The following is a 72089-nucleotide window of genomic DNA, read 5'->3' on the forward strand; positions in this document are numbered from 1 at the left end:
GAGATCCATTTTTCGGCCGTTTCTCACAGGCACAGCTAACCAGCGTAGGGGAAAAATATAGGCTCCAAAAATAAACAGGTGAGCCAAGTGGAGGCTAAGTATTGCTTCTAAATAAAAAGATAAATTAACCGAGAACTTTCACTTTGCTTCAATCAAAAAATTGTTTTTTTCCATCAACTGGAGGGAATGACTGCATACATAATTGAAATTCGAAACTCTAGCTCACTAGACTAGCAAAGTAGAAACGAGACATAAGCAATGTGCGCATCATTATATTCCAATGTAGTATCATCCAATGATCCAGAACAAGTTACCCTATTATTTTCCAACACACAAAGCTTGCAAAATCAAAATCTGGGTATAAAGTCGAACACAAAAGCAAATGATACCACAAGAATGATGGTAGGCATGAACGGCAACTTGTTTCTTTGACAACATATATACATGTTATCTTCTGGATACCACAAGTACATGCTATCTTCTGAATTTAAATAAATATATTTGCATGTGCCGCCATCTACCAAAGCACCTACCCTTCCTTTCAACAATATAATTCTGGGAGGCTTGCACAACACAAAGAAAATTTGCCATTCGACTAGTCACAAAACCCATGCACATGAGAACAACTACACAATTATATACTTTAACACACGAACTTGTCACATCTCCATACGCACACCACTAGCTAGGCATCCTGGAAACCTTGTACACACGATCAAGGCACCACTGCCACCGTTGACGAACTTGTAGTTGCTTCCTACACTAGATGAAGAGAAGATGGTACTCACTGGCGTTTAGCGGGTTAGCAGCTACCATGCATTGATGGTTAGATGAATACAGTAGATGAAGAGACGATGGGAATTAAGGAAAAAAATACTATGAGAGCTAACTAACCAAGGAAAAGTTAATTACCATGAACTGTCAAAAATATTCGCCATGGCCTCTGCCCTTTCCTGAATATAAATCCAACTCGACGACAAAATGTGAGTTAACAACAAACAACGTTGCATCAAATGAAACAATCGGTTACGATTATAGCTCCTGAACCTGGAGAGCATTAGGAGAACAACATAAATCTCCATGTCAACTACGAAGACTCAATGTTGAAAAACTATTAAAAATAATCGAAAGAAAAATAAATTCAGTGTAATGCGTACTTCATGCTCAGGCATGAGCATGACATGCACGTAGACTTCGTCGGTGTGTCCGCTTCAGACTGCCAAAATTCCCCAGAAAATGTAAGACAACTGAATAGAGTTTCGGAGCACGCAAACAGCTGAAGAAATTTTCTGGACACAGAGCCAAACTGAACTCAAGTATTGGGCAAAAAGGAGAAGGAGCAGGCACCTTGAGCTCAATGTTGATTACACAGCAGAATAGCTTGGAAGGCAGGTCGTAGAGGATCGTAACATTGTATATGCCATGGCGGCAACGTTACAAAAAGTAGGACACTTTGGGGCTCGGGACTTTTATGTCGAGTCCTTGCTCTGTAATCCTCGCAAGCCTCTCATCATTCTACGAAGGACGGCCTTGATTCTAGAAACCTGTGAAACAGTAGCATGTCAGGTTAACCATCTACCAGCTCTACTAAATGCAACTCCAGAAGCAAAGCTAATGGAAACATGAATACACTAATATAAAACTGAACCTATACCAGCATCTTGTTATAGACACAGTGTGTCAAATAAAAAAAAGCATAAAGCTCCAGATGAGGGCACCACCACCACAACACCACCGCAGGGCACAACAACCGTCTGAACACCACCGGAGGGCACCACCGCTAGAACAGTAACTTGACCTGAGCAAAATCAAATCAAAGCATGCATTCAAACACAGATCCAAGCCAAGCAACTAAACTATCAAACAATTATAAGAGTTTTGTTGCGCATAAACCAAATCTAAGCCTGAAAGTACAAGTGGAGTTAACAATTATTTAATTTCTTCAACTAAAACCCAAGGTTACAATAACCACCAACAAATTCGACCAAACTCAACAATTATCTTTTTTTTTACCAAGGCAACAATAGCCATCTTCGGTATGGAGGCCTAATGGATGATGAACAATGAAAATAAATGGCCTTTGGATGCCAATGTTCAAGAGCATCTGAACGGTAGTGTCGATGTTGCAGCAGTTGTCAACGACATCCTTAGAAGACGCCAGTCATCAGGTACATCAGCTTAAAAGTTCAGAGTAACATAGCTTCGTGAATGCATACTACCATAAAGAACAATAATGTAAGGTAGCCAGAATGTAGCTGTCGAATTACACCTTAAATTATCATTGGTTATGCTAGCTAGTTGAAAGTCCATTCGACTATCCAAACCTTAAATGTGCATCTCTATCAGAAGGGTAACAGTTCTGAATGGTATAGCCAGAACAATAGCACAAGTGGCAACACAATGTGAAAGATAACACCCAAGAACCATAGTGCCGAACACCATTGAGCCCATGTTCACTGAAGCAAACATATACAATGAGGTAAGTAAGAGTATGCAATCTTAATAAGTTAAGCGACAAGACACATTCATTCCTATTAAAAAAGTTCAAAGTAACAAAACAATTTGAATGCATCCTACCATAAATGACAGTAACATCACATCAAGAACTCATAAACTAAGAGATACATGTGTCGGGCCCTTTTATGTCGGGTCCTTGCTCTGTAATCCTCGCAAGCATCTCATCAGTCTCCAAAGGACGGGCTTGATTCTAGAAACCTGTGAAACCGTAGCATGCCAGGTCAGATCTCTAGAGCCTTGAAAAAAATTCTCTAGCAATGCAATCAAAGGGTAGAACACACGATGTATCCTTGGTATGGCCTCAAAGTTGACCAGCTTCCACGAAGAGAAGTGCATATATGACTCAAACTTATGCATTTATCAAATTGTTTCATGAGTAGCATTGCTATAGTGCAGCTGCAAGTTGAACTTTTTCATATTGTTTTGCTCTATATTTAGAGTATTATTTACCAGGGATAATTCAAGTAAGAAAAACAGAGTACCCAATACATGTTTGAGATAGAAAATTGGCATGTCATATGTCGTTTTTCGGACATCCACATCACACAGGAGAAAAAACTGCATGTCCTATGTTCTTGGGTTCCCGGCCACAATTGTCAGGCCTAACTTTGGAAAGTGTGGCTAAGAAGTTGGGCGCCATAAAGTGTGAAAAAACTTGGCAAAAAAAATCAGTGTACCATAGTGCGTCATAATGGGATAAGAACCAAACACATGGAAAAGTATGGCAAGAACCAAACACATAGAAAAGTGCCGAAATTTTTCTTGGCAAACTGTAATCATGAACCAAACAAACCCTAAAACTTCAATCAAATATACACAAAATATGGTGAGCAAAATATCTTCGGCTTTTAGTTTCTCAAGTTATCCAAATTTTCATGGCATAGTAAACTTACATGGTTTTACTAGAGGAAACGGTTTACTGCATCATATCATCATTTCGTTATGTTTAAAACTCTCATCATGCAAGTTTTGTTCCTTTATGCCGCTAACAGGAAAAAAGTATGGCTTAACAAAACTTCAAATTTCTGAATAATGATATTTAAAACCTTGCAACCATTCAGCAATAAAAACAATCGTATTTCACTCCAAATCAGGTGCACGTGCTAAGAGAAATCCAGATAAAGGATTTCCAGTTATATTTCATACAAATAGATACATCAGTTTAGGCAGCTGTATGAAAATGATTATATGTTAAGAACTTAGGATATAACATTCCACATGGAAACAAATGCTCTTACACATGAATAATCGAAACAGGAAAACCACCTAAAAGTGTACAATAGAAATTATGCTATCAATCGGATGGTATTTACAAAAAAGACAAAGACCAATCTCCATGCACTAAGGTCCGCTCTTTGGATTATAAACATAATGTTTTCCAAAGTGTTTTACCTTGGGAAAACATTATGCTTTTAAGCACAAACAAAAAAGCTTAAAAAGGACTCCCAGCACCCCGACCACAAAAGAAACCAACTAGATACCATAAGGAATAGCACCTAGAGCACATCTCCACTGCAAAAAAACAAAAGAGCAAAAACCAAGTATAGAAATACTGAGCTCTATTTTGGCCAATCACAAAGGTCCGAAACAATCGAGTTGAAGAACACTCCAATGGACTAAGCATTAGCACTTCAAATATGAAAATGGTAAATCCTTAACCATCTAGAAGCAAAGCTAATGGAAACATGCATACACTAATGTAAAATTGAACCTATACCAGCATCTTGTTATAGACACAGTGTGTCAAATAAAAAAAAGCATAAAGCTCCAGATGAGGGCACCACCACCACAACACCACCGCAGGGCACAACAACCGTCTGAACACCACCGTAGGGCACCACCGCTAGAACAGTAACTTGACCTGAGCAAAATCAAATCAAATCCATGCAAACACAGATCCAAGCCAAGCAACTAAACTATCAAACAATTATAAGAGTTTTTTTGCGCATAAACCAAATCTAAGCCTGAAAGTACAAGTGGAGTTAACAATTATTTAATTTCTTCAACTAAAACCCAAGGTTACAATAACCAACAACAAATTCGACCAAACTCAACAATTATCTTTTTTTACCAAGGCAACAATAGCCATCTTCGGTAATGGAGGCCTAATGGATGATGAACAATGAAAATAAATGACCTTTGGATGCCAATGTTCACGAGCATCTGAACGGTAGCATCGATGTTGCAGCAGTTGTCAACGACATCCTTAGAAGACGCCAGTCATTAGGTACATCAGCTTAAAAGTTCAGAGTAACATAGCTTCGTAAATGCATACTACCATAAAGAACAATAATGTAAGGTAGCCAGAATGTAGCTGTGGAATTACACCTTAAATTATCATTGGTTATGCTAGCTAGTTGCAAGTCCATTCAACTATCCAAACCTTAAATGTGCATCTTTATCAGAAGGGTAATAGTTCTGAATGGTATAGCCAGAACAATAGCACCAGTGGCAACACAATGTGAAAGATAACACCCAAGAACCATAGTGCCGAACACCATTGAGCCCATGTTCACTGAATCAAACATATACAATGAGGTAAGTAAGAGTATGAAATCTTAATAAGTTAAGCGACAAGACACATGCATTCCTATTAGAAAAGTTCAAAGTAACAGAACAATTTGAATGCATCCTACCATAAATGACAGTAACATCACATCAAGAACTCTCATAAACTAAGAGACACATGTGTAGCAGGAGGCAAATACTGCCACTAGCCCATTCCTGCTATTGCCCTGCTTCACCTACAATCGATCGTGGCATTGCACTTCACCTACAATTGATCATGGCATTGTAAATTTGTATAAAATCTGATGGCATGATATTTTGTTTCTTTCTAGATTATATGTTATATACATTTCATAGACACAAACACCAACACTAAAATCTAAACCGGAAGAGCGCACAAAGAGGAGAACTCACCGCCTTTGCACCGGCAGTGAGGCACGGGAGGCCACGGCTAGGCGTCGGACCGAAGCAACCTGGTCAGCGAGAGGCCAGAGGAACTTCACGAGGCTTCTCACAAAGCCATGAAAAGTCACAAACCTGGCCTATATTAAAAGAAAGAACCAGTTATGATCGGCATGGCAAGACAAATTGCAATAGTGAACATCTACCAATATACTTATACTTTAAAGAAAGAAAACAAATGCTAGCAGCCTTTGAAGCTTCAGAAATCATCACGAAACTACATGTGTATGTATAATACCGAATCAAAGAGGATGTAATTATTTATTGTTGGTTGCTAGTGACAACAGCATAATAGAAAGCAAAATCAGAGAATATCGCTACAAAATTAAAGCCACAAACAAAACGAGAAAATTGCCACCTAATAAGATTAAAAAAGGTATATCCTGTGGTTAAAAAAGTTAGTTAGTACGGAGGTGGCGTTTTGGCTCATAGGAGCAAATACTCCTATTATACAAAATAATTAAAAAACAATTTTAAAAATGTCAAAAAATTCTGACATAAACTTTTTGTTGTACATCGTGATATTCTATGTTAGTGCACAAGTTTTCATGGAGAAACAACATTTTATGTGGCGTGTATAAAAAAGATAAAAAAATGTCCTGTACGTAGTCGTGTTATAGCATCAAAATTTGTCTTTTTTACTGGAGCCACAAATTTTTATAGTTTTTTTTGAAAACTTGTGTACGAACATAAAATGTGTAGATGTACATGAAAAAATTTAGTTTAGAATTTTTTGACACTTCGAAATGTAGATTCACACAATGGGAGCAAATGCTCCTATGAGCCAAAGTGAATATCCCAGTTAGTACCCACTACTCACTGCTGCATATTGTTGATACAAACTTAACAAAGCTTAATGCTTTCAAAACATGGTTAAATCGGTCACCACATGATCAAGCCAATCATTTATTCACAGGCAACCATAGGCAACAGAATTAGGCACGATAAGCTACATCAATCTAAGAAACACATTTAGGCGATAGGATATGCCTATGTTCTTAAGTGCACTGAAAGTTTACATCAGTTTAGATAGCAGCCATTTTAAATTTTGAAGCACTACAAAAATTGCTAAACATGGTGGAACCAGATGATGCTGAAAATAATTTGATGCTGGTAACTCTTAGAGTGAACTACTGTTCAACCTTGGGCAAGAAAAATTCATGACCATGCCATGAAAAATCCAACAACAGACCAACATCACCACTTTAGCTACTACATATAGGTTACACATCACTTCAAGTATGATAGACATCTGAATAGTATGCGTCGGATCTTTCTCAATCTTTGGAACAGAAACTCATGATGTCCACGTACGAAAAGCAACACTTGGGAACACGAAAAATTCCTTACCAAATAACTATAAGCCATCAGGTAAATAAATAAGAAACCACATATTTCTATAAGTAAATCCAACAGCAAATCAGCCAAATTGGATCCAGACAACAGAATAATGCACAGTTCTGACGTTTCATGACCGTGCAAAATATATGTTTAGGAAGCTATTAGAACTACTGCCCACCTTAATCAATTAAATTACACTGAAAAATATGAACCAACTCATGCAGCAAATAAAACCAACAACTTGATTGCGCTCACCTACTCGAATCGACCAGCAATGGATATGGCCCCAGACCGGATCCCCTCCGTGGGTTCCAGCTTGCAATGCGCCTTGGTATCCGGCACCCCATTACTGGCATGCTGTACTATCCTTCGTCCACACACGCGTGACGTCGTCCAGCGAGGTCAAAATTAAAACGAAGATAGATATCAGAAGTTTTTTTTTAGATAAAAGGCCATAAGGGGCCCGACTTTAAATTAATAAAGCCAGCGAGGTTTAAGGTGGCACTTGATATGGACATCAATACTAGCAGTATCCATGAACAAACAAGAATATATACAGACTAGTATAAATACAAATGCTATCCCAAGAACTCCATGGCAAAAAGGTCATGGCAAACAAGAGAGTAACGTTGTTGTACATCGTCAACTCCTAGCAAATTCAACATGATAAAAAGATTCTAAGAACTGCAATAATAGAGTGGGAGAGGGGTCTCACTGGTAGTACTTCCATGGAGATGGTCGGCAGCAGCGGGTTGCCATACACACGTAGCAGGTGAATTGAGGCGGTGTCGACAACACCACTGGTATATGCAACAGTGAAAAGACGATGCCGCCACCGACGACTGGCCTCTAGAATAGGGACAATACCTGAGCAAAATCGAGTAACAACAACATTCGACGCTGGCTTTCAAGAACAGATGGAAGTAACTAAAAAAATAAAATCAGTCGGTGCAGGAGCTTACCATGGCAGGTGAGCTCGAGGCGGACAGATCGGAGGCATGGAGAAGAGCCTCCACCTCCAGCGCGGGCTTGAGCATCGGCCCTCGGCCCCTGCTTGGGCGGTGGAGGGTAGCAGCTCGTGACGGTGTTCTTAAAAGAAAGTGACATCGTCCCCACCGGCGTACTACCCGGCACGCGGCTGGTCGGCCAGTAGCAGCCCGTCGTCGTGGATGTCGGATGCGAGCAGCAGGTCCGCTCCTTGTCGCCGGACCGGAGCTCCGATAGTCGGAGACAAGGAGCAAAACCGGCGCGAGGCCGGACAAGGAGGGGCAGGGCTGGGTTTGCGAGGGACTGCGGCGTGGGTAGGGGAATCAACCGGATGAAGAAAGCGGGGTTGTGGAGGCTGGGCTGGGTTTGCTAAAGAGAGAGACATAGCTCGGGAGAAATGGGGAATTGGAAAAGAGGAGAGCGAGGAATGCCAGTGTCTGGTTTGGGTAGAGTTTAGCTGACCTACGCTTAGATGAATCACGCCCGTTTCATCCAAACAGCAATGGCGAAATAGTTGCCACGATGCGCAAACAGCTCCACCAGTCAGAGAGCTAGGAGGTGAGCAGGCCGACGCAGTAATTCGCTCCTAAAATTGCTCGAGCACCTCCAATTAGATCGTCGCCTAATTACTCACCCAAACACATGCATCGGCTCTCTAGCTATGGTTATCTGTGCCACGGTTTAATAATTTGCTAGGGGAGAGGAAAATGTGCACGGTAATTTAGGTGAGTTAATTTCCTCCACCTCCGCATCTACTATGTTGATGGAATATCTGGAAACCCCACCTCACGAGCTAGACACAAAAACATGAGGAGTACTGCAAGCTGTCACATGCGTATATAAAAGTTCAATTTCTTGCTCCTAAACATGGATATAGTTTTTTAGATAAACTCAATTTTATTTTATATAATCTGGATTAGCATAGATACTTTGCCGCTGAGGTAAGATCGGCCGTGTCTTCGTCAGGGCCAAGCGGGTGACACCTTCACGAGTGTGGATGGAGGAAGGCACGGGCATCCAACTTCATTGACCACTACGATGGGAATTTTCGACAAAAGAGACCACCTGCGCGAGTGAATTGTCAAAAAGGACCACCTTCAAAAATTATTGTCAAAAAGGACCACCTGCATCGTGGCGGCACGCGTACCAGGCGACACGTGTCGCCTGCCGCCACAGCTGGAGGCGGCAGGGCCTGCCACAGCAAAAGGCGGCATGTCCACATTGTCATGATCTATGAATAGTAGCAAGAAAAATTCGAAAAAAATACCTACATGTAGCTAACTCTATGCACTACAATGGTGCAAAAATTCACTATAAAATACGTTGTATTTTGGGCTCAGCAAAAAAGACAAATTCAACAAATTTTGTAGCTAACGTGCACTGTTCATCGATCAGGATACTATTCATTGACCATTGTGGACATGCCGCCAGGGGCAACGGAGGCAGGCCCTGCCGCCTCCGGCTGTGGCGGCAGGCGACACGTGTCGCCTGGCACGCGTGCCGCCACGACGCAGGTGGTCCTTTTTGACAATAATTTTCGGATGTGGTCCTTTTTGACAATTTACTCGCGCAAGTGGTCTCTTTTGTCAAAATTTCCTACGATGGGGATCAACGGCACTGAAATCCATACTAATATTTATTCTATAATGAAATATGAGTTGGGTCGTTTGCTTCAAAGTGGATAAGATTCACTATAGGCCTAAAAACTTCCTACGAGGTGGTATTATTTGTTAAGAAGGTGCCACTTAAGAGCATCCCAGCCGTTCGACCCCCGGGCGAAAATCCGGATTTAACAAACATTGAATTGGATGTAAAAAGGGCGTGGGGGACAACATTTTCCCAGCCGCGCCCCCGGCTTTCGCCCATTAGTGACGATAGATTCAAAATATTGTCTTCCCGCTACACAAAAGAATCGCCAATATCCGGCGATCGGATCAGCCACATTCCGGTGATCGAAACTAGATGATTACAGGCTCATCGGCGGTCCCGTCCTAAGCAACGGCGTCTAGCGTGGCATCGTTAGGCGAAGCATCGGCGTCTGCAGATGTCGAAGCGGCGGGAGTAGACGTCGCAGCGGAGGACGAAGGAGCCGACGGTGGCCGACTTTGCGCACCGCCTTCCACTTGTCGCACTCCAAGATGCGGGCGAACACGTTGAGGTACTTGAACATCTAGCCGTCGTTGTCTTCCGCGTACAAGTCGAGCACCCGCCACATCTGCAAAAACAGGCCGGCAAACATGCCGGCGATTCAAGATTAAACCTCGGCGATGTAGGGTCGAAGGAGGAGCCACGGCGAGTGAGCATACCCTTGCTTCAAAGTCCTCGCCGCTCACAACATGTTGGTCGATCTCCTCCTGTACGTCGTGCCACTTGTTGCACGCCGCCTGGACGATCCCCCAATGGGTGCCCATTGCCTTGTCGCCGCGTTCCATCACCGTCTTGTTGAAGTATGGATCGATGAGTTTGCGCTCGTCGAACGCCACCTTGACCTGCTGCCAGTACGTGTCGTAGTTCTGATTCGCGCCGATGATGCCGTTCATAGACACCGTCATCCAAGTTTCAGTGAGGCACTCCTCTTCTTTTCCCGTCCATTTGATCCGCGGCTCGGCTGGCGGCGAGTGCTTCTTCCTTCTCTTCTTCTTCCCTTTGGACGGCGCCTCCGGGGCTTCGGGCGCTTCCTCTTCGTCGATGTCCTGGTCGACGTACGTCTGCTCATTGCCTTTGTCGACGTATTGGGTACCGCCGTTCTCGTCAGCGTGGTGATCGCCCTGGTCGAGGTTGGAGTTGAAGCCGCCCCGCAACGCGACGACTTCCGCCGCCCTTGCCTCCTCTTGTGTGAAGCTCGGGCTCGTCGCGGCGGCCATGGAGCCCGACGTGATCATCTCGTGCATCACAGGCTCATTTGGCGGCGGCATCCCAGGGTTGGAGAAGGGAAGCGGCCCACGTCTCAGGGCAGGCGAGATGCCCTCGTACATCGCACCATCATACGCCGGCGGTGACGGCGTAAACCTGGCCATGTCGGCGGCGGCGTAGGTTTCATGGTACATGGTCGTGGCCGACGACACCGGCAAGAAGGAAGGAGATCCGACCATACCTTGGGTAGGCCATGGCCCGGGGAATTGGGCGATGTGCGGGCGGCCAAGTTGATGGAGATCAGCCTCGCCTGTTCCTCCGCCGCCGCCACCCTCTTCGCGTTGCACTTCTTCTCCCTCTCCGCCCGGCCGCGAGTTTCATTCCGCCGCCGCTACTGATCCGCCGCCCACTCCGCGTTTGACATGCCCGGTGGCCTCCATCTTGGCGCCCGCGGTTTCCTCGCCTTCGGCGGCGAGCTTCTTCGACAGCATGGTGGTGGAAGGGAAGAGGAGGAGCTGCAACTGTGGGGGGGGGGATGGCGGTAGCTCCGAATTTCAGCGGGAAAAATGCTTCTATGCGGCGCAATTTGGAGGGAAAACAAAATTGATGGAGGGAACTACCGGTTGTGTCGCCGGCAACGCGGGCCCGCTCGATGTTTCCCGCGCTTTTGTTTCGTCCGGAGTCCCCGGCCGGGCCTCGGGAACCTGGGGATGGTCTGGGCTCTCCGGACGGATGAAAGGCCTAAGCCGGACGAAAACGAGGAGCCGGGGCGCGGCTGGGCCGTTTTCGTCCATCCGGATGAAAAAAAGGCGTCCTGGGGGCCTCGTCGGGGAGACGACTGAAGATGCTCTAAAATTTATGTATTGACCTTCACTGTTTAAACCAACATTATGTATACTTATTAGGACCCCATGCAAAACGGGAAGTGTTTTTGACCCTTCCTCGAGGTGATTCCATGTGAAATATTGTTACGTGGGCCTCGGAATGTCTCCCTAGCTTTCGACTGAAACTGGTGATCCCATGTGTCTATTCCTTTTGTTTGTGTTAGTATTGGTCATATAAACATGATCAACCCAAACAGAGCACACGTTCTCACAAAAGTTGGGTCGATGCCCCGATGTGATAGTTACACACTATAAGTGTATAACCCCTCACGGGGGATTGTCCTGTTTGCGAAGAAAGTGTGTCTTTAGAGATTTGTATTGGTATTTTAATCTTTACAACATGCATATGTATCTTTTTAAAACCTTGCGAAACTAGGGAAGGGTATCTGACCCTTATTCGTGGGGCCTTATAAAAAACACTAACATGTCGGCCGCGTCATCTACCACTAGGAATCCTTGGGAAGCTCAGTGAAAGTAGTGATTCCAATGATCAACTCATGATATAAAGTTCTAGCAAGATTGGGGTCGGCGGCCGAACCTTCCTCACGGGGTTTCAACAAACCCCTAATCCATGGAAGCCATGTCATTTATCCCTAGAAATCCAGGGAAAGCTCTCTAGGAGTTAGGGTTTCTCATATTCCTACTTTTTCGAATCTTGTTGCGTCATCGATCTCTACTTGTTGAACGTCGAGGTTGGGGTGATAATTGGACCCCTCGCAATTGGGTGTAGAATATATAGGGTGCATCTCTAAAACGTGCCATCTGACCATTTGGTTGATCGTCGTTGTCGAGATCCCGTTCTCCAGCAATCACACAAGCAAAGTATGCATGGGATATACGGGTGCACAACACACAACCACGTTGCATGGCACGGAGCTCACGTCAAAAGATGAAAATCCCAAGGCTTGATTTTATGGACGCATACATGACATGACGTGGAGTTTCGCCATTCACGCGCGCACCAAAGTAGTGGACATAAATTTAGAGGCATGCAAACTTACAAAAAAAAAAAAAACGAGCGGGAAAAGCCAAGCCAATGTATGTACCAGCAGACGAAAAATAAAAGAAAATCCATGGCAGAGGGTAGTGTAGGCCGGGCCTATTAGCAAACTGGGCTCGTTTTGCTTTCATCCTGCCCAGATCAAAACCATCCACCTAGAAGAAACAAAAACAAAAACAAAAACTCCTACTCAACGCCACCGCCGCTTCTCCTACCCACCGCCGGCCCCTCCTCCGTCTGCCCCCATTTCATCCCGTCCTCCCCTACCGCAATAGGGCGACAGAGAGGCGGCGCGCCCCACAGGCCATGGTGACGCGGCCGGCTTGCTCGCCGGCGCCCGCGTGCATCCATGCACGCGGCTCCGTCGATCTGGCCGGACCGGGTCGCGCAGCTTGGCCAAGCGAGTTGGGGGGTGCTGGACGCCGGCGAGTCGGCGCCGGTGGCGGCGAATCGAGCCGCGTGCGTCCGTCGTCCGCCAACCGCTGCGAGGAGCGTCTCCTCGAGAGAGGGACTAGCGGTATTCGATGGTCTGCGGGCAAAGTCCGGTCGCCGGTCGCCACTGCTCGAGGGCCTCCTCCGCCCGCTGTTGCTGGACGGCCGGCGTATTCGCGGACGCGCCCGACGGCAGGGAGGCCGTGGAAGCGCCAGAACCGCATGCCTGCTGCAGGAGGGAGGCATCCATGTCCTCCTGGAGGTCGCCCCAAGGACAACGCAGAGACTTCGCCGCCGGCGTTCAGGAGATCGCCGGCATGTGAAGGTCAATTTTTTTTGCTAGTTTGCTGCACCGATGATGGTCACAACACAGTAGTATTGTCTCCAGCACTATTTTTTGCTGTACCACGGTGCCTGTAGGTTAGTACTGTTGATCCCTGCCATGAGCTAGTAATCGAATGACAAGTGGTCGATGCAATTTGCTCAACACATTGCTTGCTTAGTGTGACTCAAATGGTGGTTACAGGTCCATAACATGCAATTGAAGTTTAATCGCTGCCACTCTATTATTGCTTTCTTTCTAGGTGTGTTTGCAGTGGATGGATGTACTTACCTGTTATTTTTAACTCTTGTCCAGATTCCCAGTCATGAGCATTTCTTGTAAAAATAATCTTCATTTATTCAGTAGTAGTTTCCTACAACGACTGATCGGAGAATTATACTGAATGACTAGTTCAGTTATCCTAGTGTTTTTCTTATCTTCATTTAAGTTACTGGATATGTACTTATGTTGTTCAATTATGAATTCCTTAAGAGTTGCTTCTCTGTAATGTTTAGCCATGGCATGTTTATTTGGATTGAACTTTGGGTGTTTCTCTGTAATCGTGATGCAGCGGCCCACATGAGGATGCCACGCGTATCGGCTCCGCTGGTTTCGCCAAGAGGGAGGCAGTGAATATCTCCCCCCTGAGGGTGAACCAGGCCATCTACCTGATGACCACTTGTGCCGGGGAGAGCACCTCTAGGAACATCAAGACCATCATCGAGTGCCTCACTGATGAGTTGATCAATGCTGCCAATGGCTCATCCAACAGGCAAGATACAATTAGCACATTATTGTCTTTAATTTTCTGTCATGGCTGAAACTATGACGTGTGCTCATGCACCGATCTGTTGTTGCGCAATCCTACACCTTGGTGTTGCTCTGCTCAGTTTACCGTTTCATTGCTTATGTTTAATCCGTCTTTACTGCCTGGTGGGTATGCAGATAGGCTGGAATGAATCTTGGCCTGTGGCAGCGGTTGCCTCTTCTTCGTCTCAATCGTCAAGGTGAGCTTCTGCTTCTTCCCTTCTCTGGACACGGTGGTGTAGTAGTATGATTACTGCTGCCAGCTGCTGTTACATAGCCATGCCGAAATTTAATGCAAACCCATGAGGGTTTATCTTTTGCCACTAGACATAATCTGGCTATGCAGCCAGGTTGAAATTTGGTGGTATTTGTCATGGAAGCATGTATGTTGATTGTAGGTTGTTCTGATGTGATCATGGATGGAAGGAAGTTCCATGCTCAGACCCATTTGCATTCTCTCCTTGATAGTTATCAAGTTTAGGTTCTGGGTGTCCTAAGTAGATGAGAACGCTGCATCAGCAGTGTTAACCACACGTGTCTTTAATTTTTATATGCCAAGTAGTGGCTTTTTCTCGTCCGGGCTGTTTGCTGAATGCTTGCTTAAGTGAGCCGAGTGCGCTTACTTGGTTTAGTTGACTTAATCAATTTCAACTTTAAACCATATTTATATGTAACGTGGGGTAAACCTGGAGCTCGAGCTATTGTTAGAATTTTTAATAGGAAAGGGTTTTGGTATTTGCTATCTTGTGGCGTGTTGCGTTTGTAGGGCTGATCTGGACTAGTGGATCAAAGTGGGTATATATGCTCTCTTGTGGCTTGACACAATTAATGCTGCCGTATTACTAGTGAATTGATGAATTTTCTTGTTACTGCTGAATTGATGCTTATTATCTGAAGATGAATTTCTGTTGCCAAGTTGGTGGTTGACTTTGGAAATTGCTCCAGGGCCTGGAGCATGTGAAGGAAGTCTTTCACCTGGAGAGTTGCAGCAACGGAGCAGTTTTTTGCATGTAACTTGATGGCATGAGCTAGACCTGTATATACCAGAGGTGCTGGACCTGGGAGTTAGGTATATTTGATCTCGAATTTATTTAGTTGGGCATACTCTCTATGTAGGTACGTATGTATCTGGGTAAACTAGGTCCCTGCCAATTCTACCTGTGGCTGCTGCATGTACTTAATTGCTAGTTGCACCAATTTACTGCCACACTTAGTTTGCCATGGCTGGGAAGTGTCACTTGCGTATGTGCAGCAGCAGATGGTGATTCAGTCGTGCATGTGGTCTTTGCGAGATATAGCAAGCGAGATGTTTTCAGTGCAACGATGTCAATAATAATAGACTTAACAGTGTTGTTGTATGTGCTGTGCAGGTTCCGCCTGATGGGTGCTCTGAGGTGGCTGCTGGCATGCTCCCGGGGTTGCTGCTGCCGACCTGATGGATGGATTCGTGTTGTAATATTGAGCGGCTGGAAAATTGGGGAAGCTGCAAGTGTTTTTTTTGTGAACTGGGGAAGTCTTTTATTTTCATGTGCCGATGAGAAATAGTTATCTGCATGCCTGCAATTTTTTGATGGAGTCAGTGCACTTAGTTTTTGACTATTCGGATTTAAATTGCAAACGCAACTTTGTAATGTTCTTCCTCTTGTATCTATATATGTGCTACCTCTGTCCATAAAAGGACGTGGGCAGTTTGTTTAAATTTGGATTTATGTAGGCACTCTTTAGTGCATAGATAGATATATTTCCAAGTTTTGACAAAAATCTTTGACGTCCTGTTTTAGTGGATGGAGAAAGAGTACAAGTAATGAAAAATGCAGTACTAGCGCTGTACTAGGTAGTATGGTGAGCCCCCGCATTTTATTCCCCTACTCTCTACCTGTCGTGCAATTCATTTCACACACGTGAATCAGTATTGTTTTGGATGCGAAAAAAGAAGTGTAGGAAATTGAATAGACACAGCCCGTGCGCGAGCGAGGTGGGAGGAAATTGAAGGGAAAAGCCCAGCCCAGTCCAAGCAGTCATTAACGGAACGACGATTAACCGAGCGTTGACCAATCCGTTTTCCTTGACCGCGCGAATCGATCGATCGAACCGACCGTGCGTGGAATGTGCCAGAGTTTTTCTCCCAGACGCATTTTTCGACCCCGCTGAAGGTGCCCTCACGTGATAGTTTTTTCTTTTAGGAAACTCGCGTGATGCGATGATGATACTCGGCGTAGTTGTCTTGACAATTTGCAAGCAGAATAGGGAGAAAAAAAAAGAGACCTGAGCCGCCGGATGAACCACAATAATTCCCCACATTGGCCGTGGGACCTGAGCTGACCTGAGCTGAGCCAGCCATGGAGTCTCTTCTCCGCTCCCTCCGATTCGCCCCCACGCCCACCTCCTCTCCCCTCTTCTCCCCGTCCCCCCTCCGCCTCCGCTCCTCTCTCCACCTCCCGCCTCGTCCCGGCCACGCCCACCTCCGCCTCTGCTCCACCCCCGGCGGCGACTCCAACGCAGCCCAAGACAGCAACACCAACGCCATCAAGAACGACGACGACCTCTGGACGGTGGCCGGGAAGGTGCTCCACGCCTACCGGACCAGCGACGACGACCTCCGCACCTTCCTCCAGAACCTCGTCGACGCGGGGCTCGTCGACGAGTCGGAGCTCTTCGGCACCGGCAGCGCCGCCAACGACGACGACCTCCTCCGGGCCTTCCGCGACGCCGACCTCACCGCCGACCTCGGCGCGCTCTGGAAGCTGCCGGCGCTCGCCGCCTTCTCCTTCGCGGGCGTGCCGGCGCTGCTCGGCTACCTCGGCGACGCCGCGGGCGTGGAGCGCGTGCCCGCATGGATGCCCCTCGCCTACTCCCTCGCCGCCTTCCTCCTCGGCTCGCTCTTCATAGCCGACGCCTCGGTCGGCGACGAGGAGCTGCGCGACCGCGCGGGCGGCGGCGACCTCGCGTTCCTCGACTCGGAGGAGGTGCTGGAGCGGATGACGTGGCGGGTGCCGGCCGCCGCGCTCGCCTTCACCGCGGCGGGCGAGGCGGCCCTGCGCGCCGTCGGAGAGGCCACCGGGGTCCGCGACCTGCAGCCGCCCGTCTGGGTCGCCTTCCTGCTCTTCGGCCTCCTCTTCGGCGTGCCCTACGGGGTGCTCTCCGCCAGCTTCGACCCGGCCGTGCAGGGCTCCTGGCTCGGATGGGACGAGTTCGTCACCAACATCCGCGACGCCGCGCTCCGCGCCGACGACCTTGACCGCCGCCGCAAGTAGATACAATGGCCGGCGGACTCTGCTTCTGCGCCGACGACCGTGACCGCCGCCGCAAGTAGTAGATACTATAGCCACTGTGGTTCTTCCCTGATCTGACGAATTAGTGGTAGCGTGTAGTGCTGCCTGTAAAGATGTATGTACATGTCCATTTTGATTTCGACATTGCAGAAAAGGGTTCATGGTTCTTGTTTCTTCCAGTCTGGTTGTCCAACTGAAATCACCAGTGAGAACTGGTAAACTGTCTACAACACAACCTTTGCAAAGTTTTGTAATCAAGATATGAACAACTAAAGCAAAGTCATACATGGCAACAGTTATAGATATCCTCTTTTCCATGTATACATTCCGCCTCTATCCATACCATTCAAGACGGAAAAATTAAGTTCAAAATTGATACTAGTAGATGGAAACCTGCATCTTAGTTCAAGTCAATTCAGATGTAGAATTCACATTTTGTAAGGAATGCACTTACAAACATTCCACAAGACTTGGGGCAATTTGAATACTCTTTGTAGAAACCCAACATCAAACGTCGGTTCCAGTTCAGGAACCGACCAACGGTGTCTGACAATTAAATGCAGCTGACCGGCCCACAATTTTGCAGTTATCCTAGAATTTCACAAACAAATAATTTCATGCTAAATAATGCCACGCATAGAGAAACTGGATAGCCCAAAACAAATGATTTCTCACTATATACAGCGGATCAGTTTCACACCTCTGGAGCTACAAGATCAGAGAACTGGAAAGCCGAGAAACTTTAACCGCGCAGGTCACATTCCAACAAGGAATTCAGGATTTCTAGCAGCTATAGTCTAGAACTGCAACCGGTAGTTAGTACCTACTTAGGCAGACTATCACCCTCTCTACCCATGCTGAAAAGCATAATGAGACCATGTAGGTTTACGATCAGGTTCTTCACTCGGCCTTGATCTTTCTGCCCGCTTTAGTCGCCTCTTACGGTACCTCCATGCAACTTGGATGCGCGCTGCAGCAATGGTTCTCCAGTAGGGCGATTCATACCTGTCGGATACAGTTGAAGCATTGGGGTTCGAGCATCAGTCACCAGAGTAATACATAGGAGTTCAGAAAATTGATACTTTAAAGAGTACCATAGAAGAATATGGCTCGCAATTTTAATCAAATTGATAAATGGCAAACTAATTAAGTCACTCATATTTTGTCAGCAATATAATTACTCAAACCAACAACCTCAACATCCAAAAAATTCCAGTAGAACTCAGCTTCTATTCTGGTAAAGCAGGAATGGTTAATTAGAAAAGCAAATGGCTACCTGATGGCTCCCTGCACTCGTGGATTGCGCAAGAACCGTGCAAACTGGGAAGTGACTTGTTCGAGGTCACTTGCTCTAAGTACAAAAGCTTCAACATTTGTTAAACATGTCACAGTACGAATAGCAACCAAGCGCATACCATGGAATCTGCTTTTCCCACCATCTGAAACAGTCGCAGTCCATGTGCGGTTACAATTATGAACTACTATATAGTATAAATACAGGAATGCAGGCAAGAAATTGTAGACCTTTATTTGCTGAAGAGTGTTCCAAGTACCATGTGAGGAGCTCCTCTCCACATACATCTCCATCATGTAATGGAGCCCTGCTACCATCAGCGCTGATGCTTTCTAACTTACCTCTCACTATGAAAACCATTTTGTCAACAGGGCCACCTTGATAAAGGATGTCACTCCCACTGATATATAAGTTTTGTCTTAATTTGTCACAGATAGCATCCAAGATTGGCCAATCCATCAAGGTGAACAATCGAACCTGCAAAATAATCACACTCAGGGATTCTTTACGAGGTGAGAGGGAGGTCATTATCAGGCAGGCATAGATACTAAGGTGAACATACAACCTGAACATATTCAGATTAACTACATACCTCTTATTTCTAGGGAAAAATATAAGGTCTAATTCACATGGGGATCACCCATTTAGTGGACATCTCAAGTTTATCTCAATTTTATTTAATATTTCCATGTTTTGTTCATCAAATGTAAATAATGGCAGCAAAGTTACAATGAACCTTATTAAGGAATCTAAAGAAGTGTCGCCGTATGTCCCTTTGGATATCTTCTGGTAAATTACTTAAAAGCTCCTCTTCGTTTACTCCTTGAGTAGCTGCCCAGGTGAACCTTTCTGCATGTCTAACCCTCCTGTACATTCAGATAACTTCAAAGGTTACTATCTTTGAAGTGTAGAAGTAAAACACCTAGTGATTATAACAACATGAAAAAGAAATTCCAAACCACATATCAGGTTCTCATGGACATTGTCATTAGATGGCACATGTCCTGCGTATGGAGGTTAACTACTTACATGCCAACTTGGAACGTGTACCAAATCATTGTTCCGTTTCTGTTAAATATTGTTCGTAAAATACAATAGACATTACTCGTTCCCACAGAACAAAATAAATGGCATTTCATAAAGTTTAAAGATAAGAGACATGAAAAATTGACAAGAGCAGTATTTGGGAAGTCAATATTTCTATTCAAACAGCAGAAACACAAATGTACAAGAAAACAAGTTCATGCTGCATGAAAAACAAAATAAGCAGAATAGAAACATGTAAAATATATATAAAAAAATATCAAAGGGCCGTTGTCTGTGTTACAACTGTAAAAGACCAAGGCGTATGTAAATAATAATATTTGTTTAATTATTGCTAAGAAAACCTTCTCAATTCTTCAGGCAATCGTCTATGGCTCATCCACTTCTCAACATCACGCCGTCGAAGTTGCATTTCCAGTTTCCTACGAAAAGGCAAGAGGACTTCATACAACAAGATCCAATATTACTACAAATAGTTGATTCCACTGCTCAATATGAAGGTTTCCATGGAAATGCAGGGTGAGTTCATTGACAAAAAGATGGATACTATTGCATGAGGCTTCCATGGAAAGGCATGGTGCCATGGCGCACAGTAATGAAATAATTAGCATGAGGTTTCCATGGAAAGGCAGGGTGAGTTCATTGACAAACAGGTGGATACTATTGCATGATAAATAAGCCCGTGGTATAGCCGCATACCGACTTCCAAGAGCCTGGAGAAAATTTTGCATGTTTCCGATAAGTAGTGCAAAAAGCAGCAGTCCCAAACCAACAATAGCCATAGTGAAGAGAACTTCTCCTTCGAAGTAACTTGGGACAAGATTTCCAGCTAAAGTGCTTATTTGCTGAAATTAAACCATTTACATAGAAACATAAAATTTGGTCAGGGATAGATGGTTTAAAATGCTTAGGACGGAGATAAGATAAGGTAAAAACATTCAGAAGAGTATTGTGGAACAGTGTGTTAACCATACATGTCAAATGTACAAATGGGAAACCTAATTGAAATGGAAGAACACGAGCAAGAGAAGTCAAATACCTGAAACCCCCAAAATAATGAATATATATAACGTGTAATAGCACTGCGTTTTGTAGCCAGCAGAACAGCTTCCTGATAAATGCCGTATTTGAAAGTAGAACCATCTCCAGTATTGAAACATGATGTTGAGGCAGAATCATTATACCACTTCTGCCAATTTAACCCAGGTTGCCCCACAGTATCAAAGTCGCGTCCGCAGTCTCGAAAAACCTCACAGGATGGAATTTTGGATGCGGAACAGGCATTTTGTAGGCATTGGTTAACCCTCTGTGACAAAATATGACCAGAAGAAAAATAATATTAACATATCTCTACTGGTCTTTATTAACGGCAACATCTGCTACATATTAATTGTGCAACTCTATTAACTTATGATAAGGATAACTACGGAAGTTGATATAACTCTGCACATAGTAGACATCAAATTGAGCAGGGTATATGGTAGTTTCTATCTCATTTTTTTCATATTAAAATGCAGAGCATATACAACTGAATGCAACTGGATGTGACTTCTCGACCATTCTTTATTACAATGAAAACATCTAATATTTCCAACCTAGTAAAATACAAGTGAATAAGTCAATTGTTACGATTATCTAAATTTGAACATTTGCTTTTGCAAATACATGTCATAAATGTGCGTGCAAATTGCAACGAAAATGAAAATGAACTAACCTGTAATCCGAAAAGGTACCAACATGAACCAACAACATGTCCCGACATAACAAACATTAGAAGGTTGATCACAAAATTAGCCCATGCTGACTCAAATATGAATCCAGTGGCAGACTGATTGCCACCAAGCAATGGTACAAATCTGATGATGCGGGGGACATACTGAAGAAGAACAGTGACACGCAAATAATTCTTGGCGATGTCTGCTGTTGATAACCCAACATATCTAGGAATGACTACCAATATCATCACCTTCAACAAATAATGAAGAATTTTTTTTAGCACAAATCATGAAGATAGCAAGATCGTTCACAAATACTCAAAACTGTTTAAATGATTGTCTATGGGCAATGAACTTGGAAAGGAGATCAAGCCAGTTTAGACAAGCAACTGGAACAGTAATCAGATGAGAAGCATCCGTAGACGTAGAATCAGATCTAATGCTTCAAAGGAATTTGCATGCATGCAAATATATCAGGAAACAGCAAGTTATTATCAGCTTAGCTCAAATGCGTTGATCCTGTGTCAGCATGGAATTTATTGTGCTTTCTTATAGTCACTAAACTATGCCCTAAATAATTGGTTACAGGTCAACATTTCAGGAATGCAGCATAGATAGTGTCATGTCAAAATGTCTATTTTTTTTATAAAAAATGACTCGCCTACTCCCTAACTAACATACAACCAAAGTAAGTCAAAATGTTCAATAAGTCTACTTTCAAATTGTGTCTGAGAACAAAATATTTTGGCACACACAACTAACATGCACAGCCGAAGTCAAAATGCTCAATGTGTTTTGGCACACGTAACTGACATGTATGTTCAATGTGTTTGTAAAACAAAATGTTTTGGCGCACATAACAATAGTGTTTGCTAGGAGTGACATGAGGAAGCTCGATGTATAAAACCACTGGTACAGATGTAGATAGACAAGGCACTTACCTGAGGAAGTGGAAGCACGACGAAGAAATCAAGTAAAAAATGTCCCCGGAGATAATGAACAGCAATTTTCTTTGGCTCATCAACTAAATCTCCAGCTCCCACGACTCTCGACTCGGAGCCACATAAGCCAGTCTGAACTGAAAGAGAAGTTCATCTTTATGTTTATAATTATCACCTTTTACAAGACCAAAGTAACAAATAAGGTGGTCTATTTTTTAACTTGACAAGATATTTCTTTCATGGAAGAACTAAGTGCTCAACTATTGTCTCCAAAATTTAATATACACTAGTAGCATGCCAAACCAATTAACAAGCTGATAAAAAATATTCAATCAAATTAGTACAATCAACAAAGCGTTAAGGTCGATAGTACACTCAGCATGGATACCAAGTTAAAAATGTCATTCACATTATTTCATTTTGTACCTACTTGATTCATGGTTCATAAAATGTGAAGCTTTGTCTCGTATTATAAAATATCACAACTAATTAACCACTTACCTGAAGAAGCATGTGCATAAAATAAATAGCATCAGAAACACTTCTCACAACGGCAAGCCCTGTAGCGAACTTCCAGTTCAACACTATGCATTTGTTATCCTGCATTAAGCCAATTCAAAATGATAAGTGTGGTCTGCTTTGATCAGAGTTACTGCAAGAACATCTAGTATTCACTGATACCACCACATATTACAAGTTCCTACAACAACTGGATTATTGTCTCTATAATATCACTTTCGAGGGTAAGTGTGTCCCAAAAAAATGTCATGAACCTTATTGCTCCTACCTCTATCACCCCAATAGATGTCAACTCTTAATGTGTCTATCGTATGACTTCCGAGGATGTGTACCTCCCAGCAAATGTCATAAACCTTATTGCTCCTACCACTATCACCACAGTAGATATCAACCCATGGAGTTGAAAGTATGGTGTAATACAAGACTGCAACAGGACATGTTTCAGCTCAAAAAAAAAATCATTCAGCTAAAAAATGAAAACAGAATATCTACTCTATAAATTTGACAACTGACAAGCTCTCCCAACATCAGTAACAAGCACCACAACTGAGGTTTAATTAAAATAAAGAGCAACGGACAGACATAGAATAATGTTTAGCATGGAAGTAGAAAAATAATGCTCAAAGGTGTGGACTGGCAAGCCTAAATCTTACAGACGTACAATGCTTCTAAATCTACTTATCTCAAATACAGTGATCCTGCTATTTTCTCAGAAAAAAAGATGTAGAAAAGAATGGAGTTGGTACACAATTACCTTTTGTACGGACAATAGGAAGAAGAACAGAGGATCGATGAAGATGGCAACTAGGCATGATATCACAAAGAATTGATTCCACTGTTGAACAATCTTGGCATGCGGATTCATGATCGGGATGTACGAAAGTAAACGCTCAATGCTCTTCTTCCACCCACGTTGGTGAGCATAGAGAATATTATGGAACTTCAGAGGAGCAAAGAGAAACACATCAATACACCAGTTCAGCAGCAATAAAGGTTCTAGACAGTATCAATCATCGTATAAAGAAAATCTAGCTAGACAAACAAGCTAATAACTAAACCTCAACTAGAATCTTGATCACTTATTAAAAAAAAATGAGATATAGGTACTCATGATAGGTTGTTTTACTAAAAGAAATGGTGGACTGATCTAAGCATAATTATCAAGTATGAAGCGAGTCATGTAATTTAGAACACCATTTAGGTAGCAGGGAAAACCAAACCACCTTATTGTCAAAATGATGCGGAGCTCTCTGGAAGTATCTCTTGTTCTTGCACGCAGGAGGACAGTTGACGCAGTCCGGGTTATCACATTGCCCCAAAGGCCCCGACATCATGAGATGCTCGTTCTTGGGACCATCCCCACCATGCGACCACCTGTTCCCCCCAGCCTCCTCCGGCATGACGGCCTGCGGCTTGCTGACTTGCTTCACCTGCGGGTGGCGCGGCGGCCTGTCCGGCGTGTGCCTGCCGACAAACGGATTGCCCGCCGCTGCCGCAGTCTGGGCCGGTGGCTGGCTGGATAGAGGGCCGGTGTGGGGCACGTAGGTGTCCTCCTCGTAGTCCTCGTCCCGCATCGGCATGCACATCGATGTGCTCCGGGGGAATTTCGGGAGCTCCACGTTTCGGAGCAGCATCGGGATGTCGTCTCGCTCCTGGTCCGCCATCTCTTAGCCCTGCAAACAATATTTGGTTCTATTAGCACACAACGCTCAATGATACAACTAAAATACTGTAAATTACACCCTGGCGAACCAAAATTGTAGAAAAAAAAATAAAGTAAAATACTGGAAACAATTTCGTCTGTCTAGAGGATATGGCCTTGGCGCACAACTCGCACATACCGAGATTTGACGGATGCTGAAGCGGCTATTAGCACATAAAGTTAACTTGACCAACTAAAATATACAGTGAATTACACCCACGAGCGAACAGAAACTGTAGAAAAAAATTGAACGCGGAAAGAGGAGGAACTGAAACAATTTCGTCAGTTCTCAAGATACGGTCCTTGAAGCAGGACTCAAACGCATACCGAGATTTGACGGCTGCTGAAAGCGGCTACTGGGGCATCCGCATAAACCCCAGCAGAGAAGAAGATGAGAAGAACACGGGGAAAAATAGGTGTCTTAGATTTATGCACATATACCAGCGCCCACGGAATCGGCTCCCTGAACCCCCAAATCTCGACCTCCCTCACCTGCTGATACATGGAAGGAAAACGCTAAAAAGGGGGCAGGAAATCCGTCGGGGGAATCGTATCCCGGGACGCAAATGCTACGGAACATTCCAAAAATAACCCCTTTCGGCCCTAACCTCCGGCGCCGCCGCCGCATTGCGAATCCCCGGAGAAGGTCAGAAATCACTCGAAACTTAACAACCCCACAAGAAAAGAAACGCCCTAGAATCCTGAAACTGAATTCATCTTGTACAAGAAAAACGCAGAGGAACAGGGGGAGGAAACGCACCGACCCGGCGAGCCGCTCGTTAGGAGCGTTCCCGGTCAGCGGCGGAGGCGGGGGAGTGGCAACCTGCTTCCACTGCCCAGCTCCGGATTTCGGACAGGGAGGAGAGCGAGCGAGGATTGTGCTTTTCTCCTGGTTTTTCAGCCGTTTTTTATTTGGCTTCGCCGCTAAGCAGACTGCGAGAGGAGCAAGGAGTCAACAGACAGACGTCTCAGCCCGGAGTGAGGGTTTTGCAGCCGTATCTTATCTCGCTGACAGGGTGGGCACCGTGAAGCGCGTGGGGCGGTGGGACCGGCCGTTCAGTGTGAGTAGGTAGGGTGTGGGGCGGTGGGACCGTCACGCGCCGCACAGGGGCTCGCTAGCGCGGCGCCACCTGGGGATGGGCCGATGGAGGCGTGCTGTTCTGGTCTTCTCGTCGGGACCAAAAACGCTGATGAAGACGGTGAGAATTTATTCAGAACCAGTTTTTGCGGCCGAGAGACGGCATCTTTGTTTCTCTGATTGTTCATGATCATGGTCAAGGATCACTACTTTTCTGATGGTCTAGTTGATGACCAAATCGATTCTCAAAGGTCCAGAGGTTCACATTACAATAATAACACTCTCTCTCCATTCCGAAAATGCTTCCCAACTTTATCTAGATACGGGTATATGATCATATTTTAGCTATGGATTCATCCATTTCTAGAAAAAATTGGGAAGTTCTTTTAGAAACGGAGTGAGTATATATGAAGAGTAACTTACCCATTTAGCACGTTTACTTGAAACTTGTAAGCATGTTTAGTTTAGTAAGTACTACTTCCTTTGTTCCCTTTATAAAAGCGGTTTCACAAGCTTAATTTGCTGACCGAAACGTCATATAAAAGGAAATCAAGGCAGTAGAGTGTAGAACGTTTGTATGTCTTCCTCTTATCTATCTACTTCGTCTGCTCCTTCAAACTCGGGTTCAGCAAGGCGTCGAGGTCATTGTTCTATTTGTGGCATTGACAGTGGTTCAGCAAGGCGTCGAGGTCATTGTTCTATTCGGGTTCAGCACGTCACGGCTCAGTGGATGGAACGGCTGAAACATGTGGTACAGTAAATTACACTTACGAGCGAGAACAGGAACTGTAGAATAATAAAATTGAACGCGTAAGAATCTACTTCGTCTGCTCCTTCAAAGTTAGGTTTAGCGATGCACGAGGTCCTTCTTCTCTTTGTGGCAATGGGCGGTGGCTTCGACCCCAAAAAACTAAAGTGGAACTTCATCAATTTAAAGTCGACGAGTAGGTGACACTTGAAATTCACTTTTGTTTGATCTCCTAAATTCTCCTGCGTGGGTTCACTCCTTCGAGACTTTCCGCACATAAGAGCTCTAATGTTCAATGCAGATTGAACAAGCAACTCTAAACCTTGATGTAATATTTTCGTCTTTGTAATTGTGGCTACTGTTGCTATTTTTAAATTGCCATTTGGTGTGGTAGGCTCGGATGACCAGTCAACACCTAAAAAGAAAATTTCTACCAGAAGACAATTCAACATGTTATTAGTGGATAGCCAAACGATGATATTTTTCTTCTTGGTACCATATGTCACTTATTAGTTACACGAATTTCAGTTATTAACCATTTACAAAAAATTACAAGCATGGAAACACTAGTTTCATTTCATACTTTTAGAAGGTTGGTCACAAAAGTTTTAGTTAACCACTGCAAAAATTTAGAGACATGGAAACACTTGTTCGAATTTATATTTTTACGAGGGACCTGTTTGGCCTAATAATTAGCTATTTGGCTAACTACTATCTCCGTTTCAAGGAATAAGTCGTCCTCGTTTTGCGAGTTTTTTGTTTGACCGCGAATTATTTCAAAGAGATAAAGATTGTTTGTATGAAATTAATATCATTAAAAATACTTTTCAATACGAATCCAACGATACTATATACATATAATATAATTAATATTTTGTTGCTCAATTTTTATGGTTAAAGTTCGTCTTGGAATACACGTGCCACTTATTTGTTCAAACGGAGGTATTATTTTTTTCATGTTTATATCGCTAAAGATTCTCACACAAAAAAAAAAGATACAGTCGCTAACTGACCCCGACACGTCAGCGGCGGGGCTGGTGCGGCCGCCATTCGCCGGCGAGTGCGTGTGAACCGGTCAATCCCCCCATGCTGCTCAGGCCGTCCCTCCCCTTCGCCGTCACTTCCACTCTCCCACTCTGCTCCCGCCTCGCCGCCGTCCGCCGGCGAAGCTCGGTCGCCGCCACCGGCATGGCAGGAGTCTCCGCCGCCTCTCCCGCCGGAGCACAAATCGGCAGTTTCCTCTCCAAGAAGCCCTACGCGCCGCCGTCCTGGGCCTCGCACCTCTCCCTCGCCCCTTCCCACATCTTCTCCCTCGGCCAAGTAAGCTTCCACTGCACTGAACCCATACTTGCTCTACTGACTAATTGGCGGCCTCCTCAAAGCGGCTTAGATTGATTACTCGGTGACTCCGATGTAGTTCGAATCCACCAGAGATCGTGTGTAAACTGATCACTCGTTTACTCGTGTGTATTATTAACCCATGGAGTATTTCTTTTCGTGTCTGAAACAGTTCCCTACCCCGATCCACAAATGGAATCTGCCAAACCTGCCGGAAGGCACGGAAGTATGGATCAAGGTGCTGCATCGCGAACCACTATTCTGTTCATTTTTCTAGGGCTGTACTACCAATGTAGAAGGTAAAATGCTTAGTGGCATTCGTATGCTGACGCGGGAGCTTTGGTGAAACTGTAGCGGGACGACCTGTCCGGTATGCAGCTGAGCGGGAACAAGGTCCGGAAGCTCGAGTTTCTGCTGTCAGATGCCGTTGCGCAGGGTGCGGACTGTGTTATCACGGTCGGTGGCATCCAGAGCAACCATTGCCGTGCGACGGCGGTGGCTGCCAAGTATCTCAATCTTGATTGCTACCTGATACTGCGTACTTCCAAGGTGATCTTTGTGTTTGTGAGGTGAAATTGGTAGAGTGATGTGTGGTAATGCAGTTGGTTTGACCTGGTCTTTGTGGGACATTTTCAGCTTCTTGTGGATAAGGACCCCGGTCTGGTCGGCAATCTCCTTGTGGAGAGACTGCTGGGAGCGCACATTGATCTTGTTTCAAAAGAAGAATATGGGAAAATTGGCAGCGTGGTATGTTTTCCCCCATTATGTACTCTGTTAATGCTTGAGTTTTTCATAGTTCTGTCAGCCCATGTGTAGCCAAAACCTTGTTCATACGTGAAATGCTATTCATTATTCAAGCCTGGTTAATGTTTTTTGTTGTTAAAATATCATTCTGCCAACCAGCTCATGCTGCAGTGTTTTTTCTCAGCATAATATTTGTTAGTGTCATCATTTGTCTCCATTGTACTTAGCGATTTTGCTGCCTGTTCTCTGTATACCTGTTGATAAAATGCATTTTTGCTACAGCTCACTAAGACTTCCTCACTGATCATTTTTTCCTTTCCAATTGTTTCTTATGCTTCAAGCTTGTTTATTCCATAAGAAGTTCCTAACCACAGTATCAACTTGTTTGTCCTAGGCTTTAGCTGACTTGCTTAAAAAGAGGCTTGTGGAAGAAGGACGGAAGCCATACGTGATTCCTGTTGGTGGATCTAACTCACTTGGAACTTGGTACTGTCATATATATTCATAAATATCTGGTTCTGAGTGTTAAGCTGCAATTACATTTTTCTGTTTTCATGTTTATAGTATTGTTTGAGTTTCCTTAATGAATGTTATTCCTGGATTTTGGCATGTCTCAGTCCATCGGAAAAATAGTGGTTAATGTAATTATTTCAAATGTACATCAGTATCCCATTTTGCCGTGTTTGTGTGATGTCTATGCACTGAACATACCAAACCTCATGTAAGCAAGAAGATCTGGGTAATATGCAATACTGTGGTTAACCAATGGAGCATAGAATACTAAGAATTGTGACTCATGTTCAACATAGGCTGAAGAAAATATAGTGTATACTCACTCTGTGTTTAAGAGAATGGTTATGAATGTAAGATTATGCATTTCTAAAAAAAGGAATAAGGTTATGTGCTGTGAAGAGAAGGGTTAAATTGAAATAGGTATCAGGAACTTATGCAAATGATATTTTACTCTATAATTTTTGATCTTATGTTTGTAACATATGACGTCTCTTGCTGTTATGTAGGGGATATATTGAAGCAGTAAGGGAAATTGAGCAGCAAATTCAGTTATCTGGTGATGTTCAGTTTGATGATATCGCTGTTGCCTGTGGCAGGTATTTCATCAACACCCAGTATTCCTTATTATGGTGTAGTTATGTGTATGGACTCAGCTGTTATGTCATGCCTGTATCCTGAATATTGCGACATTGTATCTTTACGGCTTGATGATATTGTACTTTGTGCAGTGGTGGAACCATTGCTGGTCTTGCTTTAGGATCAAAATTGAGTAGCCTAAAGGCAAAAGTATGAGCCATCTTTGTTATATTCTTACCCCAGTGAAGTTTCCGCACTAATCATCCACTTGTAGGATAGGTCCATGCGTTCTCTGTTTGTGATGACCCCGAATACTTCTATGACTATGTTCAAGGCCTAATTGATGGACTTCAATCTGGCTTGGATTCACATGATATTGTCACCATTGAAGACGTGAGTACAATTTATCTCATTATTTAATAGTAACTCTTTTCTAAAGAGATCTTGGGACCATAGGCTCCAAAGGTTAAATTTGTAGCGTGTTGATGCACATAAGCACATTCTCTACCATGTTTGTATGTGCACAGACCTGGTTTTTTGCTGCTTGTTGTTCTTTTCACAGGAACTCTATTTAATTTCATCCTATTCTTTTAAGTTGGTAGAATTTGTGAAAATTTTGGGTGCTTTACTGCAACTTCTGCTTGACAGGCTAAAGGCTTAGGTTATGCGATGAACACCACGGAGGAGCTTAAGTTTGTTAAAGATATAGCAGCAGCAACAGGCATTGTGCTTGATCCAGTCTACAGGTGTGCAATACTTTCCTTTTTTTATGTGATGTGATCCTGTATGCTAGTATTTTCCACTAAATAAAAAAAATATCAAATGGTTTTCTCTATGCACATAAGCTAGTACCAAGGATCCTTCCAGCAAGTTCATGAAGAGATTGGACATTTATCTTGCTTTTTTTGTGATACCATTTATCTTTCTTAATAACGATATGTAATTTCTTTTTCTGCAGTGGGAAGGGAGTATATGGAATGCTGAAAGATATGTCTAGCAATCCAGCAAAGTGGAAAGGGCGAAAAGTTCTCTTTATCCATACAGGTGGTCTTCTTGGGTTGTATGATAAGGTTGATCAGCTGTCATCTTTGGCTGGGAGTTGGCGCAGAATGGATCTTGAAGAATCTCTCCCACGCAAAGATGGCACTGGTAAGATGTTCTGATTGATATGCTCCAGAAAAATCTTCAACTATTGCAGACATTCATTTGTCTTAAGAGCATTTGCTGTGTACTAGTGATATAATTTAAGAATAAAGATCATGTTTATTCCATTTGGAATTGAAGCTTCATGTGTTCATGTCTAGATACCATTTCTCTTACATTTTTGGTACACGTTCTTGTTTTCAGTTACAAAAATAATACCTGTTCTTGATTACTTTTTAAGAACTTGGTCTTGAATATTTCCATTCTGTATTTATGTTACGGATAGTTGCCTAGCAGGGCTGTTTCTTGCGTCCATTCTATATATCAACTTCCAACTAATAAGATCCCAAATTCTGCTGGCTTTCGTTGGCAAGCAACCAATACAATTTACAGACAAAAGGAACCTTCCCACTGTTATGCCATCCGGAAACTAGTAACCATTCAGCATTAGTGGGGCTGCCTAGTCGTGCACATAAATGAAACTGCAGTACTGAACAAATTTATAGACAATTTTGTGAACATAGTAATATGAAATGGCTGAAATGTTGCAGTAGGAGATAACAAATAAAACACACTGAAATTGCAATATTGAAAGTTGACAACAATGACCAAAAATCTGAAAAAGTGAATTGCCAGAGCCAAACATCACCATCCTCGTAAATAATATCATCTCATAAACTCAGAGAATGGAAGAACACTAACAGACCAATGTACACACAGATTAGTCCACCATTCCAGATGTGATAAGCAAAAGCATTATGCAGTTGGTCCACGCACCACCGTAACTGGGCAGGTTGCATTGTTGACTACATAATTGCTGACACTTCCAAGCAGGGCCCTGCATTGAGGTCCAAGGAGATGTAGAAATATGAGGAAACATTTATTAGCCAAGGACTAGTCAAAATTTAATCGAGAAGAGGTTCAGATGATACCTTTTCAAAGGCCCTAATCCCCTGCAACCAAGGACAATATTGTCCACCTTGAGATCATCTACTGCTTCACAAAGTTTCTCCCTTGCATCACCCCAGTATATTTTTGCCAGTACTTCCACCTGATCCAGCCGACATGGAATCAATGTTTCAATTAGCAGCACATTCTGATAGAATATTGTTTTTCTAGAAAGTTGAAGTCACTCAAGGAATGCAACCATGTTACACTTTTTTCAGAAGCATAAAAATGGACCATGAACTACGTCGTGGCTGTAACCTCAGGAAAATGTTAAGGAAGCAACAGAAGCAACTGTGCAGATAATTTCTTATCTACTGCTCCTTTTTTGTAGTCGGAAGTTGTCTGGATAACTTTTTCCTTCTAAAATCGGGTTTTCTTTAGATGAAATGTAGAATTTGATGTTAATAAGTGCTTAAGTAGTACTATTTTGTTGACTTTTTGTTTAGGGATTTCCTGCGATCTAGGTAGGCTTGTGCAGAAGTTATAGGAGAAGTAATGTTCGTAAACTGTTTCTTCTCAAGTGTGAGGTTTAGGCAAGCCATACTGCATGATTACCTGGTGTATCTACTATTTCTTTTCATCAGTTTAGATTTGCTCCTGTACGCGTATCAATTAGACACATATTTGCTTGTTGGTTATAATTATTCTGACAAAGCAGATGATTTCTGAACTCCCGCGAAAAAAAACTACTCCGCATTTAATTTGAATTCAGGTGTATATGCATGCATAACTCCTGTTAACATGAACCAGTTCTATAGTTAGGCGGGAAAGTAAACTAGAAATGTACTAGATTGTTTGCTGAATTGGGAGCCTACAAAGAAGTGCACTTCAGCCACATCTGCAGAGTGCGTCGCAGGGTAATCCTATGAGCAATTCAGTCGTTGTCGTAGAGGTATTATTACCTGCTGGGACTTGGATTCAGCTTGCAGGATCTCCAGCACCTCCTTGTCAGGGTTGACGCCGTACCTCGCCTGCGCGTTCATCTCCATGAACTCCAGCAGAGGGATCAGAGCTTCAGTGCAGGAAACACAAGCATCGGTGTCAGCTGCAATCTTTGCGAGGTAGAAAAACATGAGCAACATAACACAATTGAGAATTCGGTGTTGTTACATACGTGGACCGGTGCTCTTCCAGAGCCCCTTGTGGCTGGCGTCGGCTCCTTTGGGGAGGACGTGGATCAGGATGATCCGGTCGCCGGCCTTCACCAGGTTCCTGACCACCCACTTGGTCGCGGCCTTGCTGGACGGCGAGTAGTCCATCGCCACGCCAATGGTGCGCTGCTTCTCGGACGCCATGTCTGCCTGTCTGCGTACCCTGTGAGTTTTCAAGGAAAAGCTGGACGAAGGTGGTGGAGCTGGGAGGAAAGAAGATGTGTTGGGAGAGGTGTGTATGTGTAGTGCTATTTCTGGGTTAGGATTGTGCTCCAAGCAGCGGTATTTAAGGTGGTTTGGACTCCAGCAAAATAGAGCCCTCTGTTGATGGCGAAGTCGTAGACTAGGTTGGCTTTATTCCATTTCTTTCTTTAGAGAGAGAATTGGCTTTGTTCCTTGAACGAACTGTTTCTCGGATTCTTTCCTTTTCCATGGCCGCTGGGTCCTTGCCAGATAGGCAAGCTATGATGGTAGATTGACGGTGTCCAGAAGGCTCTCCGCCCCTCTGGAAAGCTCGGGAATGACTTTGTCCAAGTTTTTAGTAAAACTCCGGCAGGAACTATAAACGCATATCAGCTGTGGTTTTCGGCCGCATGTTTTTACAGGGATTGGCATGGTTTGAGGGATTAAATCTCATCTATAAGTCAAAATTCTCCCAAATCCCTTCCAATCACTGCAACACACTTGAGAAATGTATTAATCGAACAGGGGTGTCGTCTTAATGTGACTTGGCGGAAGCCCATTACATCTCGGATTTGGCAGTCAGGTGTATATTAGGAAACAGTACCATCGCAGTCACACACATTGATCTTTTCAAGCTAGTGCCCTTTCCACTTGGCCGAAGAAGTATATACCCTTTCAAAAGGGCAATCAAGCTGAGCACACCCGTAATCTAGTCTATCTAGAATAGAAAAAAAACAAAACCGAGAACAGGATTCCCCTCTCCTGGATAGCAATTGGAACCACGCCAAAGGCACACAGATTTCCAAACTGTAAACCACTAGTAGTAGTAGTAGACTATCTACAATATCCACTTAGTCAAACCTCTCTTAACCGAGAACTCGTCCGTTATGTCGCCGCTTTTCCTAAAATCAATATTGATGGCTCCTTCCATGCTACTGGTGGATGGGGCTTCGTCGTCAGAGCTAGTACGGGCTTAATCACAGGATCGGGAGCGGGTGTTCTGCAGCATGTCTAAAGCTCAAGCGCAGCGCAAGCAGAGGGGCAGGCATGCACTGAATCATGTACGTGCAACTAGGACCCATTTGGTAGTCTGGACCGATTTCGTGCACCAGTGAGCTAGGTAGAAAAACCTCCTACACGTTTTAGATGGGTCACGGGCTAAAAACAGCCTCTTGTTTGGTCACCTGGGTTGCACATTTCTACACCGGATATGAAAGTGAGCCCCATTATTTGGTTGCCTTCTTCCAGCCTAGCTTGGACGCACGGAAATACGAATCAGCTGTTTGGTTGCACGAACCGCACTTTCATATCTTTACCACAATTCAAATTGGGTGAGAATACCATGCCATAGCATGCTACATACGATCACACACCATTTAGAAAAACAAGATCCTCGCGAAGACGATGATGTAATCTTGGACCCGTCTCTCACGTACCTCCGATGCTCCTACCTTCGACGGTAGCTGTGGTAACGACACTGGCTGATTGATGGCCTCAACTGCCATGGCCTCGTGATCCAAAAAGCTCTGGTATTCTTCTTGTGCCTCCTCTAATGTTTCATAACAGAGCAACATAACTACAAACAAAGTCATAACTGAACAACTCAAATGTTGACAGGAAACAATAAATTAACAGGGGCATGCATGATTATTGCAAAAGTGGATCACAAGTTCATCCTACACTACTATGGTGTTATCCTACCATCACAACAAAAGTGGGTGTCATCCTAACACCGCAAGTTCACCATCACCTGAGGGTTTAGTATATACCACCTTATCATAGTTACAAAAAGGGGCCATCAAGTCCATCACCTCCATGCATGCATCCTCTAAACCACGCCCTCAATGGCACCACTGCATCTTGTAGTGGTACTTGGCAAGGTAGTTCCTTAGCCAGAGGACATGGTGTGGCTCGATCATGCCCACAAAGCTGCAACCCTAGGTCTTGTGGTCGACGAGGTGGCTCAGTGCCGCCATGAGATCCTCATCGGAGAAGCCAAGCATGTCCATGATCGCATTGTACAAGTCAAGGTGCATTCTATGGGCTTGTTGTCCCGGATGGCCTGTGCGACATCCTTCACAACAATAGTCATATTGGTGAAGGCCACCAGCTCGTCATCGGTGAAGGAACCTCTCTTCCTCTTACCGACGTGCGGCTTGTCAGGCGCGTCGGCAGCCTTCTCAGGTGGCCCATCGAGGATGACCGTGTCGGACTCCTGAGTTTCAGCATCCTCAGGTGAAGGCGTAATTGCCGCCGTGCCTAGGGGCTCACTTGATCCCATGGCGTACTTGCCGGTGGCGAGGCCAAAGGAGAAGATCGCATGCATCTCGTCGTAGTTTGCAATGGGCACATTCAGGTACTCCACGTCCTTCGAGTGATCCTAGGATATGAAGGGACAATGATGTTAGTTGTGCACGTCGGTGATGAAAAGAGTTAGTGAGGTGGACAGAGATGGTCCCGCGCCGTGCCCGCAGTAGCGCTCAGCCTCAAGGATGATGTATATGCTCTCGTCGCACCACTGAGCCCTGCTTAGATCGCGGAGCCTGCTAACGATGAGCCACCTCTGCCGCCACTTCCTCGGGTGGTTGTACACCTGAGTGGAGCTAAAGTCGATCTACACCACAATGTTCAAACAAGGCCTTCGGAACAGAAGTTAGATGGACTTCCTTGAATCCTTTGTCAGTTCTCACTACGCTCTTGATCAAGGCACACATCTTCTCCAACACGAAGCTGGATATGAAGTGAAGCAATTTCATGGTCGCGTTTGCCTTCTGTGAGGCCTTCATGGCCTTGGCCGCGTCACTGCGGCTCTTGCTCTTCTTTGTGGAGGCCATCCTCGCCGCCACCTCTGCCGCTACAAGAGCCACCAGGTCAGCCACATGCCCTTTGACGGCCGACACAGGGGTGACCGCCACCTTACACTCATAGAGGGGCTGTGAATCGTCAACTTGCGAAGGGATCTGAGAGTCCCCGAGACCCCGACGCAGACAAGCGCCTGGCTAAATTCATCACAGAAGGAGTCATACACACATCATAGTACGTATAACGTGAATCTACTTGGGAATAAAGATATGGCTAAAGTGGACAGCACAAACCATACCAACATCATCCTAAATCAGACAAGCAATACATTGCAACTGTGGACACCACAAACCCTAGCAAGTTCATGATAACCCAACACATTTGGGCCAAACAAGGAATGTGAAATGTGGTACCCTAGCAAGATCATGATAACTCAACACATTCGGGACTAACCCCTGCTACAAGATCGAGCCCTACCCAAGATCTGACAACTCCTAACCTAGATCTAAACGTAACCGAGGTACCGGGGTGAGGGATCCTTACAATCATCGCCAGATGTGAAGAAGTGTTGCACTAGAAAGAAGATGAAGCCACCCAGATGTAGTCGCCGCCGCTGCCACCGTCGTCGACCAGATATCTGTGCGCCTCTTACATGCTTGCCACGGGAGGAGGAGCTTGAAATTTGGGGGGAGAGTGGAGGTGAAAGAGCAAAGTCTTCCAATGGGGTTTTGTGTGTTTGATCACAACACTAGAATATAATTTTACCGTGTGCATAGTTGTTAAAATATTTGTAGGTATACGGTGTTCTCGTTGACCCACTCAAGATTAGAAGATCAAGACCGTAGCTAGGCGTTGTTCATGTTTAGTTGGTAGTCTTTCGTTTCTTTGTGTGTGTGTGTGTGTCGCGAGGCAACAATTGGAGAGGTTGTGAAAACCTGTTGAAAACATGTGTTTTCTGCATGACCGGTAGTACCGCTACCACCCTCAACACTTGGTACACGCCAGTTCGAACCGCCTGGCCGGTACCGCCGCTTCCCCGCAAAACTGGTACTACCGCTTGCCATACTGGCAATGTGGTTTTTTCTACTGGAAGGGCTCCGGTACCAGGGTGGTACCGATGTCGGAACTACCGATTGAGTCACTCATTCGAGTGAATCACGATAGTACCGGTCACGGTACCGGTCTGGTACCGCCACTTTTCCCACATGCGGCCTTACCGGGGGTAGTACCGCCCCGGTACCGCTCCGTAGCCAGTACCTAGGGTACCCAGTCCGGTACCGCAAGCGGTACCGTGACCGGTAGTCATGGGCAGGCTCAACGTGCACTCAACCGAGGAGCAACGGTCACATGGAGCCGGTAGTACTGCTCACTAAAGAGGTAGTACCGGTCGTGCGGGAACTGTGGAACGACTGGATATTGAACGCCCCTTTATAAAGGGGGTCTTCTTGCCCAACTCGTCCAAGCATCTTTTCACTCTCTCTCCTCCATTGTTGCTAAGCTCAAATCTTGAGGATCTCCTTCCCTAGCCAATCAATCAAGCCCATATTTTGAGGAGTGACGGAGGAGATCTCGATCTACACTTCCACCAAGAAAGATTTCGTTTCCCCCACCTTGTCCTTTGTGGATCTTGTAACCCTAGGATTGCTTTTGCGGGATCCCTTGAGATGAGCTCGTGTGGAGGCTAGCTTGGTGCAATACTAGCCCTACACGGTGTTGGGAGCCTCCGGCTGTTGTGGAGCTCGTCCCAACCTTGTGTGAAGGAATCGCCGCCTCGACCGGCCTTGATAGTGGGGAAGTGAATACTCCTTTGTGGGGTGTTCATGAGGAATAAGGTGAAGATTTTGTGGCGGTTGGCATCTTTGTGGTCCACACCTCCTCAACGTAGACGTACCTCCTTTGGTGGAGGGAACTACGATAAACACATCGTGCGTCGTCTCCGCTACCGTCCGCCCGGTTGTGTCGCTTCCTTTATACTTCTCATTACTTGATCATCTTGCTTGTGTTCATTGCATCATTGTAGGAACACTTTACCTTTGAAAGCAATCACCTTTACGATTCCGCTTCTTTCTATTCCTTCTCTTCAACAATGTCATCATTCAAAAATGAAGATCCAACATTCATTGCCTCCATGAAAGCCGCGTCATCGACTCTACATTGCAATAAAATTCATGGTTCTCCGGTAATGTATGCATCTAAACCTAAGATGTCGATAAAAAGAAATGTTCTTTACCTCTCCGGCACTTCAGCGAACACCATATGCGCGCCGGATGGGTCGGCGGACAGCGACAGATGATTCATTGATGGAGCCGGCGGCGGAGAGTGCACGCGCAGAGTAGCGGACGCCTTCCCTTTCTTCGGTGGCGACTTGTTGGCACCCACCGCGGGCGACGGGCGTTTGGCCGCGGGCACCTTCCTCTTGGGCGGCGACTGCGCCTTGCCGGGGGACTGCGCGACGGCCGACTGCGCGCTGACAGCGCTTGTGTGCAGCGTCGGGCGCGGCGGGACGAAGAGAGCTCGGTCCGCGGTGTTCCCGGCGTCGGCACCACCACTAGGGTTTGGCGCATGGGGCGGCGCCACGACGGAGGCGGCGGCGGCAGCGGTAGGTGGAATGGAGTAGGGAGGGGTCGGAGGGGTGCCGGAGGTCGCGTCCATCGCTGGAATTGCACCGGCGACCGCGCGGAGGCGAGGATTGGGCGGTGGGGCAGCGACACACGGGGGAAGTTTCAAGGCGGGATTTCTTCGCGCGTGGGTGGAGCGATGCCGCGCGCTGCTGCCGGAGTCCAAAGTATAGCGCCCAGGATAGAGCAAAACGGCCCGCGCCCAAATTTTTTTGCAGCGCCACGCCGTATACAACGCCTGCTGGAGGAACATTTTCGGACTCCGATGCTGCATATCAGCGGTTAATATAGTGCGCGGTCGATATGGCGCGCCTGTTGAAGATGCTCTAAGCTTCTCCATCTCTATCACTGGACCTCTACAAGTGGTTTAAATCGACTAAGGGATCGTGTGTAAAATAACGGCTCCTCTGCAACTCATAGCTTTGTTTTCGTATTCTAAACAGTTCCCAACCCCGATTCACAAGTGGAACCTGCCCAGTCTGTCGGAAGGCACGGAAGTATGGATCAAGGTGCTGCATCACGAACCACTGCTGTCTGTTCATTTTCTAGTTCTTTTGCGTGTGCATAAGCGTAGTTGCTTAACATGCTTAGCGGCATTGCATTCGTGTTTGGCAGGTAGAAGGTGTGGGGGAGAGGATCGAAGGGCACATTAACAAGTTGATGCGGAGCTACTTCGTCGAGAATCTCATTTTCCCCGAGAGATGCGTTCGGCGAAGATTTAGGATAGAAATCAAGTTGTTTGAGCACATTGCAGATTGTGTGATGAAGTATGATCGATTCTTTAAGCAACATAGAAATTGTGGCGAGCACGTCCCAAAAAATCACTGCCGCATTGCGCATGATAGCGTATTGTATTTAGGCAGATCAACAACACTTAGCAATGGGTGAGGGCCAAGCCATTTGCGTGAAGCGTTTTGCACTTGTAAGTAGTTGAGTGTTCGATGACGGAGAAACCGCTTTCGTCCACCCCCAGCTCCTCTCGCTTCTCCCCCAGATCCAGGGCCTCCCGACCCCTCCCCTCTCTTCTCCGGCGGTGGCCGGCGTCGAGACGGGTGAGGGTCCCATCCATGTATAGTAGTAGTATAGATTTAGGACTAAGGTTCAGTTTGCTTCCATGGCGTCTGGCTTCATGCCGTTCTGGTGTCTCCTTCTTGCGCTCGCGAGCAGCGTGAGGTGGATGCCGGTTCTTACTCCGCCCAGTGGTGGTTCCGGCGAAGACACCCCCAATAAGCTCGCCTCTCTCCTGGATCTCGAGGACCGGCCTCTATTTCCCTCTTCCCCTACTGCCGTCATGGAGATGGGGGTGGTGGAAGGGCAAGATGGTGGCCTCGGTTCTATCAGTTGGGCCGGAGCTCATCCTCGGCGACATCTGATATGGAGCTATGGCGCACGCTGCGATGCTGCAGCGGCTGCTCGCCGGTCTCCTCGTCGTCGAATCATTTGACCGAATGGCGGTCCCTTGAAGATTTCCTCCCAGCCAAGAGTTGGCTTGATGGGAGGCAGCCCATCTTCTCCCTAGCGTCCATGTCGTCTACTTCCTCGAGGTGTTGGAGGTGGTGGCACGGCGGCATCAACGCACCAAGTGGTCTCGTCCCCGGCGGCGCTGGTGTTGGCTCAGTGAAGAGGATGAAGTTTGGACCCGATTGCTTTTTCACTTTTCTCAGTAGGGTCCTTGTTGCAAAGTCTAGGGACTGGTTTGTATTTTTAGTTTCTTTGTGTCCTTTGTGGGGCTGTTTCGTAACTGTTGATCTTATCTAATACAGCAGCCTGGGTCCTTCTGGACCCATCTTTTGTTCAAAAAAAAAAAGAGTGTTCGATGACGAGTACTTGAGAGCTCCCAGTGATCAAGATATGACTAGGCATGAATTTTCTGAATCTCACGAACAATTTTATAAAATATACAAATATTTTTTGAATCTTGCGAACAAGTTTCTAAACTGTACGAACATTTTAAAGGATCGGAATTACTTTTGAAACCCTACTTTTTTTGAATTGCATGAACAATTTTTAAAGCTCGTGAACAATTACTGAACATCACAAATAACATTTTTAAAACCTACAAACATTTTTACGGCTCGTGAATTTTTTTGAAACCTGATTGGTTAAATTGTACAAACATTTTTTGAATCTCACGAACAATTTTTTAAATCACACAAACTATTTGTTAGCAAGTATAAAAACTTCTATGAGTAGTAAACACCATCACACCCAAAAACTTGTAAACGCGCGAAAGATAGAACCTTTAGAAACAAAGGAGCGCCTACACACTGAAGCAGTAAACACGCGGGGATGAAACAACGTAAATATGGTTTCGCGTAAATATAGGCCAAGCCCATACAGCTAGGGGTGCGCGTAGACTGGATAGCAGAAGCATTTGGGAAATCCTATACACCGATCAGGTCGGTGTCGGGAGCACCTAACCATCACCCCTTAGCGATAATTTATAACCATCGCTAAGGGGAACCCGTTAATGGGCCCGGTCCATTAGTCGGTTATTTCAAAAATTTCCAGATTCGAAAATTTGCTTAAATTTCAAATTCCTAGATTTGAAATTTGCTTAGATTCAAAATTTGCTCACATGTGAAATTTGCTAAGATCAAAAATTTGCTTACTTTGAAATTTTGTTGGAATTTGAAATTTGCTTAACTTTAGAATTTGCTCCACTTTAAAATTTGTTTAAAAACAAAAAACAGAAAAAAGGAAAAATCGAAAAAAAACGAAAAAACCCGAAAGAAAACCGAACCCAATAAAACCAGAAAAACAATGAAAACCAGAAAAACCGAGCCCTACAGCCTCCTAGCAGGTTAATGGGCCGCGGTCCAAAAACGCCCCGTGAAACCACGCGGGCGATGGTTGGTAACCATCATCCGCAGGTGATGAATAGGAATTCCCATCGGTGCCTACCGGGCACCGCACACACTGGTCGGGTATTGGGCCTGGCCCATTTCACTTTTTTTTCTGTTTCTATTTTTTTCTTTTTTCTTTTTTTTCCTTTTCTTTCCTATTTATTCTTTTTGTTCTAAATCAAAAAAGTTCAAATTTGAAAATAGTTCAAATTTGGAAAACGTTCAAATTTGAAAGTGTTCAAAACGAAAAATGTTCAAAGCTAAAAATTATTCATATCCAAAAAATGTTCATAATCGAAAAATGTTCAAATTTAGAATATGTTCATTTTTGAAAAAGTTCAAATTTTGGGAAAAATCGTTTTTTTGAAAAAAATGTTCATTCTAAAAAATGTTCAAATTTTGAAAAATGTTCGTTCTGAAAAATGTTCATTCTGAAAAATGTTTAAATTTTGAAAAATGTTCATTCTGAAAAATGTTCAAATTTTGAAAAATGTTCATTCTAAAAAATGTTCAAGTTCTGAAAAATGTTCATTCTGAAAAATATTCATTCTAAAAAATGTTCATTCTAACAAATATTCAAATTTTGAAAAAAGATATTCTAAAAAATTATTTTTTGAAAAAGTATTAAAAAATTACGAATAAAAATTAAAATTTCGGATTTAAAAACGGATTAAAAAATTCTTCTTTTTAGAAAACGAAAATATGTAAACAGAAAAGGAAAAAATAGAATAAGAAAAATAAAAACGACCTTAGCTGATGCTGATTGGCCGCGGCCCACTAAACAACCGCCGGGTCGGGGGTGGGCGGCACCGCGTTCGCATCGACCCGATCGGTGTACAGGAGTCCCCGACGCGTTTAGGTCAAATAGGAGCGCCCATCTCAAGACGGGGCGGAGGAAATACGATAGCTCGCCAGATTAACAGTGGAACAGGGGCGCAGGCGGGGCGGAGGAGCAGGAGAACGGGGTGACGCTCTAGCTCACCAGCTTTGGACGGCGTAACGGAAAGAAGGGCGTGTACTTGTGTATCACGTAGCGCTGCAAAGTCTGGCCGTCTGCTCGCCAAGATAAGATAATTAATCGCTAGATGCATAATTAGCCTTCACTGGAGCATCTCCAACTCCAAGCATGAGATAATTAATTGCTAGATGCATAATTAGCGCTGACTAGAGCATCTCCAAGTGCTGCACAACTCTAGAGCGGCGTATAAAAAATGCTAATATATGACGCGACACTTTAAAGAGTGTGCTCAAGCAGAATCCCTATTTTGTGCACCGCCTCGCACGCAGGCGACAGTCTGACGGACTCGCACGCAACTTTTTTCAAGGTATGCCGGCGCCCGCATGCCGTCTTGATTTAATTTATTTTTTGTTATCCTAAATTGTAGATGATACAATTGTAAATGAGTTTGCCTTACAATAATTCAATATCCAATGAAGAATGGGATATCTCTGAAGAAGAGGACATTGCAATGATATTGGTTTTGCATGCTAATAAGCGGACGAAGCACGGTGATTCCGTATTTGACCGGTAGAATGTGTAGATGGAGAGGGTCAAAGGGCACATTAACAAGTTGATGCGGAGCTACTTCGTCGAGAATCCAATTTTCTCACAGAGACACGTTCGGCAAAGATGTAGGATGGAAATCAAGTTATTTGAGCACATTGCGGAGTGTGTGACGAAGTATGATCGGTTCTTTGAGTACGGGGGAATTGTGCCAGTAAACTTGGCCATAGGACATTCCAAAAGGTCACCGCCGCATTGCGCATGATGGCGTATTGTATTTCGGCGGATCTTGTTGATGATCATTTGGCAATGGGTGAGAGACAAGCCATTAAGTGCATGAAGCGTTTTGCGGTTGCAATTGTCCAAGTGTTAGCTGAAGAGTACTTGAGAGCTGCCAATGATCAAGATCAAGATACGGCTAGGCCTTTGGATTACAACAACGCTCGTGGATTTTCAGGTATGCTTGCCCTAATTGATTTCATGAATTGGAGTAGGAAGGAACTATCCTACCATGATTCAACTATAATTCTTAAAGTCATGTGACATGGATTTGGCATGTTTTGTTATGCCTAGTTCTTGCAACAACCTCAATGCCCTTTGATGATCACCACTCACGAGATGGATAGAAATGGGTGAATTTCCAACATTGGAGTTTGAAGTAAACAATCGCATATACAACTACGACTACTACCTTGCCGACGACATCTATCCAAGGCGGTGCACATTTGTGAAGCCGGTTATCTAACACACCGTTAAGAAATAAGTTTATTTCCGTAATGCACAAATGGTGGCTAGAAAGGATATGGAGAGATCATTTGATATTTTACAAGCCCAATTTACTATTGTGAGAGGACCAACTAGATTTTGGGATTAGGATGTTCTTTGGTAGATCATGAACACTTGTATGATCATTGGATAACACGATCATTGAGAACGAGTGTGACAAGAATTAGACTACTCTTTCTATGAATTGATGGGACAACCCACACATGTGCGGAGGAAAGAAGAAAGGGTGGCATGCTTTCTTGCCTCCTACCATGACATTCGTGATAACAATGTGCACGTCGACGAGTGGTGGTCATGGAAGAGTCAACACCACTAGTAGTTGTCATTTTCATATGATGATCCATCCTTGTTTGTATGTTGAACTATATTTATATGTATGTTGATTTGAGTGCTAGTTGATAAACATTTGTGTAAGCTTTATTGAACTATTTGTGTAAGAATTGATGACCTATTTGGTTATGATGTAATAATAAGTATTACTATTTATGATATATTTGATCTTGTTTTGTTGCATATATGCTGAATAACCTGTTTGAGATGACCTATTTTACGGCGTATGGAAAACTGCTCGCAGGCGGCAACATATTTTTTTGGCCATCTGTGGTGTCGTAAATGAGATATGCGGCGTCACATTATGCCGCGAATGTTAGAGATGCTCTTAGTTGCATCCTTGCGGTTAGTTTTATTAAGTGGATCTGATCCGGGTTCTGATTGATTTGTGTATGATAGCGGGGTTTACTTAAGAAAGCTCATATTTAATTGTTTAGTGGTAGCGGAAATAGCGAAGAAGATGAGAGTGAACATGGAGAGATGGACATGGAGATGCCACCAACCGAAGCAGTACCTATGAGCAGTACCGGGCTTCATAAGCGCATCGTCTCTGTGTGACATAGCTACCTGTATCGAATTCGTGTATGACTTCATAAGCGCATCGTCTGTGTGGGATCATAGCACAGTCTGCTCCTCCCTCGCCGCTGCCCGCCGTCGAAGCTCGGACGTCGCCGCCGGCATGTCAGGTGTCTCCGCGGCCTCTCCCGGCGCAGCACAGATCGGCGACTTCCTCGCCAAGAAGCCCTACGTGCCGCCGTCCTGGGCCTCGCACCTCTCCCTGGCCCCCTCCCACACCTTCTCCCTCGGCGTCGTAAGCTTCCCCATCTCTATCACAAGTGGTTTAAATCGACTAAGGGATCGTGTGTAAAATGATGGCTCCTCTGTAACTCGTAGCTTTGTTTTCGTATATTCCATACAGTTCCCAACCCCGATTCACAAGTGGAACCTGCCCAATCTGCCTGAAGGCACGGAAGTATGGATCAAGGTGCTGCACGAACCACTACCGTCTGTTCACTTTCTAGTTGCTGTGCATAAGCGTAGTAGCTTCAAATGCTTAGTGGCATTATTGCATTCTGACACGAGAGCCGTGGTGAAATTGCAGCGGGACGACCTGTCCGGCATGCAGCTGAGCGGCAACAAGGTCCGGAAGCTCGAGTTTCTGCTGTCAGAAGCCGTCGCGCAGGGTGTTGACTGCGTTATCACTGTCGGTGGTATCCAGAGCAGCCATTGCCGTGCGACGGCAGTGGCCGCCAAGTATCTCAATCTTGACTGCTACCTGATATTGAGTACTTCCAAGGTGATCTTTGTACTTTTGGCTGAAATTGATAGAATGCTGTGTGGTAATGTAGTTGGTTTGACCTCGCGTTGGTGCTACGTGCATTTTCAGCATCTTGTAGATAAGGACCCTGGTTTGGTTGGAAATCTCCTTGTGGCGAGAGTGCTGGGAGCGCACATTGATCTTGTTTCAGAAGAAGAATATGGGAAAATTGGCAGTGTGGTATATATGCTCTTCCCCATGATGTATTCTATTACTGCTTTGATTTTTCATAGTTCTTTTTTTTTTGACAGGGAGTTTTCATAGTTCTGTCAACCCATGTGTAGCCAAAACCTTGTTCATACGTGAATGTTATTCATTATTCACGCCTGGATAATTTTTTCGTTGTTAAAACAAAGTAGCTCGTGCTGCAGTATTTATTCTCATCATAATATTTTGTAGTGTCATCTTTTCTCTGCATTGTACTTGGCGATTTTGCTGCCTATTCTCTGTCTAACTGTTGATGAAATGCATTGTGCTGCTGCTCATTAAAACTTTCTCACTGATCGTTTTTCCTGTACAAGTGTTTTCTTATGCTTCAAGCTTGTGAATTCCACAAGAAGTTCCTAACCATAGTATAAATTTGTTTGTTATAGGCTTTAGCTGACTTGCTCAAGAAGAGGCTTGTGGAAGAAGGACGGAAGCCATACGTGATTCCTGTTGGTGGATCCAACTCACTTGGAACTTGGTATTGTCTTATATTTCTGATGCTGAGCTTTATGCTGCAATTACATGTTTCTGATTTTCGTGTTTATGGCATAGTTCGAGTTTCTTTAATGAATATTATTCCTGGACTGGGGGTGTGTCTCAGTCCATCGAAGAAGTAGCAGTTACTGCAATTTTGCAAATGGACATCAGTCCATTTTTCTATGGCTATGAGATGTCTAGGCACTTAACATACCAGATCTCATATAAGCAAGAAGATCTGGGTAACATATCATACAGTGGTTAACCAGTGGAGCATAGAGTACTTCAAACTGTGACTCATTTCAATGTGTAAGCATAGGCTGAAGAAAATACAGTGTATATTCACACTGTGCTAAAGTGAATGGTTATGAATGTAAGATTACATGATTCTGAAAAAAACAATGTAGGAGTATGTGCTGTAAAGAGAAGGTATGCAAACAATATTAACTTTGTAATTTTTCAACTTATGTTCATATGTTGTGTCCTTACTTTTATGTAGGGGATATGTTGAAGCTGTAAGGGAAATTGAGCAGCAAATTCAGTTATCTGGTGATGTTCAGTTCGATGATATCGTTGTTGCCTGTGGCAGGTATTTCATCAACACCCAGTATTCTTTACTTGTTATGGGGTAGTTATGTGCATGGACTGAGCTATTATGTCATACCTGTATCCTGAATATTGTGACATTGTATCAATATGGCTTGATGATATTGTACTTTGTGCAGTGGCGGAACCATTGCTGGTATTGCTTTAGGATCGAAATTGAGTAGCCTCAAAGCAAAAGTATGAGCCATCTTTGTTGTTTTCTTATCCCATTTTAGTTTCCATACTAATAATCCACTTGGAGGATAGGTCCATGCTTTCTCTGTTTGTGATGACCCTGAATACGCCTATGACTGTCTTCAAGGCCTAATTGATGGACTTCAATCAGGCTTGGATTCACGTGATATAGTCACCATTGAAGATGTGAGTACAATTTACCGCTCATTATTTAATAGAAACTCTTTAAAAAAAATATTTTGCACCAGAGGATCCAAAAGTGAAGTTTCCAGTTTGTTGATGCATATCAGCACATTCTCTACCATGTTTATATGTGCACAGACATGGTTTTTCTGGTGCTAGTTGTTCTTTTCACAGTTCACCTTCTTTTGTGCTGGACCACTATTTAATTTCATCCTGTTCTCTTAAGTTGGTAGAGTTTGTTAATTTTTTGGGGTGCTTTACTGCAACTTCTACTTGACAGGCTAAGGGCTTAGGTTATGCGATGAACACCACCGAGGAGCTTAAGTTTGTTAAAGATATAGCAGTAGCAACAGGCATTGTGCTTGGTCCAGTCAACAGGTGCAATACTTGCCTTTTGTATGTGATGTGATATTTAATGTGGTATCCTGAATGCTAGTATTTTTTGTTAAATAACAAAGGCATGAAATGGTTCTCTATGCATATAAGCTAATACTCAGAAGGATTCTTCCAGCAATTTCATGAGGAGATTTAATGTGTATCTTGCTGTTCTCATGCTTACCATTTTATTTTCGTAACGACAATATGCAATTTCTTTTTCTGCAGTGGGAAGGGAGTATATGGACTGCTGAAAGACATGTCTAGCAATCCAGCAAAGTGGCAAGGGCGAAAAGTACTCTTTATCCATACAGGTGGTCTTCTTGCGTTGTATGATAAGGTTGATCAGCTGTCATCTTTGGCTGGGGATTGGCGTAGAATGGATCTTGAAGAACCACGCGAAGATGGCACTGGCAAGATGTTCTGATGGATATACACCAGAAAAATCTTCAATTTATCTTTGAGTTGTAGACATTCATTTATCTCAAGAGCATTTTCTCTATACTACTGGTATAATTTAAGAATAAAGATCATGTTTCTGCCATCTGGAATTGAAGCTTCATGTTTTCATGTGTAAATGACTAATCCCTTTTCTCTTACATTCTGGCAACACATTTTTGTTTTCAGTTATAAAAGTACTTGGTCTTGATTTTTTTTTGAGAACTTTGTCTTGAATATTCCATTCTGTTACAGAGAGCTGCCTAGCAGGGTTGGTGTTATTGCTATTCATTCTCTATATCAACTGCCGACTAATAAGGTCCCAAGTTCTGCTGGGTTTAATCAACAAGCAACCAATACAATTGTGGACACAAACGGAAACTTCTGACTGTTATTCCATTCATAAACTTGAGTAACCATTCAGCATTAGCGGGACTGCCTAGTCGTGCATATAAACGAAACTGCAGCACCGAACAACTTTGTAGGCAATTTTATAAATATGGTAGTATGAAACAGCTGAAATGTAGGCAGTAGGAGATATCATAGAAAGCACACTAAAACTGCACTATGATAAGTTGAAAACAATGACCGGGAATCTGAAAAAGCAAACTGCCAGAGCCAAAGATCACCATCGTCTCAAATAATACTTCCTTGTCCACATCATAGTCTTGCCGTTTTGACTGTCCATCCACCGGATTCGCTCCTTCGCCGCTTTCATCATCGACTCTGCTTCACCGCTGACCTAATCCCTCTTTCGCAGCTTTTCCTCAAATCTTCTCAAACATCAGAGCTAAATCCATCTCTATTGTATACACTTGGTTATAGCTAGGGATCTTATTTTGATAACTCTGCATAAGATAAAGAAAAGCAATGTGTGGGACATCGTGTTCGCGATCGCTTTGCCTCGGCGTTTCGACATATGATTACTTATCACTTGGACTTTAAATCATTGATAATTATTTTATTGTTAGCATTTTCTCACTTTCTTGTTAATTGTTTGCAGAGCATGCAATGGCATGGTCGCAGTAGCATGGAAGGAACTCCGTTGCAAAACATTAAGGCGGCGCACCTTAAACTTCTCCATTCATATCTTTGCAAGGGTAAATGGAGGAATCTTATATCCTTTCGAAGACATGACTTGTTTCCAGTCGTGTCTTCGCAAAAATAAGAGGAGAAACCTAGTATCCTCGTGAAGATGTAGAGTTGAAAGGAATTTCCACCTTACTTTCCTCACAGAGACAAACACGTAACAAAGAAATGCTACAGATTGTGTTCTTCTATGGATCTTTCTCTTTTTTCTGTATCTGTCGCTAATGTATGTATATAAATGATATATCAGATGTGCAATATAATTGAGATTTGGTACTGTATTTGCATGAGAGTTCAGCTAGGCATACACCTACTAGTATTATGATTTTGCAGCTACAACGCGCCCGTTCTGTCTAAAATTGTTAGCGATATTTTTGTAAAGCAAAACTGATATGCACTAGAGTGCCCTATCTTTTGATAATCCGATGAGCAATAACTAGTTTTGTTGGAAGCACTGTCAACCCAATCCCAAAAATCACTTCTGTATGTACCCCCATTGACAGATGCATAAATGTTTTCAATCTTGCATAACAATGTTAATTTTGTCGTCGATGATTCTCTGCGGCGTGGAGCTGCGGGGTGTCGAAGACGGGCGAGGATTGCTGGACGCGTGCAGGATGGAGCTGTCTGGCGTCATGGTGACATCGACGACAGGTCTGGCACGGTCAATGCGTTGATCTCACTTGGAGATGGGTTCGAGATAGATGGTGGTTGCGAACTCTGCGACGTGTGCAATGGCACACCCTCAGGGTTTTGCTTTTTTTTTGGATGATGTGTGTTGGTGTACCGTCAGGGAGTATGACCTTGTTCTTGGTCCCCCCTTCATCGTAGGTATAGCGAGTTATCGCTAGGTAGGAGGCTTCAAGTTGATGTTTGTATTCTTCCTGTAAGGCTTTGCGAATAATTTAATAAAAGAAAGTTGTGTGCATCCTTTGGATGCAGAGGCTGGGGCGATGCTCCTTGATCGAAAAAAAACAATGTTAATTTTGTAATAGAAAAACAAGTAAGGCATGGGCTATGGGTACTTTAGCTAACGGCTTTGTTATATAGCCACATCTATCGAGAAAAGGCAATCAAACCACTCCGGGTGTCATGTATGTTTTTCTTCAGAACGTGGTGTAAAGTGTAAAACACCTTATTTATCTAACACTTGCTAAAATTAGTGAAAACTTCTTTAACAATATTTATCATCTTGCTCTCCTTTTTATTACAACAAAAAAGTGGACACACCAAGCCAAGCTGAAACATGCGTTGTTACTTATTTTCGGTTGCGAATTACTCCAAAATTGCTATGTCTAGAGATCAAAGTGTATGGTGCCCGTGCCCTCCGCTTTAACAAGTTTTGTCAGCTATAGCTTTTGTGACGTGAAAGCACAATATAGCATCGGGCCATCGGCCACTGAAGCTACGTTTTCATGTCTGTTCCTCAACTTATTTGACACTTTATATTTCTTTATATAACCTATATATGATGGATAAAAACAATTACATAGCTTCGTAAAACATGGCATCTAAGGTGGACATCTTTACGGTACTCCTCCCCTTGCTCATGTTATTGGCAACATGTTTTCGGTTGCGAATTACTCCAAAACTGCAATGTCTAGAGATCAAAGTGTATGGTGCACGTCCCTTCCGTTTTAGCAAGTTTTGTCAGCTATAGCTTTTGTGACGTGAAAGCACAATAGCATCGGCCACTCAAGCTACGTTTTCATGTCCGTTCCTCAACTAATTTGACATTTTATTCCCATTTATATTTCTTTATATAACCTATATATGATGGATAAAACTAAACAATTACAAAGCTTCAGAAAACATGGCATCTAAGGTGGACATCTTCACGGTGCTCCTCCCCTTGCTCATGTTATTGGCAACATTGTGCATGGCAGATGATCATGGCACTGTGTCTAAGTCTAAGGGCATCTCCAACCGGGCGACCCATCCCGCGCCCGCGCGTCCGGATGGGTCGAAACGGACAAAACCGCGGCCCAGCGCGCGGACCCATCCCTAAAACGGATGGCCGCGGCGTCCGGGACGACCCAAACCCGGCCCAAATCTTGGACGAGTTTGCGTGGCCGCGGACGCGAAAGGCTGGTCGCTCGCGTCCTCCCTTGTCCGCCCCCGGCCCGCCCGTCTGCCTCCCAAAACAGAAAACACTCCACTGTACTCCCAAAACCTAGAGATGGCCGACGAAGCGACTGCCGCCGCCACCGCCCCCGACACCACCGCCACCATCGAAGAGGAGGCACCCGCGGCCGTTGCCGCTCCTGCCGTGGAGGCGGCTCCTGAACTGGCGGTGGCCGAGCCCCCCCCCGGGCCGCGGACGAAGAAGGCGAAGGCCGAGCTCACCCCGGAGCAGAGGAAGCTCGAGAGCAGGAAGAGGGGCGACCGGCGCAGGGCGCTGGACCAACGGAAGAGGGAAACCGCTGCCGAGCTGGAGCGGCAGCGGGCGGCGGAGCAGCTTCTCCAACTCCGGACGGAGGCGAAGAGCAGTCTCCTTCAAGAGCGAGCAGGCCATGCTATTTTACGGCCACCCGGCGCTCGGCCAGCACATGATCATCCCCGGCACCGGCGCGGCCTCGGTGGGGAGCTCGGCCTCCTCCGTGACCCGGCCCCTTCCTCCAAGGTCAACTGCCCCGCCGACTGCCCTATTTGGGCACGAAATGGGGGCGCATGGGCGGCAGGCGTACCAGTCACGGGATGGGTCACCGGAGGTGGGCGAGTCCATGACGGGGCCGTCACCTTCGTCCATTGACCTGAACCGTGCGCCGGCGAACTCCAAAGGCCCGAAGAACCTGGGAGCCGCTGCGACGTCCGGTGCACGCAACCTGTTCGACGATATGTCGGCCGCGCGCGCGCAGGCACCGTCCGCCGTGCAGGCCCCTCCGTCTTTCGCGCAGACAATGCCGACGACCCTTCCATATCCTTCGACACAGCAGGCTCCCCAGCCACCTCCCATTGACACACAGGAGGGCACTGCCTGTCCCGGCAGCATAAACATTGAGGAGGAGCCGTTGTTCGGTGAGGGCCTCACACAAGCCGCAGCTGCACAAGCTCGAGGTCGCCGGGTAAGCAAACGAACCGCCAACTACACGGAGAAGGAGGACAAGGTGCTCGTCGATGGATGGTTGACCATCGGGCAAGATGCGTTGACGGGTGCCGAGCAGAAGGGGTCCGCATTCGGCGCCGGATCTATGAATACTTCCATGAACATCGCAAATATGGACAGGAGCCATTTGAGAGCGACCGCAGCGAAATATCGCTCCAAAAGAGGTGGGGAGCAATTCAAACGGAGTGCAACAAGTTCCGAGCGGCGTATGAGCACGCGAGGCGGCTCCCCGTTAGTGGCATGGGTGTGAAGGACTTGGTATGATTCATAACCTCAACTTATTCATCCGATGTTTGCACATTTGTTTATCGTTGTTGTCTCGCTTTGCTCTAGGTGTGGCGAGCTTTGGAATTCTACAAAGCCAACAATGGAGAGAAGACCTTTGCCTTCCCTCATTGTTGGAAGGAACTCCACGGCACCCCCAAGTTCCAGGAGGGGTACGAGGGCTACATGGCGACCTTGATCGGCAACAATCCCGCCAAAGATGCCACGGTCATTGACCTTGATGGTGGGCAGCCTTGCGGCAGCTCCGCTTCTCGTGCAAGTCGTCCACGCGGCCACAAGTCAACCAAAGCCGACATGAAGCGTGATGCGTCGTCCATGCTATTGTATGGCACTTTGAAGGAGATGCATGCGGACGGAGAGGTGTCCACGGACAAGAGGGATGAGAGGAGGCGCCGGGAGAAAGAAGAGGACAGGAAGAAATTCTTTGATGTCCAGCAGAAGAAGCTTGAGATTGAAGAGGTCAAGGCGAAGACCAAAGCTAAAGAACTTGAGCTCAAAGAGAGAGAACTTGAGCTCATAGCAATGGCAAGGGCCAAAGAGGTGGAGCTGAAGGCGAAGGAAGTTGAGCTCAAACGCCAAGCCGAGGACAACCTCATCATGAACGCCGACTTGACCAACATGAGCGAGGCAAAGAGAGCTTGGTTCGAGAAGAGACAGAAGGAGATCCTCGAGCGCCCAAATTGAGTTAGACAATCTCAATTGCAATTTTTATATTTTTCTCAAACTATGACACATTTTATTTGATTTATCATGGTACATTTGATAATATTGTATGGTATTTGATAATATTTTATGTTTCCTATATATTATTTTATGTTTACGAGATATTATTATATATCAAAGTGAATCTGTGGCCAGAGGACCTATTTTCCAAAGAAATAGGCCAAATGGCCAAATGGGTGGCCGCTGCGTTGGGCGCAGGACGCGACCCAAACGGACGCGCGGACGCGGGGCTCCGTCCGCGCGTCCGCTCGGGCACGCAAACGGCCCAAAACGGACGGCCCAGCGCGTCCGTTTGGGTCGCCCGGTTGGAGATGCCCTAACTCACCCGGAGAATGGTGCTGGGCGGGGATGGGCTACCCGGTGTACCCGTTCCCACGTTGCAGAGCGCTGGTCAAGCGCCAGTGCGTCGGCGCCCAGGTCGACGAGAGCCTCCGGGAGGACTGTTGTCGGCAGCTCGCCGCCGTCGACGAATGGTGCACATGCCCGGCGCTCGACTGGATGCGGACAGGCATGTACAAGGAGCTGGGCATCGCCGACGCCGATGGGACGACAGACATGGAGTTGTTCCCGAGGTGCCAGAGGAAGGTGATGGACCGCGCCGTGGCGAGCCTCCCGGCGTTTTGCAAGCAGTTCATCCCTGTCGGATCAGGCGGTGTCTGCTACTGGCTCTCGTACTATCAACCTCACTAGTGCTTTTGGCTCCATGATGTGCTAGTGTGTGTGCATGCATTAATCATGTACATCATGCATGTTGTGTGTGCTGCATGGAAGATACATGCTATTGAATAAAATCATGCATGGCGTTGAAACAGTTGCCATATGTAATGAGCATCGAATGCATCGGCGGTCTTCTGCTTCACCTTCGACAACATCCAAACAGTGAAATTGTTACTTCAAGCAACGCCTCCAAGAATAAAATGATTGCAAGAATGCTCAAGGAAATTTCAAGTTTTTAACAAACTTGAAATAATTCTCTTAAAACTTTCGAGTACACACAGATTGTGTGCTGAGCGGTTCCCAACCCTAACTTGTTTTATAAGTGCACAACCCAACAATATAATTGAACACTACTACACTAGCATCGATCGATTCAATCAAAAGCCCAAATTCATTTAGAAGGATAAAAACAAAATTGTGCTCCGTGATTCAACCAAATAGTTTTTCCTTCCTTTACCTCACAAACACACACTTCGTCACAAAATAACAAAGCAAAACTGTTATGCACTAGGGTGCCCTATCTTCCGATAGTCTGATTTTTTGATAACGGGAATATATTAATATCGATAGATACCAATTACATCCAGCCTCTGCAGCAAAAAAGCAATACCCTAATGGTAGTATGGATGCACACAACAAAAAAGAAAAAAGAAAAATAAGAAAAAGAAGTCCCGCTACAGTACTTCAGTCCTAGCAACAACAGTACAACCACCACCAAGACAACACCTGAAATCCAGGCTCTCCACCAGCGATGCCTCCAACAAAGGTACGGTGCATAAACGTCGTCGTCGCTCGATCAAAAGATCTTAGGTTTTCACCCAGGATATAGTCCCCGCTCTCAAAGCAATGCATTCAACAATACCATTGCCAGGCACAAGCAATTAAGGCCAGACCTTGGATTTTCACCATGAAAGGTAGGCTCTGAACTTCACATGTGCTGCTAGCCCCACTTGCATACTACTTTTACAAGACCCAGAAAACCAAGCAAACCCCTCAACAACACCACAACTCGATCCTCCACTGCTAGTCCTCCAATCCCGCCTTCAAGAAATTCACCGTATTTGATACACCATGGACCATAATGTCATCTGCTGGCAACACAGAACAGAGCTTCACGTCGATCCCTCCGGAACCAAACGGTCGGAATAAAAATATGGATGCGCATGACCAAATACCTCGCAAACCAGCAAAACACCAGGCACGAGCACAATTACATTTGCCAGCGGAGCCTTCCAGAACTCAACATCCATCCAAATCCAGCCGGACATGCATAAGGAAGATCTTCATCCTAGTGCACAAGAGATCCGAGGACCACCACATTTATCCATACCGAACAAGCAGGCCCCACGCTACCCGTCGGAAACCTCACATGGTTAGGATCCACGGTCCATCAACCACCTCAACCCCGGACGGGGATCGGCCACTGACCCTAGGAACCTCTACAACGAAGCCACAAAAGCCCAGATTGGGCCCGCGGTGGCCTAGATCGGGCCCGTGAAGGCCCAGATCGAGCCCACTCTTCTCCTCCTCTACACAAGGCGACAGGCAGCGAGATACGCCGCCGCACGCACGCAGCACAAAGATGGCCGACAATCGCCGCCACCTCGTCCAAGGGTGCCGCGCGTCCCGCTCTCCCTGCAAAAGCTCCACCGTCGTTGTCGATCTCCTCCACTCCCCTCCGAGCTCCGCCGCACCATCGTTGCCCCGCCATGCTCCAGCAACCACAGGCAAAGCTGCGCCACCGGATCAGCTTTCCCCCACCACCGCCCCTGAGCAGCCCCGCCTCCGCGCGAAGGAGGGTCTGCCAAGTGCGCCGCCGCCCCCCCGCCTTCGGCGGCCGAGAGCGGCCGCCACCGCCAGTGCCGGCGCCGGCAGCGACCGGAGAGACGAGATCGGGGAGTTCCTCGGTTAGGGTTTGGGGATCCCCCAGACCAGTCTCGCCCGAGGTGGCCCCATCCGATAGCCTGATGAGCAATAACTATATATTTTATGGAAGCATCGTAAACTCAATCACAAAAATCAATTTCGGATGTGCAGTACTTGGGTGGTACATACTGATATCCCCACCGACAGAGGCATACATGTTCTCAATCTTGGATAAAAATATTAGTTTTGTCATAACTAGCAAGGTGGCCCTCGCAAATGCGAGGGCATAATTTTTGGTGTGTCGAAAGTGTGTGGAATAAACTTATAGTTTATTTATATTCATATTTGGTGGCAGGAAATTATACAGTTTAATAGTCGTAGTTAATGCAAAGCTAAATGTACTATCGCTTGTAATATAGTTTATTATCTATAATTTGGTGGTGAATTATGATTATGTTATTAAAATTTGTACTTAAATCCTTTTGAAACTCATATGTGCAATTAGTGTACAAAAATCAAAAGGTTGATCAAACATACATCCTTCTTCTGCCTTCGGATTATGGTATGCTCCGGATAATAATTAGGGTCCCTTTAATCATTGGCAAATGATGTTTGATTTTTCAAACACGTTAAGAAAACCAATTAGCTTATTGACATGACATAAAAAAGAATTTATCACCACGTACTAAGACTTTCTTTCATTGAGTACCCCAATTAATGTTAAACATATGTATGAGGGTTGAATCCCGGCCTTGAGTTTCCTTACATAACTGGAAAATCAAGTGGGAATTTACTTTTGTGTGAGATGTGATAGTATAATTTATTTTTATTATTTTAAAATTAACCCTTTAATGCAAAATAAGGAAATATCCATTACATCTTTTTGTGATTACTGTAATCTAGTTTTGGTAGTTTGCCTAGGGACTCTCAAGTAGGTGGACACTTCTGTTGTAATAAATTCATTCATGTGTTATTATTCTACTACAGTTTGATAGTGGTTTGAACGACATGCTCTGGATATTTTTTTGCCAGAGTTGAACATCAAATTTTAAATTAAGTTAGCTGTCTCCGTGTGTTTTTCTGTCGTTTCCTCATGTTTGATTTTGTTGTTTCTGTGATATTTTGTTCAGTTTGGACATATGTCTTGGTGGCCCCATGTGTGAAATTATTATGTATACTTGGATATTCAGTTTTATGTTTAATATTTAATTTATTAATTAGGTACATGTACAAATCTTCTATTTTCGGAGTTGCTCGTAGGTTTTTCCCCTTAGGTTTCCACCATATTTTCTAGTGTATAGTAGTTCCGCTGACACGCATATCACAAGTGTAACTTAAAACATGATCATGTAGCTTAGAGTTGTGACATATTAATCAGATTTCGGCATTTGTTTCATCATCTCGCTTCAAGGTATTAGCTTCCCCTATATGGCTATAGTCAACCTAGAATCTATCTACATAAATCAAGCCAATAGGAATTTGTCGGTTGTATGAATACCAATTTCTAGTTAAATCATAACTATGTATCACAAGCAGGTCTCTCCTTATACAACACGATAGAAAAGGAATACAATTTTTACTTTATAGCCCAATATAACATACATGCACGAATCCAATACACGATGGATCGATCGGTTTTGGTATTCCTCTAGTATTATAGACACTTTGCACGTATAACTAACACGGACTAAGGTTACATGGACTTTGTTAATCTAACATAGCTGGAGTCCTAGAAACATACATGTGATTTCAAAAAATAACATGAACAGGTCAAATCTACTCACATCTTATCTGGTCTTGTCTTATATGGTGCAGTTGTTTCCTTTTCTAATTTGTACATACTCGAATATCAAACATAATTATACATTTACGTAACCATTAAACTTTTATTAAAATATAAGAATCTAAAATAAACTTGCGTACTAATCGAGCACGTAAAAAGATAGTTCTATATACTGATATGATATCACTTAAAAAACAGCTGACCTCTGAACGTTTTTTGGAGGGTCTAAAAAATAGCTACTGTCTGAACGTTTTTTTTGGAAGGTCTTCTGTACATGAAGTCCACTCTAGGCACGCATTTTATTTTTTCTTCTTTCCATTGGCAGGACAACTGACCGGTTAGGAATAAAAGAGCACCGGCATGACTCGGGCCAAGCCAGGTGGGAATTAATGGAATATTTTTTTTGTTAACTTATCTGGTCTTATATGATGCGGCAGTTTTCTTTTATAATTTATACATAGTGGAACGTGTTAAACATAATTATACACTTACGTAACCATTAGAGTCCTATTAAATCCTAACCATAAATTTTATATCTAACCGTTAAAATAATTCCGATGATGTGGATTAACATGGTGTCTATATTTTAGATCCCCGTATTGTGCTTTTAGTATATAATAGATTAAATAAAGAAGACATACGACATGCCTAGTTTAGCTAACTAGTTTGTTATATAGTCGTACATTCGGAGAAAAAGAAATGAAACCACTCTAGACGCCATGTATGTTTTTTCTCCGGAATATATGGTGTAAAGTCTGAACACCTTCGTTGTTTAACACTTTCTGAATTTAACAAGAACTTCTTTAGCAATATTTATTCTCTTGATGTCCTTTTATCACAAGAGAAAAGGGTGGATGCAACAAGCCAAGATGAAACATGTGTTGTGACTTATTTTCTGGTGCGAATTACCCCAAAAATTCAATGTCCAGAGATCAAGCGTATGGTGCACGCCCCACCATATTCAATGTTCATATTTAAATAACCTTAGAGTGCATGACATATCAACATAACCAAACCAAGTACTAACATAGCATGCACACTGTCACCTTCACACTATGTAGGAGGAATAGATCACATCAATACCATCATAGCAATAGTTAACTTCATAATCTACAAGAGATCATAATCATAGCCTACGCCAAGTACTAACACGGATGCACACACTCGTCACCATTACACCGTGCAGGAGGAATAAACTACTTTAATAACATCACTAGAGTAGCACACAGATAAATTGTGATACAAAACACATTGCAATCATAAAGGGATATAAATAAGCACTTCACTATGCCATTCATAACAGTGAATAAGTATTCTGTGAAATATAGCCTAAGAGACCCACACGGTGCACACACTGTCACCTTTACACACGTGGGACAAGGAGTCTCCGGAGATCACATAAGTAAAACCCACTTGACTAGCATAATGATATCTAGATTACAAGCATCATCATATGAATCTCAATCATGTAAGGCAGCTCATGAGATTATTGTATTGAAGTACATAGGAGAGAGATGAACCACATAGCTACCGGTACAGCCCTTAGCCTCGATGGAGAACTACTCCTCCTCATGGGAGACAAGCAGCGTTGATGAAGATGGCGGTGGTGTCGATGGAGAAGCCTTCCGGGGCACTTCCCCGTCCCGGCGGCGTGCCGGAACAGAGACTCCTGTCCCCCGGATCTTGGCTTCGCGATGGCGGCGGCTCTGGAAGGTTTCTCGTACCGTGGCTTTTTCGTATCGAGGTTTTAGGTCAGGGACCTTTAAATAGGCGAAGAGGCGGAGTCGGAGAGGCGACGAGGCGGTGACACGCTAGGGGGGCGCCCCCCCCTAGGCCACGCCGGGCTATCGTCTGGGGGCCCAGTGGCCCCCCTCTGGCGACTCTCGGGTGTTCTGGAAGCTTCGTGGAAAAATAGGATGCTGGGCCTTGATTTCGTCCGATTCCGAGAATATTTCCTTACTAGGATTTCGGAACCAAAAACAGCAGAAAACAGGAACTGGCCCTTCGGCATCTCGTCAATAGGTTAGTTCCGGAAAACGCATAATAATGACATAAAGTATGCATAAAACATGTAGATATCATCAATAATGTGGCATGGAACATAAGAAATTATCGATACGTCGGAGACGTATCAGCGATGTACCAGAATGATTCATGTGATGATCATTGAAAAACAGTAAGAATATTCTTGAGTACTTAAGAAGAACCAAGGATATATATATATATATATATATATATATATGATTTGCTACCATGGTGGCTAGCTATGCACGCCCTCTTGACCGCTTGATATAGAGAGCATAATCTTTGTATGGTCCAAGATGGAAAAAGCTGGCTATTGGTAAGTTTTCACGGTTGTCAAGCTGCCGTTAGAGGCGTTATGCAGCCTTGCTGTTGCTAGCTGTAAGAAAGAAAACGAAGAAGCAGTGAGAAGTGTACTACAGTTGCAAATGCATTTGAAAATACCATGCTGAAAATAGCATTCGTTTTCCCATGCTGAACATGCATTCTACATTCCCTTGTACAGATGAATATGACATATCTGACAAGACTTGGTGTTGCTAGCTGTAAGAAAGAAAAGAAAGAAGTAATGAGAAGTGTATTACAGTTGCAAATGCATTTGAATGTACCATACTGAAAATGGCGTTCGTTTTCCCATGTTGAACATGCATGCATTCTACATTTCTTTGTACAGATGAACATGACGTATTTGATAAGTCTTGGTGTTGCTAGCTGTAAGAAAGAAAAGGAAGAAGCAACGAGAATTGTATTACAGTTGCGAATGCGTTTGAAATTAGGTTGAACCTGCCGGGTCCTTTTTTTGACTGGCATCTGAACCGGCAATTTTATAGATGTTTCGCTGGGACATAATTCCTACCGTCAATAGATGCATCGATTGCCCTGGTGGTGCAGTGTTCTCTGGTCCATGCAAACAACAGTTCGTCTGGTCCATGTATACAACGAAGTTGGCATTCATTTTGGCTTGTAAAACTGCACTTTCGTTAGACATCAGATTGGCTTGGTTCGGCTAGCCTAGAAAATGAATGAGATCATGGAGTTGGAAGAAAAATTGTCTAGGACTTTCGTCCGTGTATTTGAAATGCCATGGACTTGTATTTGTACACTGAGTTAAGGCACTTACAAAACTGACAACCGACAGAAGGATGTTTCCCAGTTCAAAAAATACAAACGACTACATTTGCAAGAACAATAGTACAATACTGTGCAAAAATGACTACGCTTGCAAGTAAAAAGCATGGCATTACAGCCGGAACTGCCTTTGAAATTCCAGTGATAGCTGGTGGCATGCGATTTAGACTGCTTGCTTCCTTTCGTTGTACCGACCATGTTACCGTTGTCCATGGCTTCACCGTGGTGCTGACTGGCGCCTCCATGACGGTACTGGTCATGCTCTCGGTCGCAACTCGCCATCTTCCTGGCTACCTCTGCCCCAACCGATGGATGGCGGTGGCGCGTCATCGATGACACGGAGCTCAGGCGTGGCCTTGGTAGGAGGTCGATGCGCCGCCGAGATCGCCAAGATCGACGAAGCTGTCCTGGCCGTGTACTAATGACGAGCAAGGAGGAGGCCACGGAGTATGGCAGATCGATGAGGCTGTCCTGGCTCATGGTGCAGCAACCCATCCTTGATAGAACCTGGATGACACGGTCTGTACTCATCCTCCACATCTTGGGATGTGCAATGATCGCCCAACTGCATGCATGAACGACATGATCTACAAAAAAATTTAAAGCCACTCAGTGCGTTTTAAAGCACATGTTATCTAGATTGGAAAGAATAGCTGCAGTCCGCTCCTCCAGCCCCTCCCCTTGGCCCTTTTCCTCCAACGAGCCGTCGAAATCCGTCGAGCAGACCACCACCGGCGCCAGCTCCACGAACGGCCTCACTCCCTACAGTAAAAAATGCACTTACTTTCTTGAATCCCAGAAATGCAAACATAGATAAATGCAGTATCAAAAGAATCAAAAGTTGCAGAACTGAAACTTGTTGAAATAAAACTAGTCGGATATGATGAGTGAATCGGGCGTCTTTTCAGATGTGCATGAGCTCGCCTAAACAATAATTTAGAAGAAAAATGAAGTCAGCTGCTTTGCTAATTCACTAGGGGTGCCCAAAGAAGTGCAAGTCTTATGGCCTGATATTTTGGAGACGTTTGAGTGGTGTTGAGCTGAGGCATATCTGCCATTTGTATTTCGTAGTGTAGTACAGTTCGTTTTGCGTTGATTTTTCCTTGCAAGCTGGCAGCATGTACACATCTTTGTATTGCAAAGTGTATTGCAGAGATTGATGTGGATTCAAAATTTGAAAAACGTGCTCCCGGCCAGCTGTGTATGTGACAGCGTTAGTGTGTTCTGTTTGAAGAGTGTGCTCCCAATGTATATCTGGTGTAACATATAGGAGATCAGACGGCTGCTATGGTATGCATAGCTAGCCACCATGGTAGCCCACTATTTTGGATATATATATATATATATATAGAGACGCGCTATTTGACTCCCTGGGGGTAGAATATTATTCTGCACCCCACCGCACCGGACGCACCAGCCCTCGCCTCCTTATTAGCACGTCGCGCGCACGACGATCCCCGTCCACGCGACGTAAACTTATGTCGCATGCTCGTCTCGCTCGTTCCAACTTCAAAGCCCCGCACCACGTTCCCCATACACGCGCGCGCGCCCAGGCGACGTAAAGTTATGTCCCAGCATTCCCGGCTTCTACGTTCTAAATTTGGCTAATTCTCCACGTGCAGCATAAGATTCTTTGCATGCGACATAAAATAACTAGCCCTGCAACCCGTGTCTAGCTGACTGATTAACGCGCATGGGCAACTAATTCAATTTGTACTCCATCGCAAGAAATTTTGGGCCAAGCACTCACGTAGGAGATCTCAGAGGCGATGTAAAAACTTGATAAAAGCCAAAAATTACAACTTTTTTTTACAACTTAAACCTCTTTATACATTGCTAATAGGAGTTACATCATTTAACATAAGCAAAGAACAATTACAGCTTAATAAAGCTAAGATATTTCAGATGTGACATAAAAGTTTAATGCCCGTAAGAATAGTATTACACAATGCAAGTTTTACACGTACAGCTTGAGTAAGAACTCCAACGTGCCCATGCACACATCTGTCTACATATTTCAGGCATTTTGCTCATATCAAAAACAAAGGAATGACTATGTTAACATGTAATAAATTACATGAGTCGGTGCAAATTATTTAGTTACATCAGCTTCACTAGATGACACTTTGATGTTGTATTTCCACCGTACTAGGCAGCCCGATGCTGAAGACCACAACATGCGGTGCAGCTTTACATTTCATTGTGTACCCAGGAGCAGGACACACCCACAATCCCACTTTATATTTTGAACATCGCCGTCGGTCCTGAAAAATGGGCAGAGAATTACCATAAGAATCAAGAAGCTGGGCATGATTTGCAGCCATAGAATTGATCTGTGAATACATTTATAATTGTAGTTACCAGAAGCAAAGATTCCATACTTAATTTAAACTGGAACACCTAAGAAGCCAACCATAAGCTAGTATTGCCAAAAGATCTAAATACCCATTTATACAAGAGCTAGATACTTATTTTTCTTTTGCAGGAAGAGAGCTAGCTGCAAAATTCAGCATTCAATTAAATTATAAGGAAGAGAGCTAGCTGCAAGAATCAGCTGTGCCAACATCCTGCAACCATTTAGAATTCCATCATATTTGAGAATGGAGGATGGAAAATAATAGATTAATAAACCAACAATGTCATCTATGCTCAAAGGCCAGCTACTGGAATATCCTCCATGGTAATTTTTCCAGATCGAAAATACATTTGTGATACTGAAGCTGTCTCGGTCCGTAAATGAAAAATCTGATAGGCTAATAAGTAATAACACGATCAAAGGTGGACGCAAAGAAACTAACAGATCACGCTAATCTATTTTCAAGCACACGAAAATATTACAACTAAAGCTGAAAAGGTGATAATCACTTCCAAATAACAAATTTATGTCACAGGGATAGCATACAAAACGAGAAGCAAACTGCCAATCTGATAAACGTATATTTCTGAATAACAAAAGGTATCACCACCAAGCTTGCACTCATGAATTGGTCTAGAAATTGACTAGGGGCTAATAACATAGCAGAAATATATGACCCATGTAGCATCAGGTGCAAGAAGAATGTATTATGCAACCATTTAGGATTATGTCATGTTTCAGATTGGAGTCAAAGAAATTACCCCTTAAAAATTCTAGAATGACACCTATTGTAGGCCAGCAAACTGAAATAAGCTCCACACGATTTTGCCATATTTAAAATACATTTGGCATACTTGGTCCATATCTGTCTGCAAGGCAAAATCTACTAGGCTAGGAACATGGGCAAATCTCGAAGCAATCAACTAACATATCACACAAACTTCCATGAATTTGCCATTCACACTATCATCAATTTTCATGCAAATGACAATAGCATAACTAAGCATCTGAAAAGTTGAGAGGTATTTATGCATAACAGAAGTTATGTATAATGACAGGAAAAGCATAAAAACTGAGAAGCATAAAAACAGAAAGAGGTAAAAGATTTACTAACAGAAGGTATCACAAGCAGCTAGTAAACCACATGTGCGACCATATATCAACTCCGGCCATGTGTTGAGCTTAATCTACAAAATACCACCAAGGGAAAAAAACAAACTGCAAAAATTAGCAGAAGGATTTACCCAAACACATACTTCTTATTTGTACATATACCCATTTCCAAAGACCAGATACAGCTGAAATAACATTAGGGGCGTTGATGTGCTTTGTAAGCATATCATTTTCTTTTGCTGTATGTGAGTAACTTTTTCATAACATTTTAAAACTTTCATGTGAAGCCAAATAGCTAGTCATTACTTAGTTGGCATGTATGAAGAGATAAAGCCAACGCTTATTACGCAACAGTATTGCCATCAAAGATATCGTTATAATATCAACCTGCAACAAATTAGCCAAATGCTTATAAATGGAGTGGACATGACAAATATGTACCTCCCAAATACATTGTTCCTGAAAAAAAAGCTAGAAGAGATCTAAATTGCACCAAAACTAAAGGTAGTAATTCTAAGAAAACTACATAGACCATAGTATGCTTGACTGGCTATCAGGATCTACCTTGGCTTGGCGGCTGAAATATGATGACAGAGCTTTGATTTGTGTAAACAAACAGGTGAATATGCTAAGGTTGCAGCAACATGAATCAACACTAGACACAAGAACGGAACCAAGGTTTCTGCAAATGGGAAACGATGGTATTTAGCATTCGAGTAATGATGAAAATTATCAATGCAAGATTCTAAAAATCATGGTTGCAAGTTTGCGAACTGCTAGCAGTGACCAAAAAAATTATATTGGGTTGCCACTCCGCTGAACTGAAATTAAATTAAATTAGGATGAAAATAACTTTGACTTGTTGATAATTGGATTATAGAGCCACGCTACAATAAGAGGAAAATAACAATCTATTTCATCATGGATCAGAAATTACACATTGGTGACATGCAACAAAGTGAGCCAACCAGTTCTTTAACTTTTTCACGAAAGACTGCATAGCTAGTCATAAGTTATTTGGTATCAACAAAAGAATAAATCCAAGGCACACTATGTGCCAGCGTTTGGTTGCAGTAAGAGCATTATGTCTTCAACAATAAATTATACAAATGCTTACAAGTTGTCTTGAACAATGCGTGTATTCCTGAACCCCCAAAAAGGCAGAAGGTAATGATGCAATCTCTTATTATTCTTAATAATGAACATTTAGACCAAAATAAAGTGCCAAACCTGAGGAGTCTAGGTACATCTGTACGGGAAGACCAAACAAGATCGGTAGCAGGACTCAGCGCAGCTGTAGGTCTGAACTGGAGAGAGATCTTTCCGATTTGTTCCTGAGATCCAGCGAAACAGAGATCACCACTCCCTGGCGTGAAACGAACCACAGCAGAGCTGAGGCCGCCAGCCCACCCGCAGCTCCGCCAGCAAAAATAATCTGTTGCGCTGGCCGACCACAACGCTGCGCCGCCTGCAGCCACCACCTGGTGCGCTGCCTGACAAGGAAGCCGATGCCACCAGCAGCACCGTTGGCCGGCCAATCACGACGTTTACGAGGACACGGTTGGTGCAGAGCACACCCGCCGCACGCCTGACCTCCGCTCGCCCGCTCGTTATCGGATATGCACCCGCTCGCTGCCGGACGTGCACCTGCTCGCCGCCGTATCTCAATTTCCTGAACTGCTCACCGCAGGACGCCCTCGACTAGAAACCAGAGGGGGAAAACGGGTGACATGAAGGCAGACTGGTTTTCATGTTTGGAAAATAAAATTGGTTTCAAGGTGTGGAGACCATGCATGTATGTATACAAATAATCTACTTCTAATCATGCCACTTGCAAATTATCACTCTATTTGCACTGGAAGAACAATTCACGGCTAATAATTAATTATTGCTAGTATCCAACAAAAAGGACAACAAAGGCTCTAAAAACTGTATATAGGCAACTGCAATTACATGATCTGTACCTAAAGATCAATCTTGAAACTATCCTACATAATTTATTATATTGTGGTGTCTAAATTAAAGAACCGCTGATCTTGCATCACAATTACAGAACTGATGATATTCCCGTAGCATTCAGGTCTCACTGAAAAAACAGACAAGTTACTACTAATTATCTAAACTGCTGTCCAATGGATCGATTGATGATATTGCAATATTCTAAATAGAGATAGTTAGGGCATGATTGTTTTGCAGTTTGTTCAAGCTAAGGAAGCGTAGTGCTAGCTACCCGAAACTCACGTCCTGCTGATGAGAGGATACACCAAGCTGGATCCCGTGGCCTGGTACGCCACCCGCGCGAGAGGATACCTGAGCTAGCTTGGCAAATATTTTTCCCAGAGTGGCGCGAGGGGAGGAATACCAACCTTTTGCGGATATGGCGCCGAGGATGGTGGAGAGCAGGCACGGGGACAACGGGCTTGCCAGGGGAACGGCAACGACGGGCTTCACATAGGCACGCCGCGCGCGCGAGAGGGCCATGGGAGACGGAGAGGAACGCGTCCTCAGCTCCGGCCACGCGCGACGCCTGAAATTCGGGACAGCCGTCGAAGGAAGTGAACCCGGGTCTCCATGGGTCGATAAAGGGCGCGGAGGCGCCGAATTTCCGTGGCGGCGGCGAGGAGCCGGAGATCGCCGGATCTGAGGAGCTGGAGGAGAGGAGAGCGTGGGGAGATTGGGGACTGGCAAAGAATAACCGCGGCGAGTGGAGATTAGGCCTTCCGATCACCACGATAGAGAAAAAACCTCCAGCGTAATTTTTCTTTAGAAATTACAGCAGGTGGAGTCTATCATCGTGAGCATATACGGTGATGGGTGTCGTTGAGCCGCACCAGGAGGAGGCTTCGGTCTGGCTCGGTCGTACGACCCGGGTGCAGAATTACTTATTCTGCACCTAGGGTGTCTAATAGAGTTTCTCTCTCTATATATATATATATATATATATATAGTTTTATATGGAGATATGACAAACAAATCGCTGTAAGGTGTTGCACCGATATTTGTTTTGTCACATATGAAAATAAAATTTCAATCTCAAATTAGACTAAGTGTTGTTTTAAAAGGTAGCACAATGAGCTAGAAGTTGTCTATGCTAGATTTAGAAGAGTTCTAAATATTGTGACGGATTCTACGAAAGAAGGCAGAGTATGTCATTGTTTTGACAATCAAAGGATGTTAAGTCAAAAGGTTCTCTGAGAACTTGGTGTAGTTCCGACAGAGTCAGAACTTTGAAGCTATATTGTGTGTGACAATATTAGTGACATATTTCAGACCACGGAATTAAGGTTCCACCAGAAGACCAAACATATTTAATGCCGACTCATTTGGAAAATGAGTGATGCGTTGAGACACAAATGAATTGCAAAATACATACGTTTCTGAGCATGTCAGATCCGTTGACTAAAACTTCTCCCGTGAGCGAAACATGATAAAGCACCGGAAGGCCAAGGTGCTATATCTTTACATATGTAAACTAGATTATTGACTCTAGTGCAAGTGGGAGACTGTTGGAGATATGCCCAAGAGGCAATAATAAAATGGTTTTTATAATATATCTTTGTGTTTGTGATAATGTTTACATACCATGCTATAATTGTATTAACCGAAACATTGATACATGTGTGTTATGTGAACAACAAAGATTCCCTAGTAGGCCTCTTGTATAACTAGCTTGTTGATTAATAGATGATCATGGTTTCGTGATCATGAACATTGGATGTTATTAATAACAAGGTTATGTCATTATATGAATGATGTAATGGACACACCCAATTAAGCGTAGCATAAGATCACGTCATTAAGTTATTTGCTATAAGCTTTCGATACATAGTTACCTAGTCCTTTCGACCATGAGATCATGTAAATCACTTATACCGGAAAGGTACTTTGATTACATCAAACACCACTGCGTAAATGGGTGGTTATAAAGGTGGGATTAAGTATCCGGAAAGTATGAGTTGAGGCATATGGATCAACAATGGGATTTGTCCATCCCGATGACGGATAGATATACTCCGGGCCCTCTCGGTGGAATGTCGTCTAATGTCTTGCAAGCGTATGAATAAGTTCATAAGAGACCACATACCACGGTACGAGTAAAGAGTACTTGTCAGAGACGAGGTTGAACAAGGTATAGAGTGATACCGATGATCAAACCTCGGACAAGTAAAATATCGCGTGACAAAGGGAATTGGTATCGTATGTGAATGGTTCATTCGATCACTAAGTCATCGTTGAATATGTGGGAGCCATTATGGATCTCCGGATCCCGCTATTGGTTATTGGTCGGAGAGAAGTCTCAACCATGTCTACATAGTTCGCGAACCGTAGGGTGACACACTTAAGGTTTGATGTCGTTTAAGTAGATATGGAATATGGAATGGAGTTCGAAGTTTTGTTCGGAGTCTCGGATGGGATCCAGGACATCACGAGGAGTTCCGGAATGGTCCGGAGAATAAGATTCATATATAGGAAGTCATATTCCAAGTTTGGAAATGATCCGGTGCATTTATGGCGGTGTTCTAGAAGGTTCTAGAAAAGTCCGGAAGAAAGGCACTATGGAAGGTGGAGTCCCGGAGGGACTCCACTAGCATGGCCGGCCAAACCCTAAAGGGGAGGAGTCCCAGGTGGGCTCCACCTTGGTGGCCGGCCAGCCCCACCTCAAGGAAAGGTGGGAGTCCCACCTTGAGTAGGACTCCCCCTTTGAGTAGGTTTCCCATTATTGAACCAAAGCTGTAATTAATAATGGTAAAGTTTGTATCATGGTTAATGATACTTTAGGACCTTACTTTTAGGATGGCAAGGGCCTAATATAGGGGGTCCCTTCTCTCCTCTTCTTTTTAATATTGCTGCTAAAGCCTTTTATAATTTATACATAGTGGAACGTGTTAAACATAATTATACACTTACGTAACCATTAGAGTCCTATTAAATCCTAACCATAAATTTTATATCTAACCGTTAAAATAATTCCGATGATGTGGATTAACATGGTGTCTATATTTTAGATCCCCGTATTGTGCTTTTAGTATATAATAGATTAAATAAAGAAGACATACGACATGCCTAGTTTAGCTAACTAGTTTGTTATATAGTCGTACATTCGGAGAAAAAGAAATGAAACCACTCTAGACGCCATGTATGTTTTTTCTCCAGAATATATGGTGTAAAGTCTGAACACCTTCGTTGTTTAACACTTTCTGAATTTAACAAGAACTTCTTTAGCAATATTTATTCTCTTGATGTCCTTTTATCACAAGAGAAAAGGGTGGATGCAACAAGCCAAGATGAAACATGTGTTGTGACTTATTTTCTGGTGCGAATTACCCCAAAAATTCAATGTCCAGAGATCAAGCGTATGGTGCACGCCCCACCTGGTTTAACAAATTTTGTCAGCTATAGCTCACTACGGGAGAACCGACGTGTGCCGACGGCCAGACTATGTGCCGACGGCCAAATGTCGGGGCCGTCGGCACAGAGGCCTCCAGCTACCGGCGACGAAGCTCACCGTCGGCACAGCATGGCCGTCGGCACAACGCACGGTACACCGACGGCCACCCTCGGCGCAACCGCGGCCGTCGGCACAGCCTAGGTGGAGCCCGAAGGTCACCGTCGGCACATCTGCAACCGTCGGTACACCGTCTGACAGGAGGGCCCAGCCGTTAAACTGTCACGGCACCGTATGCACTGTGCCGACGGTAGCCCACGGCGCAACGGCGGCCGTCGGCACAGCGACCGACCGCTGGGTCCCCTTCTTCTGTGCCGACGGTGACCCACGGCACAGCGGCGGCCGTCGGCACAGCCAATTATGCACATTTTTTGGTTTTTCCTATTTTTTTTGCATCAAAGAGATAATTATTACCCATCTAATTATTAATCCATATCATTTTTTTTGTTTATTTATTTCTCACTGCTATTTTGGCGAACCCCTTTGCGAGAAACCTATATATATGTATAAGGGCGGTATAGAACCCCTTCGCCATAAATCGAACCTCGGAGGGGGTGAATGGCCCACACACGATACAAAATACTTAAGACCCACACACGATACAAAATACTTAAATAACTAGACTCACACACATACCAAAGCGCTTACAGAACTAGACCCACACACGAACCGAAACAGTTAAAGAACTACACCCACACAGAGGAAGCAAAACACTTAAAGAACTACACCCACACAGATAATTATTATTTTGGCGAACCCCTTTGCGAGAAACCTATATATATGTATAAGGGCGGTATAGAACCCCTTCGCCAGAAATCGAACCTCGGAGGGGGTGAATGGCCCACACACGATACAAAATACTTAAGACCCACACACGATACAAAATACTTAAATAACTAGACTCACACACATACCAAAGCGCTTACGTAACTAGACCCACACACGAACCGAAACAGCTTAAAGAACTACACCCACACAGAGGAAGCAAAACACTTAAAGAAACTACACCCACACACATGAACCAAAACACTTAAAGAACTAGACCCACACACAAACCAAAGCTTTTAAAGAACTACACCCACACACGAACAAAGCACTTAACACTGGGTCGACACACACATATTAATCAGAGAAGTCGAAATCTTCATCCTCGCTGGGGGTGTCCTCTGAAGCGGTGGTTGTGAGGTTCCACAACCACCGTTCATCATTCTCCCCCCATATGGGGGAACTCCCTCGGAGGTGAACCGTAGAGAACCTTGGGATCATATGGGATGATACTTGTTTCCACATGTACCTATGACCTAAGCAAGCTCAAACGTAGGCATACGCCCACCGGGGACCCCCGATGGGATGCGATCAAAGGGGTAGACGCGCGCGGTCAACGGAACTAGGGTTTCGTCGAAATCGAGCATCGGACCTAGGGAATGGCCCCAAAAGTTGTGTGTGTCCACATGGCATGCACAAAAGTGATTTGAGATGGTTCTATATCCAATGCTACCCCCTCCGGTGTGCCCGGCTTCTCGGACATGGGGTTCCTACACTTAGGAAGATTCCGCATGTATAGGTGGGAACTCCTCTGAGGTGAACCGGAGAGAACCTTGGGATCATAGGGTATGATCCTTGTTTCCACATGTACCTATGACCTAACCAAGCTCAAACGTAGGCATACGCCCACCGGGGAACCCCGATGGGATGCAGTCAAAGGGGTAGACGGCGCGGTCAACAGAACTAGGGTTTCGTAAAAAATCGAGCATCAGACCTAGGGAATGGCACCAAAAGTTGTGTGTGTCCACATGGCATGCACAAAAGTGATTTGAGATTGTTCTATATCCAATGCTACCCCCTTCGGGTGTGCCCGGCTTCTCGGACATGGGGTTCCTACACTTAGGCGGATTCCGCATGTATAGGGGGAACTCCCTCGAGGTGAACCGTAGAGAACCTTGGGATCATATGGGATGATACTTGTTTCCACATGTACCTATGACCTAAGCAAGCTCAAACGTAGGCATACGCCCACCGGGGACCCCCGATGGGATGCGATCAAAGGGGTAGACTGGCGCGGTCAACAGTAACTAGGGTTTCGTCGTAAATCGAGCATCGGACCTAGGGAATGGCCCCAAAAGTTGTGTGTGTCCACATGGCATGCACAAAAGTGATTTGAGATGGTTCTATATCCAATGCTACCCCTCCGGGTGTGCCCGGCTTCTCGGACATGGGGTTCCTACACTTAGGCGGATTCCGCATGTATAGGTGGGAACTCCTCTGAGGTGAACCGGAGAGAACCTTGGGATCATAGGGTATGATCCTTGTTTCCACATGTACCTATGACCTAACCAAGCTCAAACGTAGGCATACGCCCACCGGGGACCCCGATGGGATGCGATCAAGGGGTAGACTGCGCGGTCAACGGAACTAGGGTTTCGTCGTAAATCGAGCATCGGACCTAGGGAATGGCCCCAAAAGTTGTGTGTGTCCACATGGCATGCACAAAAGTGATTTGAGATGGTTCTATATCCAATGCTACCCCTCCGGTGTGCCCGCTTCTCGGACATGGGGTTCCTACACTTAGGAAGATTCTCGCATGTATAGGTGGAACTCCTCGAGGTGAACCGGAGAGAACCTTGGGATCATAGGGTATGATCCTTGTTTCCACATGTACCTATGACCTAACCAAGCTCAAACGTAGGCATACGCCCACCGGGGACCCCGATGGGATGCGATCAAAGGGGTAGACGGCGCGGTCAACGGAACTAGGGTTTCGTCGGAAAT

The 72089-nt window shown here is 44.5% G+C and overlaps 3 protein-coding genes and 1 pseudogene across 3 annotated transcripts; 2 read left to right on the forward strand and 2 right to left on the reverse strand.

Moving 5' to 3' along the window:
* Positions 1–18049: 18049 nt before the first annotated feature.
* On the reverse strand, positions 18050–24571 carry LOC124693205 (annotated as a pseudogene).
* Positions 24572–27473: 2902 nt separating this feature from the next.
* Positions 27474–30868, forward strand: LOC124693207 (putative D-cysteine desulfhydrase 1, mitochondrial). The gene is made up of 10 exons (XM_047226669.1): positions 27474–27746; positions 27937–28002; positions 28119–28313; positions 28401–28511; positions 28903–28994; positions 29528–29617; positions 29750–29807; positions 29877–29990; positions 30246–30343; positions 30556–30868. The coding sequence occupies exons 1-10, from the start codon at positions 27513–27515 to the stop codon at positions 30758–30760; spliced, it is 1263 nt and encodes a 420-aa protein (XP_047082625.1). The 5' UTR covers positions 27474–27512; the 3' UTR covers positions 30761–30868.
* A 430-nt stretch (positions 30869–31298) lies between these two features.
* Positions 31299–33144, reverse strand: LOC124688449 (universal stress protein PHOS32-like). Its single transcript, XM_047222129.1, has 4 exons — positions 32803–33144; positions 32591–32700; positions 31673–31791; positions 31299–31578 (listed from the first exon to the last, which is right to left on the reverse strand). Exons 1-4 carry the CDS (start codon positions 32981–32983, stop codon positions 31497–31499), a joined length of 492 nt encoding a protein of 163 aa, XP_047078085.1. The 5' UTR covers positions 32984–33144; the 3' UTR covers positions 31299–31496.
* Positions 33145–43056: 9912 nt separating this feature from the next.
* Positions 43057–47675, forward strand: LOC124690722 (putative D-cysteine desulfhydrase 1, mitochondrial). Its single transcript, XM_047224074.1, has 11 exons — positions 43057–43249; positions 44535–44719; positions 44828–44893; positions 45011–45205; positions 45296–45406; positions 45820–45911; positions 46410–46499; positions 46636–46693; positions 46763–46876; positions 47154–47251; positions 47477–47675. The coding sequence occupies exons 1-11, from the start codon at positions 43057–43059 to the stop codon at positions 47673–47675; spliced, it is 1401 nt and encodes a 466-aa protein (XP_047080030.1).
* Positions 47676–72089: the final 24414 nt, after the last annotated feature.

Source organism: Lolium rigidum, chromosome 2 (genome assembly GCF_022539505.1).
Source record: "Lolium rigidum isolate FL_2022 chromosome 2, APGP_CSIRO_Lrig_0.1, whole genome shotgun sequence".
Taxonomy (NCBI): domain Eukaryota; kingdom Viridiplantae; phylum Streptophyta; class Magnoliopsida; order Poales; family Poaceae; genus Lolium; species Lolium rigidum.

Bases quoted from the DNA above. Each gene is read 5' to 3' on its own strand.
- LOC124693207 (XM_047226669.1), top strand. From the start codon at position 27,513: ATGCTGCTCAGGCCGTCCCTCCCCTTCGCCGTCACTTCCACTCTCCCA. The intron at 29,991-30,245 runs GTGAGTACAATT...TCTGCTTGACAG, and splicing joins ATATTGTCACCATTGAAGAC to GCTAAAGGCTTAGGTTATGC. The intron at 30,344-30,555 runs GTGTGCAATACT...CTTTTTCTGCAG, and splicing joins GTGCTTGATCCAGTCTACAG to TGGGAAGGGAGTATATGGAA.
- LOC124688449 (XM_047222129.1), bottom strand. From the start codon at position 32,983: ATGGCGTCCGAGAAGCAGCGCACCATTGGCGTGGCGATGGACTACTCG. The intron at 32,701-32,802 runs GTATGTAACAAC...CCTGCACTGAAG, and splicing joins CTGGAAGAGCACCGGTCCAC to CTCTGATCCCTCTGCTGGAG. The intron at 31,579-31,672 runs GTATCATCTGAA...ACCTCAATGCAG, and splicing joins GGATTAGGGCCTTTGAAAAG to GGCCCTGCTTGGAAGTGTCA.
- LOC124690722 (XM_047224074.1), top strand. From the start codon at position 43,057: ATGGCGTATTGTATTTCGGCGGATCTTGTTGATGATCATTTGGCAATG. The intron at 44,894-45,010 runs GTGCTGCACGAA...GTGAAATTGCAG, and splicing joins GCACGGAAGTATGGATCAAG to CGGGACGACCTGTCCGGCAT. The intron at 45,206-45,295 runs GTGATCTTTGTA...GTGCATTTTCAG, and splicing joins TGATATTGAGTACTTCCAAG to CATCTTGTAGATAAGGACCC.